Genomic DNA, 72089 nt, shown 5'->3' on the forward strand with positions numbered 1-72089 from the left:
TGCACCAAGGGGTGTTTCTTTCAAGTATGTGATGGTGTTGTCAAGCTTCATAATGTGGGATTCCTTTTCTTGCATTTGTTGTTGAAGAGTTTCAACCACCCTCTCCGAAGAGGCAATACTCTCTTGTAATGCTGCCGTCTAGGGGTGAAGAGCTTGACATTCGTGCATCTACATATGCAAAGAAGTACCTACACCCATACACAACCGCTTGCAATAGCCTAACAAGCTTGCTTCTCCCCTCCCAAGATATTGAAAAAATGTCAAAAGTCTATCAAAGGATGGATGGAAGCGGCTTATAGGATTGTAAGGGTAGAAATGACCGTCCACCCAAATGTCAACATTGGTCTCACTAGTGGCGCGACATTCTTGTGATGACCTTTGATCACCCTCACATGCGGCCTTCGGTGCAAACGCCGTAAGTAAGCGAATATGTATGCTTTTGGTGTGCGGAGTACGTGATGGCGGAAGCAAACAATTTGTGATGTCTGTGAGCACCATGGAAGCTGTTGTGTGAGGAAGCAAAAAGATGAAAAGATAGAGGTGGAGGGGGAGGGAGAGGGAGAAAGATGGGAGGAGAGAAGGGCGGAGAGGGGGGGAGGGAGAGATTTGGGAGGAGGAGGAAGGTAGGGGCAGGGAGGGAGAGAGGAGGGAGGAGGAGGAGAGAACAAAGTGTTTTTTACTTTTTGGAGGAAAAGTTTTTTGAAAAAATGGACTTTCTAGGTTTGTGGGTTAAAAAAAAGGTCAAATGATTTTTAGATATGTATATATGTTGGGAGGGAGTTTTAAGTAAAAAATAATTAAAATTGATTTTTTTTTAAAAGTCAAATTTTGACTCTTAGTGACCCATGTTTTTGTTGATGTGGTCACACCCCTATACTTCTTTCACTTTAAAAAAGCTAGAGAGAGAAAGTAACCCCTTAGGTCCACATCCTACATTTGTCTTTAAAAAAAGCTAAAAAAGCCTACTCAAAACTACCTTCTTCAATGCCCTTGTCCCCTTAACCCCACACAACATTAGCCTTAATCCCTAAAAATTAGGATTGCTTACAAGGCCCATGCAAGGTCCAAATTTCTCTTAATGACTGGCATCCGTTTCCAAAATGAATGGCTTCAAAGGATCCACAATAGCTAGAATAGGAGTTGTAGCTAATGCGTCCTTGAGCGTATTAAAACTTTGTTGTTGACGGCACCCCACCGAAAGGTTTTTCCTTTGCCTTTCAGCTGGTTCGTCATTGGCACAACAATATGAGCATAGTTTTTAACCAACCTTCGATAAAACCTGCAAATCCCAAGAAAATCTGTAACTCTTCCAGCTTTTTGGAAGAAGGCCACCTCCGAATGGCATCCACTTTGGATTGATCCATGTGTACCCATTAGCTGAGATAACATGCCCTAGATATTGAATTTCCTCCTTGAGAAAATCACACTTCAACTCTTTGGCATATACCTTGTTTGCTCGTAGCAATTCAAACACCTGCCTCAGATGTTGTGAGTGTTCTTCCTCAAAAGCACTACTAGGAAAAACATCTTGAAATTTCATTAATAAATCTTTTAACTGACTAGCAACTTTTGCTTGTTGAGAAGAGACAGTAGTAGCCATTGTTGGAAGAGAAGAGATATTAGCATGAGGTGTTGAGGAAATTTCAACAGATTCAATATTTGAAAGAAAATGACACATTGAGTAACACAAGATAACTTCTTTTATTTCATTATCAAAAGTGAGATTCATAAGCTCTATTGTAAATATCAATGGTGGTGAGGAAGGCACGTACTTCTCTCCTAACAACAAACATGTGCGCCATGGGATTCAAACATCATATTGTTGTGCTCATATCTATGCTTCAGTGATGGTCCTAGGCTATGCAACCATTCTCGACCAAGTACCACATCTGGCCTCTCCCTGTTCATAAACCTGGAAATCCAAGGATGTGGAATATCCTTGAATCTCCAATGATACAACTCTCACTTAGAGTATCCCACACTTCGGCATCATAGCCGTTCATCATCGCTACCTTGTAACGGTGGAAACCTGAAGTTTGGAGCAATTTGAGCCTTTTCACTAACCCATAGTTAATGAAATTGTGAGTAGCACCATCATCTACCTAAATACGTACCTTGTGTCCTTGAATAGATTCATGCATATGCACTAGCTCATGTGGACCAAAGATCTGTTGCCACATGGAAGCTGTGATACAACATTCATGCACCACCTTGGCGAAACGTGAGGAAGACTCAAGAGGCAACAGCTCCACCGTGTGCACTGCTTTCTCCTTGCCGTGAGCAGTAGATTTCCCCTTGGGACAAATCCTTTTTGCCATGGCCACTTCCCAAGCATTGAAAACATAACTTCTCTTTTTTAGCCTTCTCAAATTACTCAATAGAGAGAGGCTCTCGAGACCCCTTGGGTTTCTTAGCTACTTCTAAGTTGGTACTATAAATTTTATTTTATTGTGTCCATGTTGTGTGCGTGTATTACCATGTGTATTAGCAGGCATGTGAGTATTGCGTGATTTCATTTCATCTGGATCATCATGAATGTGAGCTAGCACTATGGCTCTGGCATCATACCACAGATAAACCCACATACTTGTTGCAAGGTATCTAACCCTTCCAACTCGAGGATAATATGCCAATAGTGAAAGATATATTCAAGCAATGATGGATGTTGACACATGGAACACGTGTCCCAAGCCGTCCAAACACTATCTACCTCATTCGTGGGTAGAAACTCTTTTCTAAATATAGCTTCAAAGACTACCCAAGCCTGTGATATGATGTTCTTCTCTTTGAGAGACATCGACCATTTATAGGCCTTGCCTTCCAGAGTCAAACTTGTCTGCAGTGCCTTGACTGCATCCGGAGTAGGTTGTAAGTCGTACGTCGTAAGTCAGGAATCCCACCCCACTTGCTAAGAAAGATATCCATTGCATCCTTATTGCGCTCTTGTTCCTCTCCCTTAAAAGTTGGTGGCTTTCTCGGAGGGTTCACCGCTCAATACCCCCCTATATAACATGCGTTTGCGAGGTATTAACAAAACCCCTCTTTTAACATGTTTGAATGAATAAAATGATCCCTTATTTTAGGATTTTTTTCAAAATTGAATATGAAACCCCCCTTATTTTAATGTATCTCTGTTAAATTGCCTAATTTTTTGGTATTTTAAAATCCCTTCTTTCAAACTCACGTTATACATTAACATGATTACATAGTGTACCCCCGAGGTGGCTTTGAATTTTTCAACAACTCATCTACCTCCTTCGGAGTAAGAGAGTGTAGAAAATTCATATGGGGGACCTTGTCCCTAATGAGGAGGACCCTGTCCCTGATCAGCTACATGCTCATGCATGTGTATGTCAACAGGACCCTTAGCCTGGTGTTGCATAAACTGTACCACTTAAGTGGATAATTTACTAATATTTTCATTTAGTGATGCAAAATTCTTTTCCATCACAAACATACGTGCTTGAAGTGCTCGAAATTCCTGAATAACAAGAAATCTGTAAGCGTCATCTCCTCCCGTAGCTTCATGGGTACCCTCCGTGAGAGTATCCGGCTGCGAGCCATCATTGGGAAGATCGGGCGTAGGGTGCTCGAAATCAAAAGTCATGTGGATATTGGAATCCATGGCGACGTTATGTAGTGCTAGTAAGAGAAATAAGAATACCTTGATTTCCAAAAAGTTTGTAATTGTAGTATGCATCGCAGATGTCGATAATTAGCCGTGCTAATTAGGCCCGCAACCATTGAATTTGCTAGCTTTTTTGGATTTGAAGATGCTCGTTGGGAAAAGACCGTGTCAATGCCCAACAAAGCCATATCCTTGAGAAAATATCACTTTGATACTTTGCCGATACGCTTAGAGTGATTGGAATTTCTTGTAAAGCAGGTCGAAATTCACTTTGGATGGAGTTATAACGGCCTTGAAAATGATTTTTTGGAAATTTCAGAAGTTCTAAAAATCCCCTAAAATTTGCCCGATTTTCTCAAATTTTGCGACTTCCAAGATGCACTAGATTCTTTTAATTGTTGTTTGCGAGACGGCTATTGGTTGATTTGAGTGGGTATACCATCTTAACTTTTGAGGAGTGGCCACCAAGTGTGTGTGGCCACTTTAAGTGAGAAGCCTTGAAAAAAAACGAAGGAAGGGTGGCTTTGGTAGTGTGCAGGCGATGAGTTGGAGACAGGGGAGGATTTCCTCGTCTCTAATTGACACCCTCAATTTTTAGAGGGGATTTACGATTGAAAATCAGCGTCGCTTGTCGGCAAAGATCACAACCGTTGATCCCAGATGTGAACTTGATGTAAACTAGATGTAAACTCGGACAAATGTGAACTAGTTGTGAACTTGCATGTAAACTAGATGTGAACTCTGCAAAGTCTATGAACTATAGTATTGTGGTGTAAACTCAACGTGAACTAAGATTGTTGCAGGCTAGATCTACAAAATATGATGCTACCGTTCTACATGCTTATCAAAACGTGTGTGATAGTGTAGTGGTAACACATTGGTCTTGGGATGGGGAGGTTGTGAGGTCTAATCCCACCCAATTTGTTTTCTCATTGATTCTAAATCGACGACCCACAATCAACAATGATCTAGGACCGTAGATTCCCTCTAAAAATTGAGGGTGTCAAATAGAGACATGGGGAGGATGTAGCTCCCTGTATGGTTGTCAACTCCCTTGCCCACAGTGTCAGGACTCAGCCAGCACGCCAAGGCGACCTCAACAATACCAAGCGCGTGTAGTTTTGCTACTGTCAACCCTTGGTCTCTCCCTGACTAAGGGCGCTTGCCCATGGTCCTCCAGTACTTTTTCTTGCTCTGTTAAGTGGCCATGCCCACCTCCAAGGTCTCTTCGGCCCTCCTTGCTTGCATGAGCATGCAAAGAAGAAGTGGGTGGCTCCACGCCCTTGGCCCCAAACATAGAAGCTCTGATACTAGTGTGAAACCCCTGGTGGGATTGCCTTTAGAATGAACCTCCCTTTATATAGCCCCTTGGGCCTCATTCCCTATCCACACTAGCAGTCGGTCCCTTGGGCCTGGTCCTTGACCATTGGGGTTTATGCCCTTGGCATGACAATAAACAAGTTATTCCCACCCTTGATTTAGTTGGATTTTACCTCCTCCCCGCTCATTTTTATTTGCTACATGGTACAGAGTAAATGGAAGGAATGGATGGAAGGAAAGATTTTAAAGAAAAAAAACTTCTTCAATGAGGAATGCTTCTAGCAATGGAAGTAATACTTCTCAGATTCCAGCCCCACGAGAAGGTGTGTAGACAATTTTATGTGTAATGTCTCGACAAAGACCTCCGGATTTTCCACCACTCTCTTTATTTTGTAAAAACTTGTAGATTGCAAAGAAAATTCCTAGAATACTTTTTTTGTTATATCGTTTTTATCATAATAGAGTGAGGGAAAAATTCTATGTTTTAGCTTCGAAGAATCTTGAGACCGTTTGTTGGTAGAATATTTTCCCAAGGCGCCAGAACTTTCGGCTTGGAGTCATCAAATTGAGCCTGAGTTCAAATTCTCCAATGTGCAAATGTCGTAGTGGGGGGCTGCTTCACTCATATCTTCCGCAGGTACATAAGCAACTTGAATGGAAGTTATTGATCCTTCTCTGGTGGAAGCAATTCCTTTCCTTTTCTTTCCTATAGTGATCCCATTTTTATACCAAGGGTAGGTTGATAACCTACGGTGGAAGGCCAATAAAAATGGGTACTCAACAACACATTAGCGTGCGATTGATATATGCCCCCAAAACCCAAACCTGTAGAACAAATGAAATGTAGCACTCCGAAAACAAAGTAAGGGAAGGTATTAGTCACTTCTCCACCATGACCTACCTCCCAACCGAGGGTTGCAAAGTGGGAAAGTAGCGTTATCTAGGTCTTATCCTTCATAGTTCCTTGGGGCGTAAAGGTGGGTGGGTTGGGGGGGGGGGGGGGGGGGGGGGGGGGGGGGGGGGGGGGGGGAAGATTGTAGCTAAGTTCAATGGCCAAAGTTTTCACTTGGGAAACCAAAATAAGAGGATACCTAATGAAAAAGAACATATGATCAATTGTAAAAAATTCTCTAAACAAACAATTTGAACTTGATCCCACACAAACTAGGGCATCCATCCTCTTCCACAATCACCTCTCAATTGATTGCTAAATATGAGCAAGCATTGGGGATTATCACGACTCGATCACACACAAATTATGTTTATTTTGTTGATGAATCTGCAAGTGCACATGAATCCTAGGATGTATTGGAACAAAATTTTGGGTTGCAATCCTCCTAGGAAATTCTCAAAGCCAATATGACTACATAGTCCCCATTCTGCAACAACATGCACCTGCACTACAAAGAAAATCATTTCTTTACAAGAGGGTAAGAGAGGTAGCATACAAAAAAATTATGATCCAATTCAAAGAGGGGAGTTTACAGAGCCTCGACATCAAAAATCAAGTACCACACATGTGGTAAACTTGGAGACATCTCAAAGGTTTGCTACGGGGATAAAAAGTGTACCCGTTGTGGCCATGGGACGACATATCATCCACATTTCAAATGTTTCTACTGATAGCCGTTTTTCGGCTCTCCGTAATTGCCATAGTGAGTTAACCCACCCTACCAAACTCATCCAAACACTGTGGCTATCCCTACCATTTCACTGTATATAGGTGTGTGTGAGTTAGGGGACTTTTCCATATCTTCTTAAAAACCCTTAATTAGCTAGTCACTGCGCTAGTTGAGCCAAAAATAAAAAATTAAAAATATAAAAAATATAAGTATATTATGGTCTATTTGTGTGTAAATATTTTATTGTATATAGGGCCTAAATAAAATTATTTTTCATAATTATTTTGGTATTTATTTAAATATTTCTACCTATGGTGTGTTATTTATGCTATGTACATTGACTCACCATTACCATATTTTTTCTTACCATTTTGCATACTCTTTATTCCATATAAAAATAATTTCATGCAAGCTCCTCTTATTTTTGGTGTAACTCCATCCCAACAAAAATCCAAAAAAACTAGTTTTATTTATGTGTATATTTTTTCACTATTGTGATTTTTTTCTTCCTACATCTATTCTCTTTTACTCTCATAAATTAGAACACCAAAAATATTCATCTTTTTATGGTAGACTTATAATGAGAGAGATTTATTTTGACCCCTTTATATTTTTTCCACCTATATTATTTATATTTGACATGTATATATTTTTTTAGACCCCTCAATATTTGATTTTCTTAGTTGTACTATTCACTTATATCATGATCTCAACAATATCTTCAATTATAGACCTACCAAATAAGGTCAAGGGTATGTGGCATGCATGCATGTACCATGGGGAGCTCACTCTTGAAGGTATTCAAAAGAATCATCCAAAGAAGGACCTCACAAGGACCCTGTGCAGTGGAAAAAACAGTCGGTTTTGCTGAATTTTTAAAGATCACATACTCCCCGAATTTGAAAAGGTGATACAAACAAAAGTTGTAGCTCGTGAGCTGAACTTTCACCTTAAATTGTTTCATATTTTTTTGAGCTACGAGCTGTGAGATATGAGTTTATTGGTGGACCCCAGTTTGCCCATGCTATGCAACCACACTCCCTCTTCCACTTTATCATTTTCCTCTTTCACACACTCTCCTCCCTCTCCTTCCCACTCCCAAACCTGCAACTCCTATGTCCTAATTCACCCTCTTCACCATTGCCACATCTCTCACACCTCCATAGCCTTCATCCTCCATTTCTACACCCTATGTGTCCCCCTTTCTCTCTACATATATGTCCATATTACCATACTCTCTTCAGCTTTGTAAAGAACTTCAAAAAATCAGCAAAAATCCAAGGATAACCTCTGCAAATGAAGGCTTTTATCATGAATTTTCCAAGGTTTGAAATAACATAGCTTCATCGACACGCGCTGCTTCGCCATGCTGACTGCTTCTTCTTCCGGTGCTGTAAAGAGGTGAATGTCAACTTCTCCAAGGCTTCAACCTCTCTTTACAAGCTCATCCCTTCTCTAACTTTTCTCATCATATATCTCACCATTTGGTGAATGATTTTGTAAATATTTTTTAGTGATAATTACTAACTACTAACCACTAACCTTATTGTAAAATGCACCCTCTACTAGAGTAGGCACTCCCAAATTATTCACTCAATCCTCTCTCCTATCATCCTCAATAGATCTCTTTCCTTGAGCCCACATCAATGTGACTCAAAGGACAAGAGAGACCCACCCTCATTAATAAATAAATAAAAAATGCATAATTTTTTATTCCTTCAAATAAACTTGATTAGGCCTAATCTTAATTGGGGCTTCTAAAACCTATAAATAGAGTCCTTCTCTCCCTTGTAGATCATCACATGATCACACTACACCACACCATTCTCAACACATAACACACCACTCTTCAAGCCTAGTTGTGTAGAGTGTGTGCATCATGAGTACTATATTCCATCATTACACATAGGTGCATGGAGAAGCTTGAAGTTAGTTATGCCATCTAGAGGAGTGGAGTGTATGCCATACTCTTCACCACACTTGTACCCTACTCTTGTGCATAAATAAGATCTATAGTTTTGGGTGCAATTGTATGCTGCAACTACGACTCTTCTCTCCAAATTGACTTGATAAGTTGGCTCATCAGGTGGTTGAAGGTATATTGTCCTTGAAGTTTGTTGTGCCATTTCATGCTTGGTGGTTTGAGGGCTTGTTGAATTGTTTGCCTAAAAGGTAAATTGTAAGAGGGTGCTCGGTGAGAGGGCTCCCGTGACCCTCAGACAATTTGTGTATTGGCAACAAGGTCAAGTTTTGTGTTGTCTCTCTATTTCTCATCAAGCTTTGTGTGCATCTAGTCTGTAAAGCTAAGACTCAGTTGCTCAAGTTGATTTGTGCTCTTTACCTCTCTCTGGCGTGGTGAATGTTTGTGTCTGGTGTGTGCGGCTATCTTGCATTCCCCTCTCTTTGTGCGTTTGAGTACAAGGAGATATCACGTGCGTCCTAGTTCGCATCTACAACTAGGTGGTGCCCCTTTTCTTGTTTGGTTTCTGGATGTGGGTTGTTGTTGTCTCTGATTGTGCTTGCCCCAGCCCCAATTGAGCAGCACGGGAGCCTCGAAGGGTGTTTAGAGGCCGCTCTTCTTGTTGCCCACCCCGGACCGCCTCAAATTGGTGTCCCCACGGAGGACGGTTTGTGTATGTTTTGTGTAGGCTCAACCTTTAGCATAATCAAGTAGCTTGCATGAATCATGAGAATTTGTATGATCCCTTCATTCCCATTGCAAGGCAAAAGGTACACATAATTGTTAGTACTAAGTGTTGGGGTATAAAGCCCAATGCGGTCGCCCAGGTAAGTGGGCGGGCCGCCAAGTATGTACACATATTCTTTTGTAAAAACCTAATAAGAACTCACTATGCTCTACACATTACAGTAGAGCGAGTTCACCATATCGTCGTGATCTTCTTCTCGCACTGTCTCTCGCGTCGCACTTCGGCTCGTACTCCTTCAACTGGTATCAGAGCTCAGATCGAGGCTCGGGGCAGCACTGCAGGAGGCTAGAGTCACCAACTCAGATTGGAGTGAAATTCGACAGGCGAAGACACGGCCCCAAATCTCGTGGGCGAGCCCAAAGGGCTCGGTGTTGTCATAATTTCATTATGAGGTCATCTCGGCCACTGTTTGGCTTCGACAAAGGTCTGCGCAGGCCATTTTCGACTACGTGGTCTCGACGGGTGCAGATCCGACTCTGCAAATTTAGGTTTTTTCGGCCTATGACTGCAGGTGCTGAGAATATCGACACTCTCAGAGTGTTGATTTGTGGCTGTCTACACATCGAAGGACGGCTCACAGTTCTTGGAGGCGTGTCACATACGACACGGGCGCATCTACACACAGACTGTAGGCGACATCCACTAGTTCATCAGGTAGCTTGTGTTTGCTGCTTGATATTCCAGATTTCATCCTGACATTGCAGGTACTTCCACATGGGATGTATTGTCAGAGATGATGTATGTCTGTTGAGGGTTTGCTGGCTGTGAGTCACGCAGCAAACAACCGCCGCAGCGGTTACAGCATACAATGGGAAATTTGTGGATGTAGGACTTTGTGGGAAGTCTATGTACTGTCAGATTTACTGCAGCCTTTGTTGAGGGTCGAGTGAGGTTTTATTGAGCTGGGGGATTCTCGAATGTTGAGATCCTTTCGGTGATACAGGTCTTGGAGCTATCCCTCGAGCACCCTTAGATAGGCAGCTAGGATGTATTGATTGTGAGTTAGATAGTTGGGATTGCATCTTTGCTTTACTGACGTTGAGGCATTGTCGCAGTCTATGCTTATAGGACAGTGACAGGACAGTGAGAGACAGTACAGGTGCAGGACAGGTTTACCCGCAGCTTACAGTGTCAGAGAGAAAGTGTTTTTTGAGCTGTTTTTTGGTCTGTTTTTAGTACACCAGAGCCATTTTACAAAGGAGACTCTGCTGAAATTTATGCAGAATCTGAAGCTTTCTTGGTTCATTTGATAGGTTGATATTGGTTCAGAGGTCAGCTTACAGGGGAAACTCTGCCGAATTTTTCCCAGAAAAGTAAACTACTGTGAAGCGTAGATATGGCTGGATCACAGCACACTGCTCTTTACAATATCAAGAAGCTGGATGGAACCAATTTCCCATTGTGGAAGAAGCAGATTTGGCACGTGTTGGTACAAAAGAAGCAGATAAAACCTATAAAGCTCAAGGGGATAAAACCAGAAGATATGGACGAAGATGAATGGAGCGAAATGGATGAATTGGCACTTTCTACCATTATGCTGACTTTGGCAGAAAGCGTTTACTTCAATGTAGCAAACGAGATGTCGGCTTATCAAGCATGGTTAAAGCTGAGTGATCTTTATGAGAAGCAGAGTGAAGCTTCACAGGTATACTGGCTTAAGAAGCTTGTTGACTTGAAGATGAAAGAAGGGACACCTATGTCCAATCATCTGAATGAATTCAACACAATCTATAGTCAATTGTCAGCTCAAGGTGTCAAGTTTGATGAACCTGTTAGAGCTATGTTCCTGTTGATCACATTGCCAGGAAGTTGGGACACTTGTCACACAGCTTTGAGTAATTCTGCACCTCCAGATGGTTTGAACAAAGCAGGTGTAGAAGGAAGTCTGCTTATTGAAGAAACCAATAGAAAGACAATGGACAAAGTCAAAGGAACAGCCTTAGTTGTCAGGGGAAGGACCAAAGAAAAGTACAAAGGTGGAAAGAGGAATCAGTCTCGTATCAAGTCCCGCAGTGCTAAAGGCAAGAGTGACATAGAATGCTACCATTGTGGCAAGAAGGGTCACATGAAAAGAGACTGCAGAGAATGGAAAGCAAAAAAAGGCAAAGAGAAAGCTGAAGACCATGGTGAGAAGAACAAGTCCTCAGTGAAGATTCAAGAAATAAATGTGACAAACACTATTGCACAGGATGACAGTCTAGTGTCAGGAGACATCTACTTCTTGAAGAATACAATGGACTCAGCTCTCCTTATAGCATCTGATGGAAATGCACTCAGTGACTACATTATAGACTCAGGGGCATCACTTCATGTGTCTCCAAACAAGAAGTGGTTTACCTCTTATGTGACCACTAAAGATCATGTTCGGCTAGGCAATGGGCAGACATGTGAGATCTTAGGTGTTGGAGATGTTCAATTGAAGTTTAAGAATGGCTCTTCTTTCACGCTGAAGAATGTGAGACATGTTCCCGCAATTACAAAGAGCTTGATCAGCACAGGTTTACTTGATGATGTTGGCTACGTCACCACTTTTGGACAGAACATGTGGAAGATATCCAAGGGTTCTATTACAGTAGCACATGGATTAAAGTCTAGAGGACTTTACATGATTTATGTATCAAATGTCTCTAAAAATGTAATCAATGTAACCGAGCAGCCGAACGTTTCTTTGTGGCATATCCGGTTAGGACATATGTCCAAGAAGGGAATGGAAATCTTGTCTCGTTCTGGTTATTTGCCTGGCTTTTCATTTAATGATTTTGAATTTTGTGAACATTGTCTGTATGGTAAGCAAACACAGCAGCCACATAAGCATAGAAGCAGTAGAAGAGATACAGAGTTGGCACTTGTTCATAGTGATTTGTGTGGACCTATGCCTAACCTATCTCTAGGGGGAGCTTCTTACTTTATGACATTTATAGATGATTACTCGAGGAAAGTATGGGTTTACTTTCTCAAGCACAAGGATGAAGCGTTTAGTGTTTTCAAAACATTTGTGACACTTGTGGAGAATCAGAGTGGCAAGAAGCTTAAATGCTTACCCACTGACAATGGTGGAGAGTATGTTTCAAAGGCCTTTCAGGACTTTTGCGAGTCAAAAGGTATAAAACGTGAACTTACTGCTCCTTACAATCCTCCTCAAAATGGTGTTGCTGAGAGGATGAATAGGACCATACAAGAGAAGGTCAGAAGTATGTTGTCTAATGCACAGCTGCCAAATGGGTTTTGGGCTGAAGCTGTATCAACAGCTGTTCATCTTGTAAATAGATCTCCTAGCAAGGTTTTGCAGAAGGATTCAGTGCCAGAGATGGTATGGTCAGGCAAAATGCCCTCATACAAGCATCTCAGAGTCTTTGGCTGTGAGGCATATACTCACGTTCCAAAGAAATTTAGGAACAAACTTGAGCCAAAGAGTAGAAAGTGCATCTTTCTAGGCTATGGTAATTCCGGTGAGATGGGGTACAGACTTTGGGATCCCGAATCCAGAAAGGTTGTCCGCAGCAATGATGTTCACTTTAATGAATCCAAATATCATTCTAAACCAGAGAGGGTTGAGGAGATTAGAAGAGTTGTCTTCCAAGAAGATGGACCTGCACGTGCAAGACAAAATGTCAAGGCTCAAGAGGAGCAAGGACAGGATAGAGTGGAACCACAGGTTGTGGCTGAGCCTGAGCCACCTATTGTGCGTAGATCTGGACGTGTCACGCGACCTCCTGATAGGTTTGTTCCATCTATGAATTATGTCATGTTGACTGATTGCAATGAGCCTTCATGTTACAAGGAAGTAGTGCAAATGAAGGACTCCGGTTATTGGCAATTGGCCATGCAGTCAGAGATGACAGCTCTGCATAAAAACAAGACATGGAAGCTAGTTAAATTACCACAAGGCAAAAAGGATCTACCTTGTAAATGGGTTTACAGGTATAAGATCACCGCTCATGATAGTCAACCAAAGTACAAAGCAAGGCTTGTTGCCAAGGGCTTTAAGCAAGAACAAGGCATTGACTTTGATAAAGTCTTCTCTCCGGTGGTCAAGATGAATACATTGAGATGCTTTCTTGCATTGGTTGCCATATTAGATTTGGTGTTGCACCAAATGGATATCAAGACAGCGTTCTTGCATGGTGATTTAGATGTGGAAATTTACATGCAGCAGCCAGAAGGGTTTGTTGAGAAAGGCAAGGAAGATTGGGTATGCCAGTTGTTAAAGATTCTTTATGGCTTAAAACAATCACCGAGGGCATGGTACCATAAATTCCACAAGTTTATGCTTTCTCAAGTCTACAAACGTAGTGAGTTCGATCACTGTCTATATACAAAGAAGGCTAAGGATGGTAGTTGGTTGATCCTTATTTTGTATGTGGATGACATGTTGATTGATGGCAAGCACTTGGAAGAAATTTCAGCTTTGAAGTCAAAGATGGCAAAATCGTTTGACATGAAAGACATGGGTGAGGCAAGCCATATACTTGGTATGCGCATTGAGAGAGACAGATCAAAGAAGTTGATTTGGTTATCTCAAACAGAGTATATTGACAAGGTTTTGCAACGTTTCAATATGGAGAAGGGAAAGGCACTGAGTGTTCCATTGCCACCATATGTGAAACTTAGCAAACAAGATTGTCATGTGTCTGAGGAAGAAAAGGCTGAAATGAATAAGATTCCATATGCGTCTGCAGTGGGTAGTTTGATGTATGCAATGATTGCTACTCGCCCAGACATTGCATTTGCAGTGGGAGTAGTAAGTCGATACATGTCAAACCCAGGTAAGAAACATTGGGAGGCAGTGAAAGGAATATTGAGATACCTGAAAGCTACAAAGCGTATGCGTATATGCTATGGGAGTCAGGAGATAATTGTAAAGGGCTTACAAACTCAGATTATGCAGGTGACTTAGACAACCGAAGGTCTACGTCAGGGTATGTCTTTACATTGGCTGGTGGAGCAGTATCATGGCGTTCTATATTAGAAGATTGTGTTACTCAGTCTACTACAGAGGCTGAATATGTTGCAGCATCAGAGGCATGCAAAGAATCAATTTGGCTTAATCGACTAGTAACAGACTTGGGAATCAAAGAAGAGATGCCTGTGTTATATTGTGATAGTCAAAGTGCTATACAATTGGCTCGCAATCCAGCTTATCACTCAAAGACAAAGCATGTGGATGTGAAGTATCATTTCATCAGGGAAATGCTCGAGGATAAGCAACTTCATCTTGTCAAAGTTCACACCACAGAAAATCCTGTTGATCTACTTACAAAAGGACTTCCCTCAAAGAGCTTTGCGCATTTTCGCAAGCAGTTAGGTGTAGGGTAGTACATCACTTCTCTACATCTCTTGTATATTAGCTTGTATAGTAGCTTCTCTCACACTTAAAGTACCACATTGGACTTTCAGTGGGAGGTTGTGGGGGTATAAAGCCCAATGTGGTCGCCCAGGTAAGTGGGCGGGCCGCCAAGTATGTACACATATTCTTTTGTAAAAACCTAATAAGAACTCACTATGCTCTACACATTACAGTAGAGCGAGTTCACCATATCGTCGTGCTCTTCTTCTCGCACTCTCTATCGTGTCGCACTTCCACTCGTACTCCTTCACTAAGTTGCAATTTCAGCGAGTAATTCGTAGAATTTGAGGTCCTCTTAGGTTGACCGCGATAAACGCTTCAGTAAATCCTTTTATTTTGCCTCTCATTAGGTACGACCTTAGTTTGGACGTCTATATTTTTGTTTTTTTTTAAGCATTAGGTCATGCATAGACAATGGATAATGGCCCAAGAATAGAGGTTTTCCCCTTTCATTTCACTCCACACATTAGAATAAACATTGCAATTAGTAGAAAAATCCATTTTCAACAACGTATGGTGTTCATGTTTGGTGCCCAAAGAGTAGGAGAAATTCTCGCATCACCAAACCCTGTCATCCTGCCTCTTATTGATTATCATAGGTCATTTGATGTGAATATTTTTATTTTGTTGTAGAATAGATTGCAATTTAGAAAACATTATTGTGTAAATTTTTTTAAGAAAGAAAAACAAAAACGTGTTGTCACTTTGAAACCGATTCAATGGAGGCCCAACGCCAAATTTTCGGATATCCTCTTTTCTTTGGAGAGCCTGGAGAGGATGCAGAATTATTTTTAGCAAATTTCAAGATGTCTTGTCGTATCAAGAGGATAGTAACTGATCAAGAATGCGTAGAGATGTTTGAAGTGGTCCTTAGGAAAGATGCTAGCACTTGGTTTGACTCGTTGCCTGAGGAAGTTAAAGGGAATTACATGGAAGTTGTGAATCATTTCAAGAGATACTTCTTTGATCCCCAAAACACTCAAAAACTATGGCAAGACATTGTTTCTCGTAAGCAAAAAGACTTAGATGACTACTACTTGTATAAGCAAGAGTTTCTACGTCTTTGGGCTCTATGGATACAAAATGTTGCTAACCATGTTGATGGTGCAGAATTTCTAAAGAAGGAGAGGTTCATAGCCGGACTCTTTCCTGACCTTAAGGTAAAAGTTGAGGCGGGTTCACCTGCTACCTTTGATGCAGCTGAAACTAGGGCTGCTGAGAAATATAGGAAACTCAAGTGCCTAAGGGGAGAGGTTCCAATAGAAGGTCTTAGACCCAAAGGTAAGTCACAAGCATCAACATCTAGGGAGCTTCCTGAGGTAACAGTGGAAGTGATTGAGAAGTTAAATGAATCTTTAAGCAGCTTGTCAATTCACCTTGCACAAGCTGTAGGTCCAAAGGGACAAGCAAAGAAGTCTGAAGAGCGAGATTCACGACCTAGGAGAGTCTTGCAATGTTGGAATTGCGGTGAGTCTGGACATGGGATGTATAATTGTCCTTGGCCCCGTGGGGAGCCAGGGAAACCTAACTTGAATTACCCAGTGATGAATGCAGGAGAAGGAACTAGTCAGCAACCACGGCTTCTACAAAGGCCAAATGGAGCAAGACCACCTCCACAAGGAGTGCAAGGAGTTCCACCTTTGCCAGACCCAAATGTGCATGTAGTAGAGGTGACAAACTCAAATGAGGTTGACATGGAAGAAAATGGCATTAAGCATGGCCGAGGAAAAGGTAAAGAGAAAGAAGGTGTCACATCACAAAGTGGCCATGGACGAGAAAAGAAGGCAAAGGAGACCAAGGAAGCTAAGAGGACTCGACGTCGTATCAATCTCCAAGACTTCCCTCTTGGACATGGTATGGCTCCATACAACCTATTGGAAGACATGAGAGGTAAGGGTCCTGATATCTCATGGCCTCAGTTTCTTGCATTATGCCCACAAGTTAGGAGGGATTTAACAAAGGTAGTTAGCACTAGGAGAAAGGTAAAAGAGAGTGTGTCTGTTGTTAAAATTGCACATGCTGAAATGAATGAGGATATTACACCTGTGCTAGATTGTTACATCAAAGGAAGATTGGTTAGGAAAGGTCTAGTGGATGGGGGTGCACAAATTTGCATCATGACAGAGGGACTCATGCAAAAACTAGGCATTCACATCCATGAGACACCTGAAATAAAAGTCAAGATGGCAAACAATAGCAAAGCTAGGTGTGTAGGCATTTGTAAAAATGTCTCTGTGGAGGCCTTTGGCATTAAGAAGGCAGTGGATTTCTATGTCATGTCTACCAAAGGAAATGGTTACCTATTTATCCTAGGGAAACCATGGCTAATGAAAATGTGAGCTTTGCAGGATTGGGAGAGTGGAAAGCTAATTTGCAGGAATGACAATCATAAGAATGTTGTCTTTAACATGATGGAGCAACGCCAAGAGGAGCTCCATGAATAATCATCTCAAAGTGAGACGGAGGAAGGCTGGACCGATAGCACTTCAGAAGGAGAAAGTAGCGGAAGCATTACTAAAGAGGAATCTTCCATCGAAGTCATGGGGGTAAGGTTTAATCCAAACAACCAAGAGACCTCTTGCCCAGGTTTGGAAGAGATAGGTTCCCAAGAAAACCAAAAAGTGGAAGATGAAAGAATGCTAGAAGGTATGTTATCTACAACACTTACAAAGGATGAAAGAGAGGATCTCAAAGGTGTGTTAAGAAAATTTCCTAGGCTTTTCGTTAAAGACTACACCGATGTGCGTGGAGTAGATGCTGTTCAACACAAAATTGAGTTGAAGCCAAAGGCCACACCTAAGGCTCAAAAGATACGAAGGCTAGGAGTCATCAAGGAGCAGGCTTTACTCAAGGAGGTAAGAAAGCTTCTAGCAGCAGGTTTCATTTATCCAGTGGAGAATTCGGAGTGGGTCTCTCCCATTGTTGTCACTCCTAAGAAAAATGGCAAGTGGAGGGTGTGTGTGGATTACCGTCCACTTAATGACGCAACACAAAGAGATCACTTTCCCCTCCCATTTCAGGATGAGATACTAAATGAGGTAGCTGGTCATGAGAAGTACACTGTGTGTGATGGCTACTCGGGTTACTTTCAAATAGGTATCGCATTGGAAGATCAATTGAAAACAGCTTTCATCACTCCTTGGGGTTGTTATGCTTTTAGAGTCATGCCATTTGGGCTGACAAATGCTCCTGCAACTTTCCAACGCTTCATGAACATGGTGTTTCAAACATTCTTTGGAAAGTCCATTAGGATTTTTATTGATGATTTTTGCATTTATAGCTCAAAACCGTTGCATCCACAAAGGGTAGAAGAAGGTTTAAAGAAGCTCTATGACATGGAAGGTCAACTCAACCCCGACAAGTGCCACATAGGTGAGGATGAAGTGATCTTGCTTGGTCACAAGGTTTCCTATAAAGGCATTGAGGTGGATCCTTCAAAGGCAAAGGCTCTTATTGAGCTCCCATCACCCAAGAATCTCAAAGAGGTCATCTCATTCATTCAAAAGGTGAAGTATATGTCACGCTTTATTCACTTAGCTTCGGAGTTGCTTCATCCTTTGCAAAAGTTGACACAACAAGTAGAATTTGCATGGTCTGATGAGCTTGAAGAGTACTTTTGTAACATTAAAGTCATCCTGTCAGAACTACCAACACTCATGCCTCCTTGTTGGGAGTACACATTCTTTGTTAGCTCTAGTGTTGGGAAAGAAACAATTGGAGCGGTTTTGCTACAACAAGATCCCCATAGTACCCGCATGCGACCCATCTACTTTTCTAGTAGGTTCATGAATTCTTTGGAGAGAGGCTACACGGAGGCAGAACTCATGATGCTTTCTCTCATGTTTGCGGTGAGAAAGTTTAGATCCTACTTGCTACCAAAATCTTTTATAATTCTTACTGCAGAAAATTTGTTTCCTTGGGTGTCATCTCAAATGAATCTTAGCACTAGGATCTCAAAGTAGATTATGGAATTACAAGAGTTTCAATACTCTTTCAAGGTAGAAGATAGTGTGCGTGCACAAATGGCAGGGATCCTTACTTATAGGGTACATGAGAAGGAGATTAAGGTGCCTAAAGTGAAGACCCTACCATTGCCACCACCTAAAAGTATTCCTAATGCTTTTACCTTGTTCTTTGATGGAGCTTTTCGACGAGCCACAGGAAAAGCAGGGGGAGGGCTAGTATTGCTCAACCCAAGTGGAGAGGTGGTCATGAAAGAGAAGGTCAATCTACCAGGTTCAACTAGCAACAATGAAGCAGAATATGACACACTACTTCATGGTTTAAATATATGCATTGGCCAAGGTATACAACGTCTCATGGTAAAAGGGGATGCACTTCTCATTGTGAAGCAAATTTTAGGCATTTGGGCATGCAAGAATGAAAGCTTAAGGACAAAAGTTCATGTCATTCGTAGGCTGTTTAATCAGTTTGAAGAAGTGCAACTATATCATATTTCTAAGAAACAAAATGAAGATGCCGATTTACTTGCACAACAAGCAGTTACATGTGTTGAGAAAGAATTGCAGGTCATCATGGTGGCAGCAACTATCAAGCAACCGAGATACCAGGGATTGGAGTCATTGACTCCCATTATTAGCTACATTTTGGAGGGTGAGTTTCCACAAGACTTCACGAAGGCTCAGAAGAGGAGACTCATGAAGAAGGCAAGCACGTATCTCTTCCTAGAAGGATCCCCCTCTATCAAAGAGGGAAGGATCAAGTGTGCAGAAGAGTACCAACTATTGAGGAAATCCCAGCCATTCTAAAAGGTTTGCATGAGGAAGCGTGTGGTGGTCATTTTGCACAGGAACTCACTGCGAAAAAGATTTTGCTTGCCGGATATGTTTGGCCAAGATTGCACATTGATGTTCAACATTGGTGTAAAAGCTGTCACAATGTCAGATTAATGGAAACAAGCGTCTGTTACATGGTCCACGTCAGTTAGTCCTTGCAAATGGTCCATTTGAAAAATGGGGCATTGATGCTATGGGTCCTCTCCCTAGGACAAAAAATGGTAAACTCTACATTCTAGTGGCTATAGACTATATGACTAGGTGGGTGGAAGCACAGTGTGGCAAAGGTAAATGAGAGGACAGTGAGCAAATTTATCTACACTCACATTTGTTGTAGATTTGGCACACCTTTGGAGATTGTTTCTGATAATGGTCCAGGGTTTAGAAAGGTCTTGCTCACAGAAGTATGTGAAGAACTTCACATTCTACATCATCACAGTACACCCTACTATCCCCAGTCAAATGGTCTGGTAGAAAAAGCTAATGGTGTCATTGCAGGCATCATTAGAAAGATAGTGAGAAACAAGACAAAGTTGTGGGATAACTTCTTGGATGGTGCCTTGTGGACGTATCGAACCACATATAGGGAAGCCACGGAGTTTACACCATTTCACTTGGTCTATGGTCAAGAGGCTTTACAACCAATTGAGCTCAACATTCCAACAATGCGACTTCATGGCAAAGCAGCACAAGATAATCAAGAAGCATGGATGGATCGACTTCTACCCTAGCTGAGCTTGAGTGAAAAAGAGAAGCAGCATACGAGTGCTACAAGAGAAAAGCCACACAGATGAAGGAAAAGCTTGACAAGAAACTGAAGGACAAAGGCATCAATGAAGGAGATCTTGTGCTAAGGTATGACAATCGACTCAATAATCGTTTTGATGCCAAATTTGAAACTAGATGGCAGGGGCCATACATAGTTAAGAAGGCTTTCAATTCAAGTTACTATCAACTTGTGGACTTGAATGGAAAAGAGCACTCCAGGAAGGTAAACGGGTATCGCTTGAAGCCTTATATGAGTCGCCTTCTACCAAAGGATCTACCAAAGATCTGTCAAAAGGAAGCTATCTCATGTAGGTATTGTTCCGTAAAGCATGAGTGTAACTCAAACCAAAATTCTGAGGGGCCAAACAATGAAGACCTCGTCAAGGACTCTGAAGCACTCTCTTTGGAAAAGATGCTCTATGATGGTACATGAATATACCATCATCCTGGGGGAGGGCTAATGATAGCCGTTTTTCGGCTCTCCGTAATTGCTATAGTGAATTAACCCACCCTACCAAAATCATCCAAACACTGTGGCTATCCCTACCATTTCACTGTATATAGGTGCGTGTGAGTTAGGGGACTTTTTCCATAACTTCTTAAAAACCCTTAATTAGCTAATCACTGGGCTAGTTGAGCCAAAAATTAAAAATTAAAAAATTAAAAAATATAAGTATATTATGGTCTATTTGTGTGTAAATATTTTATTGTATATAGGGTTTAAATAAAAATATTTTTCATAATTATTTTGGTATTTATTTAAATATTTCTACCTATGGTGTGTTATTTATGCTATGTACATTGACTCACCATTACCATATTTTTTCTTACCATTTTGCATACTCTTTATTCCATATAAAAATAATTTCATGCAAGCTTCTCTTGTTTTTGGTGTAACTCCATCCCAACAAAAATCCAAAAAAACTAGTTTTATTTATGTGTATATTTTTTCACTATTGTGATTTTTTTCTTCCTACATCTATTCTCTTTTACTCTCATAAATTAGAACACCAAAAATATTCATCTTTTTATGGTAGACTTATAATGAGAGAGATTTATTTTGACCCCTTTATATTTTTTCCACCTATATTATTTATATTTGACATGTATATATTTTTTTAGACCCCTCAATATTTGATTTTCTTAGTTGTACTATTCACTTATATCATGATCTCAACAATATCTTCAATTATAGACCTACCAAATAAGGTCAAGGGTATGTGACATGCATGCATGTACCATGGGGAGCTCACTCTTAGAGATATTCAAAAGAATCATCCAAAGAAAGACCTCACAAGGACCTTGTGCAGTGGAAAAAACAGTCGGTTTTGCTGAATTTTTAAAGATCACATACTCTCCGAATTTGAAAAGATGATACAAACAAAAGTTGTAGCTCGTGCGCTGAACTTTCACCTCAAATTGTTTCATATTTTTTTGAGCTACGAGCTATGAGATATGATTTTATTGGTGGACCCCAGTTTGTCCATGCTATGCAACCACACTCCCTCTTCCACTTTATCATTTTCCTCTTTCATACACACTCCTCCCTCTCCTTCCCACTCCCAAACCTGCAACTCCTATGTCCTAATTCACCCTCTTCACCATTGCCACATCTCTCACACCTCCATAGCCTTCGTCCTCCATTTCTACACCCTATATGTCCCCCTTTCTCTCTACATATATGTCCATATTACCATACTCTCTTCAGCTTTGTAAAGAACTTCAAAAAATCAGCAAAAATCCAAGGATAACCTCTGCAAATGAAGGCTTTTATCATGAATTTTCCAAGGTTTGAAATAACATAGCTTCATCGACACGCGCTGCTTCGCCATGCTGACTGCTTCTTCTTCCGGTGCTGTAAAGAGGTGAATGTCAACTTCTCCAAGGCTTCAACCTCTCTTTACAAGCTCATCCCTTCTCTAACTTTTCTCATCATATATCTCACCATTTGGTGAATGATTTTGTAAATATTTTTTAGTGATAATTACTAACTACTAACCACTAACCTTATTGTAAAATGCACCCTCTACTAGAGTAGGCACTCCCAAATTATTCACTCAATCCTCTCTCCTATCATCCTCAATAATTCTCTTCCCTTGAGCCCACATCCATGTGACTCAAAGGACAAGAGAGACCCACCCTCATTAATAAATAAATAAAAAATGCATAATTTTTTATTCCTTCAAATAAACTTGATTAGGCCTAATCTTAATCGGGGCTTCTAAAACCTATAAATAGAGTCCTTCTCTCCCTTGTAAATCATCACATGATCACACTACACCACACCATTCTCAACACATAACACACCACTCTTCAAACCTACTTGTGTAGAGTGCGTGCATCATGAGTACTCTATTCCATCATTACACATAGGTGCATGGAAAAGCTTGAAGCTAGTTATGCCATCTAGAGGAGTGGAGTGTATGCCATACTCTTCACCACACTTGTAGCCTACTCTTGTGTATAAATAAGATTTATAGTTTTGGGTGCAATTGTATGCTGCAACTACGACTCTTCTCTCCAAATTGACTTGATAAGTTGGCTCATCAGGTGGTTGAAGGTATATTGTCCTTGAAGTTTGTTGTGCCATTTCATGCTTGGGTGTTTGAGGGCTTGTTGAATTATTTGCCTAAAAGGTAAATTGTAAGAGGGTGCTCGGTGAGAGGGCTCCCGTGACCCTAAGACAATTTGTGTATTGGCAACAAGGTCAAGTTTTGTGTTGTCTCTCTATTTCTCATCAAACTTTGTGTGCATCTAGTCTTTAAAGCTAAGACTCAGTTGCTCAAGTTGATTTGTGCTCTTTACCTCTCTCTGGCGTGGTGAATGTTTGTGTCTGGTGTGTGTGGCTATCTTGCATTCCCCTCTCTTTGTGCGTTTGAGTACAAGGAGATATCACGTGCGTCCTAGTTCGCATCTACAACTAGGTGGTGCCCCTTTTCTTGTTTGGTTTCTGGCTGTGGGTTGTTGTTGTCTCTGATTGTGCTTGCCCCAGCCCCAATTGAGCAGCACGAGAACCTCGAAGGGTGTTTAGAGGCCGCTCTTCTTGTTGCCTGCCCCGGACCGCCTCACTACAAGGATCAACCAATGATGACTATCGATAATAAGAACCACTTGAAGACCAAATTAAATGTTACATAAGGACAAGAAGAGTAAGATAAAGGGTGAAATACACTTTGTCTCCTTTAACTCCGATTGGCAAACATTTTGTAGATCACATATAATTTTGTGTTACTTTGGAGGTAGCTTGGGAGTGCTGGATTTAGTTGTGCGGTAATGCCTTTGAGAGGAGGGTTATATGTGTCATTATAGCATTATGTGCCTTTTAGGCACCTATGAGCCATTTTTTGGCACTTATGGTATGAACCAACTTTGACATGGCAACCATAATATGGGGCATCTTTGACATGGAAATATGTGAGCCATTTTGACACCCTATGAGTTGTATCTACATTTGTCTTATCCTAAAACTCAAGGGGAAGATTGATGAGCATGCCCTCCGAGGAATAAGAACACTCCAAATTAAAGAAGCATTTTGCAAGGTTGATGTTTGTAATTAAAAGTAGTCTTCTTCAATAGAAATTTCTAATGTGTTTGTTGATCATGATGAGAAAATGAGGACTCTTGCATTTGATTTACAGCTTCTCTTTTCTAATGGTAATCATGACTAATGTGGCAGGTGCTTGGGATGTGGTACACCCCTATTTTTGTTAAGTTGTATATATGGACATGTCGAGGTGTTTAAAAAATTGTTCCCAAGTACTCTTGTTTAGCCTACTTATTGCATGGTTAATGATATGGCAACTTGCAAACAATTATAAGTAAGAAGGATTGTGGAATCTTGGATTTATGTTATGGATGTAAGCTTTATAAATGTGGTTTCAAGGGTGTAGATTATAAAGGGAAAACTCTACGTTATCAAGTGCATTAGTTGGTGTGAACCATAACGTTGTAGATAAACAAGTTTCTTCATTATTGAAGGGTCTTTGTTTGGGTTGTGGTTGCTCAAGGGAATTTGAGGAGTATTTCGTGGTTTTGGATTGACAGTTTGAACCCCTTGAGCAATGTGTTGTAATTGTTTGTTTGCCAAGCACAGCTTTTTTTCAATAGCTCTCATCAATTCCCATGTCAACGCCTTGCATAATGGGGGATGTTTTGAGGGTGCAAATACAAGCAATCACATTTGGAGAGCAGCACAGCGCATCACAATAATTCTCGACCAGCCATAATAGATATAGAATAGAATACACTCAATGGGATCCGACTACATTCCGAACCGGATGAGCTTCCAAAAGTAAACCACATGTACCGTACATTATAAATGAAAATGCAATGTAGAGCACACTAGTTATTTCCAAGAGCCTCTACATCATAATTTTGATATGAATTTGTTTGCAAAAGTCGTGCACTTGCATAATGTCCCATGCCTTCAAGATGCAAGGATATGTGACAGCATATGAATAGAAACCTCCACCCCACATTGCTGAAACCAGCAAGCCCATGTTGGCATAGCCTGCAACCATTGCATTCCAAGAGACCACACACTGGACATGTCCACCACAAGCTTTTCCGAGTATGATGATTGACTACTAATCGTACCCATGTCAATATCTTGCAGCATGGAACTTCCCTTCAAAATGCACACATCGGAGATCCCATTTGGAGAGAAGCCTCCAATCAGCATTCATCAAAAACAGCCCAGCCTGATATGTTACCCTTGCAAATACTGTAGTCGAGAGACGACATCCCTCTCATAGAGCTCGGCAGCAACTTGAGCTTTTGAACGAACACAACACCTAGCATGCAAGTCAATGTAAGAATTGCCCAACACAACGTTATAGTAGCCCCCAACTAACAATCTTATTAGTTTTGATTGCTCATGTCAATGTCTTGCATAATGCCAAATGCCTCAAAGATGTGAGCACAGACAATTGCACTTGAACAACAGCATAGCGCTTCCTGATCCCTTGCTGGGCATGGGCATGTTTCCACATTCCAAAACAGAAGCTCATCAAAAGCTTCGAGTTTCAAAAACTCACCACATTTGACATACATTTTGAATAAAAATGCAATGCCGAGAACCAAAGTTATTTCCAAGAGTCTCTAAATCACAATCTCATCATGCCTACTTTTGCGAGAGCCTTAGTGCTTGCATAATGTCCCCTGCCTTCAACATGTGATAGTGTATGATGGAGACAAATGTTCAATCAACATTTGCTAAAAACAGCTAAGCCTCTGAGCCCATGCTGGCATATCCTGCAATCATTGCATTCCAAGAAAGCACGTCCAAGACAGGTAGCCCGTCTATATACACAAGAAGATTTAGAAATTTTCTCATGTAGGCCGAAAACACAGTCTTTTTCATAGAATGTGTAACATCATGAGCTTCTGCTCGAGAGGCACCGCATACCTAGCTAGGTACGATTGTGGGCAAGGGACCACAGTCTTTTTCAGTGTCTTTCATAGAATGTGTAACATCATGAGCTTCTGCTCGAGAGGCACCGCACACCTAGCTAGGTAAGATTGGGGGCGCCCCCAATCGTACCTAGCTAGGTATGCGGTGCCTCTCGAGCAGAAGCTCATGATGTTGAGGTAAGTCACAATGTGGGAATTATTGTGAGAATTTATCCAAAACTTCTTGTGGCCTCTTGCTAACAATTTCAAGTGTGTGTGTTGGGTGATGGTGGTTGTGTGTGTGTTGGGAAAAAGGGGGAAGAGGGGAGGGGTGAGAGAGAGAGAGAGAGAGAGAGAGAGAGTACCTGCAGTACTGGCATGGTAAGTAGAGGGCTGGTTCCTGGAAGAGCAGCTGATTGATGGAGTCAAGGGTCAAAACGTCGGTAGCAAGACTCTCTCTCTCTCTCTCTCTCTCTCTCTCTCTCTCTCTCTCTTGCAAGTTGCAAGTTGCTGTGGAGTTTTCCATCGCTTTCGGAGCTCTGCGCAGAGGTAACGCAAGAGGACATGTGGGCGTGTGTGAATGCAGCTGCGTCCAGTTCCCCCACCGTCCCTTTCATGACTTTCAATCTTCTGAAAGCCTGGCTCGGCGAGCGTGCAACAAACAAAGGAAGACCGGGCCTCAATTGTCTGTCTGTCCATCCAGTACCGCGCAACACCCCCCCGCTCAAAAGACTGGCCTGTGATAGCAAATCGCCAAAAGCGGAAGCACTTTTTACTTAGATTATGTACACTGCACATGTAGCTATATAGTCGGGGATGCACCATATTTTACAATTCTCAGATTTTACTATGCACTGTACATAACACGTCCTTCGTAAGTATGTATGATCAGTTTTGGATACTACTTATGCAAAATAAACCCGAACAAAATAACCACAAGATAGAAGATGCAACCAATTATTAAGTTCTTTTGCATAGAATGTAGAACTTTTGATGAATTTTATGCCAACATTTCTATTAAAAGTCCATACACAATTATCGAATAGGATTCCACGCCCATCCGCCCTTCTTAAGGCCTTTTCATCGTTGTTGGAAGATCATGAATCTATCTTTAGAAGGGCTTGTTTGAAAATTTGCCCTTCTATAATGAACGGAAAAAAATAGGGTGCCTTCCGATGGAAAGGGGAAAAAATAGGTTACTTGCCAATGGAAGGGGACTACATTAAGATGCCCATCTATTGAGGAAGGGGAAACAAAAGGGTACTTGCCAATGGAAGGGGACTACATTAAGATGCCCATCTACTTTGAAAACAAAGGCATCCTATAGTATTTAAACTGGGAGAGTTTATGTAATTTCAAGTCTTCTTGTATTTCCAATCTCTAGTGGAGAATGTTCTGACCTACACAAAGGCTTGTAACTAGAAACTCTACTAACATAGTTCACCAAGCACACTCAATTCTTATATTCTTCACCAAACCTGTTGCTAGGTCTTAAAAATTGACTGGTAATTATTTTAATATATTGTCATTAGAAGGGAAAAATGAAAATATGCCCTTCCTTAGAAAAGGGTACTACAACAGACAGGAGCGTGATGTGCCTACAAAATACCATGCTATAGACAAGGAAATTAACAAATTTGCATACCTAGAAAATCACATGTGTACACAATCAGGATCGATACACAATCTGAGAGAGAGAGAGAGAGAGAGAGAGAGAGAGAGAACAAAAGCACGTGTACGTGTACGTTCTAGAGCAGAGTGGTGAGAAAAGAGAAGAGAAACACAAGGCACTGGGTGCAATCTCCGCTCATGCATTTTCCTGTTGCACATATTACTTATAGACTTCTTGAATGCTCGAAAGGATTACAAACTATCCGCTCGCACAAAAAGTGACCATAGCTCATAAAGAGCTCTTTAATAATACATTATCAATACATGATATCCTTTTGCATATTCTTATAGACCAACCTTGATTTTCCACCTATCACGTGTAATAAACATATACTTATCATTAACAATGCATACCTCTCCATTAGAAAAGCAAATTTTCTCAGTTGCTATGTTATTAATCGGCAAATCATGCTTGTCAAAAACAATTATTGAAATTATGTGTCAAAAATATCATGTATCAAAATAAAAACTCATAAAACTCAAAATAAATGAATTTTCTTATGCCTTTCGTATAGTGTCCCATACCACAACAATAAGCACTATATGTCATATCTTGAAAATGTATCATGATATCATTGGTCACAGTCATCGTTTAATAATCAGTTTCAATTAATGTCAAGTCCAATTTCAAAAAAATTATGAACATCAGATAGTCATAAGCCAAATTTTAATCCAAATCCAAGTTAAAATCTCTTCCATTATATACGCGAGTAACAAAATCACAAGGGACAGAGGTGAGAAGTTGTTGCAACATGATTTTGTGATTGGTGTTCCCTAAATTGGTGAATCGACACCAATGAGATGTCTGTCTAAATGAGTCAATATGCACTTGCGCTGCAAAAATCGACAAATCTACATTGATATTATTTAAATTAATGAATGTGTTGTTTGTTGGTGCGGTGCAAATCTACACTCGTGTTGCCAAAATCGACGCATATCTATAGTTAATTTGTGTTGTCTAAATCGAAGAATCTACACCAAGATGAGCATTTACACACTGCCTAAATTGATGAATCTGTGTGCACATGACCAATGGACTAGGTAAGGCATAAAAGGAAAAATATTTACTACTGCTTGACACCAAAATGGAGTATGTTTGAGTAACAAAGCACTTACAAATTATTTTCCATTATCCTTAGCACATGTGAGTAGTTGTTTAGCTTAATGAAATATCATCTCATTAGAACATTCATTCAGTGTAAGTACAAGCCACGACGTTAGAGATGGTTGATTTCACAAATCATATTTCATTCAGTGTAAGTACAAGCCACGACGTTAGAGATGGTTGATTTCACAAATCATAAGACAATGCAAATAAGTAAAAGAACCTTGTCTTCTAAAAAAAATTAGAGGTGTTCTTCTTTGTTACAAAACTCCTTAGGTGTCGCCCATGATCAGGTATATCTACAAAGAGAGTAGCTTACAAGAAAGTTTATTAAGTTAGCATATATCATATGAAAGGATTAAATTGAGGGATTGTCGTATAAAAAGATGTTGTAAGAGATGATGCATAATGTGGCTCAAGTCTTAAGATAAAGATGATGCATTATATACAGAATTTGGCCCTATAAAGAGAGAATTGACTTATCAAAGAAAATCCAAATGTTGGCGTTAGATGTATATAATAGAATACATCAAGAAGTTGCATACTTGGAGATTCTCTAAATAAAAAGCTATTGATAAACAAGCCATGTGAGTTGAGCCTGTCTATCCGTTGTCGAGGGATATGTGTTCGAAACGTGAGTCGGGAAGGCGCCAAGCCTCTGGCTGTGAGAAGTGTGAGACAGAATAAGAACAACAGGTGAAAAAAGGCTACGACAGTCACGGTAAACTTCAATTAATCAAGTCAAGCTTTAAATACAACTTAATCGTTAGCCAAGGCGGATTGTTAACAGCACCGTCACTTGGATAATTTGATAACTAGGAGTTTAAGCTTTCGTTTTACAAGATTAATCGGGCCGTTAACGACACCGAGGCTTAAGACGATGATTAATCAACCTTCGGACTGATGTTGGTGAAGAAAATTTTTGCTTGCCGCTTTACCTGCTTCAACTGCCCTTGGTTTCTACAAATTTTAATTCTGCTCACTGCCTCAATCATCATGTTTCAATTACTGTCAAATATTTTGTAGCTTCTTGCTCTATTTGCTTTACACTGACTCAAGTGCCGTTCTCAAGTTTTAACTTTCTCCTGCTCTTCAATTACCATCCAAAGATGTAACCCTTGCTTGGCCGCTACACTTACTCTGTATATTTTCACTGCTTTCGCTTACCAAGCTAGAGAGGGAGAGAGTTCAGAAATTTTAGCTTGCTATCCTGGGTCTCGATCGAACAATTTCCCTTGGATGAGTCTTTGCTTCAAGTACCTTCTTCTTGCCTTTGCCTACCTTGGTCGTCAGAGATTCTTTCAACCTTTTCTTCAACTCCCTTGCACCTTAGCTTCGAGAACCTTCCTTGCCTTGCTTCTCAAGCACGAGAGAGAGAGAGAGAGAGAGAGAGAGAGAGAGAGAGAGAGAGAGAACTCCTCTCTTTCTTTGCTTCACCTCACGTTTCCCCCTCTCTTTGCATGCCGAGGGCAAGAGAGAGAGAGAGAGCCTCCCTTGCTTGCTTTGCTGGCCAAGGACGAGAGAGAGAGAGAGAGAGAGAGAGAGAGAGAGAGAGAGAGAGAGAACCCTTTGCTACCTTCCTGCCATAGCTCCCGGATCCTATTCCCTTCTTCTAACCCTTACGTTCTCTTCCCTCCTTGCATGCCCATTAACTTCCTCTTGCTCCCCAAGTTCATGCTTCATGCCCCATCTCTCTTTTTAATAGCAATCCCAATTTAGCACCGACGGCGCTGTCATTGTGGGAACGGCACCGGTGACATGGCAAGGCGGATTTCGAACCTACACAGTTTTTGCTGGGAGCAGCATCAAACGGAGCGCAACGGCCTGCTAGGTGTTTTTTGCTTCTTCGTCGTGCTCAACCAAGCTTCACATCTCCCGCTACGACTCACTTCGCCCCTGCGCATGTACACGCCATCTGCTCGCTCACGCCATGCTTTTTTTTGCCTCTTCACACACAATGTGTCTCTTAATTTAAAATGGGCGGCCAATATAATTGGCCCTTGGGCCCTTGGTGAATATGGGCGGTCTTTAGGGTTATGGGAAGCCCTCCCAATGGGCATTACATTTGACATATATACCGACCCAAGCACCGCCTCGCACACGGTGAAAATATCCTAGAGCTCCTTGCCGCAGTCGTGTTGGCATTCCCTGCAATCATTGCATTCAAAGAGACGACATTCCGAGAAAGTAACTCATCAAGAACTCTAAATCCATCGTCCCAAACTTTGTGGACCCACTAACTGAGGTTGCCAAACCTGCCAAAAGTCATCTCGTACCTCATCATCGATCGTTGTTACCGACTTCAAACATTAATATCTTACAGCTCCGGACTCCGATTTGCAAGGTGTGAATTCCTATAGACTTCTCAAGCTGCATAGAATGCATACAAACCCTACTAAGGCTATAAAATTCCTAAATGGCACACCGTCTGAGGCGACCGACCTGGCACGGAACTGACCTCTGAGAAAATTTAATCTGGCGATATCTTGCTAACTGTAACTACGATCACTGATCTGAAAAGACCGACGCGCTCCACAAAGCGATCACTTTAGGCTCATGCATTCACTTCATTTTTGTCCCCTCAACTGCAGTTGCCCAATCCGGTACGGATCTACATCAACTTAAACTTCAACCTGCCATAACTTTTGCATCGTAGCTCCAATCAACGAGCTGTAAAGACAGGTCGGTAGAGCACTTCAAGCACTACATTTCTAGATTGTAATCTCCCATTTGTGCTCACTTTAAGCATACTATTTTTTAGCATCATTAAGGCATATGTTGGCCCTTTTAAGTCGTATCTGGCATACATTAATCATTAAACTTGGCCTGTTAACAAGCCCTTATCACTGCTCAATAAATGTGTAGGCTTCAAAGAAGCTTATATTGCATTGCTTTGCTCTTTTTTCCATCATGGAAGCGGAGCTGGACGACATCCACCCCCTATGAACCTGCATAGCCTTCGGTCTGTGCCAACTGCACTTCAATTCTGTATCTACTATAGGTACCTTAAGCTCTTTGCCATCATTAGACTTACGTAATTGGTAAACATATGGAAGATAATATAAGTCTTATACTTTATCATCAATGTTCTAGCTTATTCATTAGATAGCTGCCCATCAAAAATCTTTAAACCATATATGCCATATCTCCAAGGCATTCAATTATGGATAACCTGTTTTGTGAACCCCGCCATACTCAAATGCTCCAGTTAATGATTCACATGGCTTGACCAAAGATCGCTTTAGGGAACCCTGTCAAGCTCAAGTATGCCTTACTCTGTCTGCACACGGTGTCGAGAAATTTGCGGTCTTGCCAGGAAAGCACCGGGCTTATGGCTGTGAGAGTTTGTGAGAGAACTCGACAAAAACTATATGAAGGAGTTAAACCATAGATGCCATGAAGACTAGGGTTTGGAAAGAAGTACAATCAAAGAAGCCCACCCATTCTCTCTTGCACTCACACGCACAAAGAAAGAACACAAAAGAAAATGTCAAAATAACACAAAGATGAAAACATCAAGGCTATGGTCATATCGTATCATGGGTAATATGAAAGGGTTAACAGATGAGTTAATGGCATTCAATCTTGGCTGGCCAAATAGGCTACGAATTGTTCTTTGGAATTGTAGTTTTGTGCTTACCATAATATATATATTTTGTCTAGTGATTGGGATTAATTGTGTGTACAAATCCTCTTGGTTCATAGCAAGATAACTACGCTTACGTCAAAAGAAAATTTATAGTCTATGAGAGGTAGTATGATGGGATCCGGTGATAGAAGTATTTCATTGAGCCTTTCTGGGCCAAAGAGAAACACTATATGTTGTTGAAAGTGTATTTTACGGCTAATCCATACGTTAATTCTAATAGATCGTACAGAGTGAAAGCGATAGAAATTATCATCATGTGGGTTATTCATCTAGGATAGTATGTGAGAAATGTAGATATGAGAGAAGAGAAGAGATGAGAAGTTTCCCTCCCAAGCTCTATTCTTGCCCGTAGGCAATAAGGATACTGCGGGAAGAGATGTACCTGTAGCAAGGAGAACCTAAAATTTGTAGAGAGGATGAATTACTAAGAGTGAAAGAGATAGATTTGGTTAAAGAGATGAGATTAGATATATATATATATATATGTTGGATTAGAGATGAAAAAGAAAACAACAAGAAATCAAGAAAACATCAATGTAGAACACATCTTACTTGACAAACCCTTCGACACCATTATTGATGGAGAGAGAAGAAGAGTGGAGAATTCCACTTTGATTGATACACCAAGTGTAAGACCTTCTTTGATTAGAGTTGATCTTCCAAGGTTAGCTTGTTGCAAGAATGGCTAGTCTTCTTCTAGGAAAAAGTGTAGGCTTGGGCTTATGTTAATGGCTAAGTACAATTAGGCGTTACTACTCACTCCCTCATGAATTCCTCTTATCAATGGCTTAAATGCTTGAGTTCCTTTCAAGGAAGAAGAGGTCCCCTTTTATAGGTGAAGGGAACCCCCAAGGGTTTACACAAGAAGAGAGGAGCCAGTGTGAACAGAAATTGGAAAAGTTGGAAATGAGCTGTCCCTGCATGATGTGGGCAGACTGGGGTCCAGTATTTTGATCATATCTTCTCAACCGTGGCTCTAAATAAAAAAGTAAAAATATGGGCAGAAACTTCAGCTCATTAGCTACGATTTTCATTTTAAAATCATTTTCCAATTCGGATTGGAACCTTGTGTAAAAAATTCATCAAAATAGGGTCCATTTATGGCAGCAAAAGTCTTCATGTGGTCTCCTTAGCCTAGACTTTCATTTAATTCCAAAGGACACCTCATGCCATATGAAAGCATGACATTGCTCCTTGACAAAGTTTTGTAATCATGCTTGCAATAATGCATTAAAATAAGTGTATCTTTGAAATCATGCCACCTAGTGTCCCACTAGGATTTGATTCTCTCCTAGTAGCTATTTAAAAAGAAATATAAGAAAAGTATAAAAAATACATAGAATATATATATATATTGGAGTTTACCCTAGATATAGGATCTAGCTAGGGTGTGAGATGATAATGAAATAGTAGAAATAAAGAATCAATGCTTTTTGCCCCAAGTTAAAGAGGCGGAGCTATTGATGCTTTTCCCATAGTATTTTCTGATGGTAAAGTAAGGATAGGTTACCCTTGAGAAAAATAATAGGATGAGATAGAAGGTTTATTATTATACTTAAATATGCATATGTACACTATAGGAAATATAATTATGTATCTAAAAAAATACAAGATAGATCTTGTAGCATGCGTTCCCACTATGTACGTTTCACAGCACGACATCCACCCCCTCTAAACCTGCACATCCTCTGGTATGTGCCACATTGTCTCTTTGTAAGATTAGACCTCTTGTACATCTTCCTTGTCTTCTTCTTCACTGGATGATTCCACAGCTTCATGTTCACTTTGATCTTCACCTGTGTTTTTCTCTTCTTCCTCATCAATATCTTCTAGATCATTGTCTCCTCTTCTCTTAAACATTTTAATCCTTTTTCCTGCAATGGGAATCTTTACTTCTGTACCATCTAGTTCAGACAAGCTGTAAGTAGCATTTTCATGCACATGCTTTACAACATACGGTCCAAACCATCTTTTTGAGAACTTACGCATGACTGTGTGCTGGTTATCAAGGCTACTATCATACACTAAACCCCAGTCACCTTTGTCAATTGCTTTGCTCCTGAGTCGATGTCGCTTATCAAAATAGTCCTTGTTTTTCAACCTTGCATTTTTGAGTTGTTCTTTTGCAGCTTCAATGTCTCCAGGTCTTCTCTCTAGCTGCCTTATACGCAGTGCAAGGAGATCTTCCCTACTAAGCCCCTCTTGCCAAGGTAGTACATTCCATGTGGGAATTGTATCCTCAATCGGCATCACTGGCTTTTGACCATGCATTAGCTCCGCAGGCATGTAGCCAGTTACTGAGCTATGTGTTGTACGATCAGCCCATAAAGAATATGGTAACAATTTTGGTCACTCACCAACTCTTCGTTCGCAAGCCTTGGCCAAAGCTTTTATGATAGGAGGATGCCCTCTTTCACTCTTTCCATTGCCTTCAGGGTTGTAAGCTGTAGTAAGAGAAAGCTTGATCCCTAATCTAGAAAAGAACTCCCTTGCTTCTTCGGCATCCAGTTCACCTCGATCTGCAGTGATTTTTCCCACACAACCATAACGGAAAATCACTTCATCAAGAAGGAATTTGCACACAGCTTCTGTGGTCTTAGCTCTTAATGCTCTTCCTTCAACCTGGTTAGTTAGGTCCTCTCGTGCAAGAACCAAGTATCTCATCTGCCAGAGTCCTAAAGGCATCGTGACTAGATCCACAACCCATTTATAGTGCATGGCTAGTGGATATGTAGGGTGCAATCCATCACGATGTCGAACATTTGAATACATTTGACAAGTTACACATGACTCTACAAACTGAGATACATCTTTATACATACCCTTCCACCATTATTTTTCTTTCAACTTGGAGAAGGTTGCCCACACACCCCTGTGTCCAGCCCATAGACTCTCATGAAACTCTTGCATGAGCTTTACTTGAGTCTCTTTTTTACATATAACCCGTTGTGGTGTAGCACCCTTTTGTTTAGGATGCTTCCACAAGTAACCATCCCTTAAAAAGTACCCATATGCTTTCCTGCGTATCCTCTTGAATTCTTGTTCAGACCAATCATCCTGTTTTGTTAGAGTACTCAAGTACCTTCCAATAGAAAGCCAATCACCTTCATAAAGATCTTTCAAGAACAATTCAAGTGAATTAGTCATGCAGACATTGTTACCTTTGACATGAGAGATACAATAGAATTTTGTGCCTACATCATCTCCCTCATCAATCATTTGTGACTCATCTTCATACCTTGCCCTTGATAGCATATCTGCCACTGTATTGTCTTTACCTGCAATGTGCTTAAACTCGGGATTTAAGGACTTAATGTAGGCAATCCACCGCAACATAGCAATGTCTGGTGTTGAGCAGCTTGTAATCATCCCAAGAAGTGGTAGACAATCTGTTTCTACAACCACACATGCACCAATTAGGTACTCTTTCCCAATTTTCAAGGCTGTAACCATACCCCATAACTCTCTCTTTATCTGTGGATAGTTTCTTTGGCGAGCACTTAGTACCTTTGCTCCAAATCTTACCACATACCTGTGTCCTTCTTTGTCATCTTGCCCTATTGCCCATCCAATCCCTGTAGGACTGGTATCTACTGTCACAATCACTGGCCTTTGACACTCATAGTCTACCTTTCTCAAAGTCGTTGCTGACTGGAGTAACTCCTTTAGCTTTTTCATGGATTTTACATGTGCTTCTGTCCATTTAAACTTTTGATTCTTTCTAAGCAGCTGATAAAGAGGATCAGCTACATGTGCATAATGTGAAATCCAAATAACATAGAAGACACATGCTCCCAGAAACCTTCTAACCTCAGTGATGCTAGTGCATGTTTCTTTCATTCTTTGGATGGCATCTACCTTTGATGGACAAGGTTTCCTACCATATGGCCCGCACATGTGCCCCACAATGAGCACTTCTTTGACACCAAACATAGACTTTTTCCCTGACAATGTAAGATTCACTTCTTCCAACCTAGACAAAATTTTATCACAATCATTTATGTGATTTACCACAAACCTACGACATCCCTTGAGATCCAAAGCTTCATCTTTGTCACTTTCTTCACATCCTTTGATAGGCAAATCATCAATGAAAGGCATTGTGATTTGAGGAATAAAGTCACGTAAGACCTTATTCATCCCATTCATCATATGTGCTACCGAGTTGGTTGCTCCCTGTGGCAAGGTACACATCCTTACCAAACCCAAAGGTGTCCTCATGGTTGTCAAGTCTCTGCTTTTGATTGCAAGCTGAAATTGATCATACCCTGAGTAGAGATCCCCCATTGAGTAGATTGCCCTCCCTGCAAACGCCTCTGCAAATTCATCCACAATTGGACCTGTACCTACATTTCTAATTGTCACCTGTAGAGAACCATTCTTCTTTGGAACTGTGAACCACCTGTTTGAGTATGGAGCACAAGAAGGCTCCAAGATTCCCTTTTTTATTTTCTCATTCAGTAGCTCTACTAACTTTGGCAAATGAGCCTTTGGAACCGGAATAGGCCGCAGATTCCAAGGTACATGAGGTATTGTGAAAATTACCATAGGAGCTACAATATAAGGATCAACACATCCTATCTCATGTGGCTCAAATGCAAAAGCCTTACCATGCTTTCAAAGAATTTCTTTGAAGCACTTTGTCTCCTCCTGTGTTAGAAACTCCTCGCAACCAATCTGCAACTCTTGAAAAGACTCCTTTGTGAAGGTATGCCCAATCTTTTTAGGATTCCGCAAACTTGGTTGTAAAGAAGCCTGTTCAATCTTTTCCCTGTTGTTGGGTGGTAAGGGTGAAGCTACTGGTTTCACCTTCTTTGCTACACTCTTGTATTTAGTTTCAACATGGACTTCTGGGCCAACTGTTTGGCTTTCTTTAAAGGCTTCTATTACTTGATACATTTCCATAGAGCAAACTTCCACAACTTCATTTTCAAGATGCAAACTACACCTCATTATAGCATCAAGCTCACCCATAGTATCTACAAAATAAACTTGCTCCCACAAACCCAAAACATTTTCAGTAGGCTTTAGCAACCCACTCTTTTTCATGCCTATTTGTACATTATGCACATATTGCCTCTCATATCTCTTCAAATCTTCAAGTTTTGTAAAACATACTGATCCATTCCTTGTTACCAAGGAGCTCATTGTGAAAGTTTCAACTATTTTTGGATCAGGCGAGACCCTTTTTCTTTCTGTACCATTGCAATCCCGCTTTACAATGGTACTTGGCAAAAACCCATCATTTCTCTATGATCATGAAACTCTTTGCTTACCTTTGGTAGAGGATGTTCTCTGAGGTTGTCACGATTTCTTTCATGGTTTACACAAACTGTGAGAAATTGGACAGCACGTTTACCATCTTTGCTACGTATCCTAGCATATGCTAAACCATCGTCCATTACCTTTGTTTCCATTCGAACTCCCACAATGTAGGGTTGTCCAAGGATGAGATGATATGAAGATGTATCCTGAACAAAGAAGTTTTGGTCAATCTTTACATCACCTATTTTCACCTTCACACCTGGACATGCTGCATACAATTCACCGGATGAATTGTTTGCCACTTTTACCATCCAACCATGATCTGTGTCCATTGGCCATTTGCACTTGTTGTAGAGACTCTTTGACATTATGTTTATTTTTGAACCATGGTCAATCAAGGCAACAAATGGCTCTTCAAGATCACCTACCTTGACCAAAGTTTCTGTAGTAGCCCTTGCCCAATGACTTCGTGAATAGTAACTCCTAGGAATATCTTCAACTTCTTCATCATCATTTGAGAAATGCACTTGCTTCACTCTCACTAGATTGGTAGCATCCTACCATAGCTCCATCATTCTCCTTATTTTGCAGTTGCATCCCTTGTGTCTTCGAAGTTTCCCCGTCAACCTGTGGACGAGAAACTTCAGCAAGGGTTTGCCTCTTCCTCTTGATGATGTCAATCATCTCCTCGTGGAATTCACGCTTTGCAATGCCAAGAACTTCTCCCAGAGTGAACTCAATCTTGCTATTCAAGATCCTTTCCTCCAAGACTTTCTTTAAATCTGTAGCAACCTCAATATCAGATTGTAGTTTATAAGTTGGGCCTTTTGTCTTACCTTTTGTTGGCTCTTTCTTCTTTCCTGTTGTAGACTCCTCCATGAGTACTTCAGGTGGAGATGCTCCTTTTGTTGAGGGTGTTTGAGAAGGAATTGAGTCACTTCTTCCCCCAGTTCTAGAAGATCTTTTTGATGGTCCTTCATCAGCATTCTCACGTCTGCGCTTCTCTTCTACAATTCCCTCATTTTGTTGGCATTTTGTAATGTAGGCATGCACTGACAATGAGTCCACTGGATCATTCCATCCTGTTTCTAGACGTATGCAATCACCTGCTTCATGTAGAATCTCATTTGTAAACTTTCCCTTTTTAGCTAATTGCATGACATTTGGCCAAATTTGACCATGATGGTCACTCACCTCTTCATCACAAAAATGCTCAATTTTTACTCCATAAGTAGCTGCCTCAACTGAAGAGGTGGCATGCTTAGTTGCCATTTCTTCAACTAAGGTTTGCATTCCCCCCTTCCCAAAGTTAGTTCTCAAGGGTAGACCTGTCTCTCTTAAGTGGATTTTACCATCCTTAAAAAAGACAACATCTTTTGACAAAGCATCACTAAAATCATCACAATGCCTTCTTACATGGTCTGTACTATCACACCAAATACATCTATTAACAAACCCTTCTTTGGGCTGTTGTCTTTGCCTAGGAAGTGTCCCTGATGGTTGGCCTTTTTCTTCAAGCTTTGCAAGCTTCACCTTCAAGTCACGCATTCCCTTCACAAGCTCATCTAGCATGGACTCATCAAACTTAGGAGCGATAAAAGTAGGCTTTACCATTTTGTCAGGAGTTGAGGTGGAAGGACTTATAGTGTTTCGTACCATCTTGTCCCTTCTTCTTTGTCGTTTGGCAAGCAGTGAGACATCACCTTCAACCTCATTCCAGTCGGTCTTTAGTCCTTGCTCAGCATCTTTATCTTCAAGAAGAAGCTCCAAATTTTCTTGAAACTCTTTACCTGCAGCTTGTAAGAAAAGATCTGTCTTCTCTGCATCTAGTGTGGCCCTTTCAGTCCTTGTGAGTTGTGCATAGCGCCGCTCAAATTCCCTAAGTAGTTCTGTTATTGATAGTCCTTGCTTTAGCTTGACTACCCATTCTAAGAATTTCCTTTTGGTCACTCTCTCAGAGTCCTCCATGAAATATTCCTCCTTTAAAGCTACTTTGAGTTCTTCCCAATTTCTCCCATGCCCGTCTTTAATTGCCCTAACATGCTCCCTAATTTCTGGAGCAACAACTAGCTCAAAGCTTTGAATCATCTCACCTTCTGACACGCGATGTAGCTCCATCTCCTTCACATACTCGCGTAAGTACTTGGTTACATCTTTGCCATTGAATTGATCAATTCTGTTGACGACCGCTTGTATGCCCTTCGTTGCTGAAATCTCCGTTCTTTCAGTGGCATGTTGTTGTTGCATGAACATTGCAAATGCTTGAAACATTTGCATTGTTGTTGGGTCAAAATGCATACCCTGCTGCTCAACATGATCACCCATGGTTACCCACAAACTCTCACCCTGGCAGTTTCGCGTCGGGTTCACCAAAAATATGTCGAGAAATTTGCGGTCTTGCCAGGAAATCACCGGGCTTATGGCTGTGAGAGTTTGTGAGAGAACTCGACAAAAACTATATGAAAGAGTTAAACCATAGATTCCATGAAGACTAGGGTTTGGAAAGAAGTACAATCAAAGAAGCCCACCCATTCTCTCTTGCACTCACACGCACAAAGAAAGAACACAAAAGAAAATGTCAAAATAACACAAAGATGAAAACATCAAGGCTATGGTCATATCGTATCATGGGTAATATGAAAGGGTTAACAGATGAGTTAATGGCATTCAATCTTGGCTGGCCAAATAGGCTACGAATTGTTCTTTGGAATTGTAGTTTTGTGCTTACCATAATATATATATTTTGTCTAGTGATTGGGATTAATTGTGTGTACAAATCCTCTTAGTTCATAGCAAGATAACTACTCTTACGTCAAAAGAAAAGTTATAGTCTATGAGAGGTAGTATGATGGGATCCGGTGATAGAAGTATTTCATTGAGCCTTTCTGGGCCAAAGAGAAACACTATACGTTGTTGAAAGTGTATTTTACGGCTAATCCATACGTTAATTCTAATAGATCGTACAGAGTGAAAGCGATAGAAATTATCATCATGTGGGTTATTCATCTAGGATAGTGTGTGAGAAATGTAGATATGAGAGAAGAGAAGAGATGAGAAGTTTCCCTCCCAAGCCCTATTCTTGCCCGTAGGCAATAAGGATACTGCAAAGGACACCTCATGCCATATGAAAGCATGACATTGCTCCTTGACAAAGTTTTGTAATCATGCTTGCAATAATGCATTAAAATAAGTGTATCTTTGAAATCATGCCACCTAGTGTCCCACTAGGATTTGATTCTCTCCTAGTAGCTATTTAAAAAGAAATATAAGAAAAGTATAAAAAATACATAGAATATATATATATATTGGAGTTTACCCTAGATATAGGATCTAGCTAGGGTGTGAGATGATAATGAAATAGTAGAAATAAAGAATCAATGCTTTTTGCCCCAAGTTAAAGAGGCGGAGCTATTGATGCTTTTCCCATAGTATTTTCTGATGGTAAAGTAAGGATAGGTTACCCTTGAGAAAAATAATAGGATGAGATAGAAGGTTTATTATTATACTTAAATATGCATATGTACACTATAGGAAATATAATTATGTATCTAAAAAAATACAAGATAGATCTTGTAGCATGCGTTCCCACTATGTACGTGTCACAGCACAACAACGGAATGACCGTCAAGTTTTTTACTTCAAGTTCTGGTAGCAGAACCAACTCAAAAGATGTGAAAATACCTTATCAATTGTCCAAAGAAGTCAACTCGAAGCTAGCCGTGTAATCTTATTGAGCGCATAACCAAGACTCTTTTGACTTAGCATAATCTAGAAACCAAAACCTTGGACTATGCAACCTGCTACAACAGATAAGTGGTACTCTTCAAATCTCCAACTAGCACTTTAGTAGCCCCCGGGATCAAACAGGAAACCAATCATTTTCCCCACTATGAGCATTCCTTTAAAAACTTTTGCACCATCCTCCAGGATCATAGGAAAAATACAAGAATTTCCAATTAGTAAAGCATCAACATAAATTAACCACACATCTTCATAAAAACCACTTGGATCATATGGCATATAAGTTGATTTCCCCAGACCATGTATATGTCTGTCACCTCCTAGGTCAAAAGCTAGCTCAATATCTCCTACTTCATAAGGTAACATCAGATCCCATATAGCATCAGGTAGCACTAGATACTGCCATATCCCCTATGCAACTGGCTCATCCAATTGTCGATCATCAATCATAGGTAAAAGCATTGGAAGTGCACCTTCACTCTCACTAGTATTGGAATCCCAATCATGAATATCTAAATACATCAAGTCTCTGGTAAAACTCTCTTCATTAGGCTCGCAAGATGCATCAAAAAACAATTCTCTATCTTGTAGAGGCTCAAAATCCAGTAGAGCATTATCCAACAACTGCATAAGGTCATCATCAACTGCATCTGAACAAACCTGGTCATGCATGAATCCAGATTTATTGGTATACTTAATATCTATATTTGAGAATCCTTGCAAAGCTTTGTCCAATAAGCACATAAGATCTAGGCCAACCGCTTCAGAGGGTTCCTCCATCTTGAACATCTCAGGCTGCTGTAAACTAAGATTTTCACATATGACATGCATACTAAACACATCTGCTGTTGACTGCTCTTCAAGTCTTTCACCTCATCCAAATATATTTGCACTTCTGTAACACAAAGTTCAGCATGCACATTAAAAATTTCATCTAGTACCCCGTCTGTATCATCCACACAATGAAACTAATCATATTTAACACCAAGAGATTGCACTTCACTATGCACCCCCTCTAAATCAGCATCATCAAGTTCATGATCATTTTGCCATAGTGTGTGGCCTATGTTGTTGGAATTAGGGTTGCAAAGAAACGCACACAGCTTGGAGAAGACGAAGGAAGCTCAAGGCACACAATAGAGAGTGTGTTACTTAGTGTGCAATAGAAAGATAGATAGCCCTAGAGGGATGGGCGTATATACAATGCTCGGGGGAAAAAACCTCCTAAAGAGGGAAAAAATACCCCGTCGGTCCTAGTGTGTTCACACACATCACTACCACATGTATATGGTAACAAATCCCCCCTGGGGTGATGCGGTGAACAAGAGCTGGCACATGAGTAAAGCGAAGTGCCATGCCTTGAGGACATGATCAGTCCACAAAGGGGAGTAAGCCCAAAGCTTTGCGGAAAGATTCAAGCTTCTCATGAGACAATGCCTTTGTGAAAAGATCTGCAAGGTTGTCATGTGTTGGCACATAAGCCAAGCTGATCTCTCATGCTGAGAGCCTCTCCCTGACATAGTGGTAATGCACCTCAATCTGCTTTGTGCGAGCATGAAAAACCGGGTTCCTTGCAACTGCCAATGCGCTCTGACTGTCAGTGTAGATAGTGTTGGCAGTGTCCTGTTCAACACCCAAATCAGCCATAAGGCGTCTGAGCCATACACACTCAACCGTAGTTGTAAAGATTGCCCTATACTCAGCATCACAACTCGAAGTGGCCACAATAGGTTGCTTCTTGCTCAACCATGATATACATGAACTGCCAAGCATGAAACAAAAACCACTTGTGGACACTTGCGTGTCAAAACAACCAGCCCAATCTGAGTCTAAAAAAGCAAGTCTGGCGGCCTACAAACGCTTTCCAAACCTCACTGTAATTGGAGAAAGTGAGCAAGCGTGTGCTGGAGCAATTGGCGACTAAGCTCAGGAGGACGCAACCTACTCTGATACCAATTGTTGGAATTAGGGTTGAAGAGAAATGCACACAGCTTGGAGAAGACGAAGGAAGCTCAAGGCACACAATGGAGAGTGTGTTACTTAGTGTGCAATAGAAAGATAGATAGCCCTAGAGTGATGGGCGTATATACAATGCTCGGGGGGAAAAACCTCCTAAAGAGGGAAAAAATGCCCCGGCGGTCCTAGTGTGTTCACACACATCACTACCACATGTATATGGTAACATGTGTCACAAATTCTTGATAAAGAAGAAGTTTGTTCCCCCTCTAAATCATCACAAAATTCAAGATGAGTTTGCCACATCGGTAGCTCTGGGTCACATAAACTTTTCAAGGAAGGAGTCTGCACCCCCTCTGAATCATCATCATCACGTTCAAGATCAGTTTTCCAATTTGTTAGCTGTGCGTCACAACAACTCGTCAATGAAGGAGTCTGCACCCCCTCTGAATCAACATTTTGCAGATCCTCAAATAAATAATCTTGCTTAACCAAGTCCTCAAAATCTAGTACATCCAAATTGGGCAAATCTAGTATACCCAAATCCATGGTCATGTTGCTCTCAATTGCAGCCTTGCTTTGACCTATAACAAATGTATCATCATTCAACTCTATGGTAGAATCTGTACCAGAAACATTTTGCTCCAATTTTGAGTCAGTAGCAAAAGTATCAGTTGTAACCGAATCTTCCTGCATGTCTACTTGAATATGGCTGCACTCATTCACCTGCACAATTTCTTCTTGAGCTTTAGTCCCTTCGTTGTTCCCTGATTTCTTTTCCTCCTGTACTGCATTTATAAGTTCTTTACAAAATTCACCCTGTGTATCCTGAAGCTGTAAAGCCTCACCCTCAAAGACTTCTACTTCATGCAGAACATCTGCAAAACCCAACTTTCATACACAGCTTTAACTATGTCTTCATTATTAGCCTGTAAGAAGGTAGCATCTTGTACAATACATTCATCAATTACAGCTTCTCACTTTGATCGTACTTGTCCTCGAATATCTGCATAGTTTGGTAGACTTGGACTTTGTTCTTGATAGCTTTCATAATGCTCATAACTTACTTGTACAATAGCTTCTTTGAAATATTCCCAGTTGTCATTGCAGGATTTGATAACCTCTTGAATCTGCTCCTTCAAATCTAAACTCACTAACTGCTCAAAAGATATGATCATTAACTCTTCTGGTATCCCTCTTAACCTGGTTTCCAACTCATAACACTCTAGGTAGCCCTCTGGATCATAGCCATCGAAGACTCGCCTCTCGTCGTATACCGCATCTAAAGTTGCATCCAAAGCTTCATCCATTTGATTCTTCTTCTTCATGTCTCCATTTCAACCAGAGATCCTTGAACCAATTGAAACATCTTTGAAACATCTGGTATGGTTGACTTATCATCAAAATCGTTTGCACTTAATTATTCAATCAACTTCATCATCTGCTCCAAATTGTCCATCTTTACCTCCCAGCCCAGCTCGTTTGACGTCAAGTTCACCAAAGATGTCAGGGGATATGTGTTCGAAACGTGAGCCGAGAAGGCACCGGGCCTCTGGCTGTGAGAAGTGTGAGAGAGAATAAGAACATCAGGTGAAAAAAGGCTATGGCAATCACCGTAAACTTCAATTAATCAAGTCAAGCTTTAAGTACAACTTAATCCTTAGCCAAGGAGAACTGTTAATAGCACCGGCACTTAGATCATCTGGTAACTAGGAGTTTAAGCTTCCATTCTACACGATTGACCGGGCCGTTAATGACACCGGGGCTTAGACAATGATTAATCAACCTTCGAACTGATGTCGGTGAAGAAAATTTTCTCCTGCCGCTTTACCTGCTTCAACTGCCCTTGGTTTCTACAAATTTTAATTTTGCTCACTGCCTCAATCATCATGCTTCGATTATTATCAAATATTTTGTAGCTTCTTGTAAAGTGTGAGCGTTGTCCTAAGGTGTGAGTCAAGGAGAGGAGAGTGGATTTATCCCACATACTGTGGAGCAAGGCTGTAGAGCTACTTAAAGCTCATTTCTTGAATCAATAAACAACAACTCATTTTGCACTACATGCTTGACTATGGTGAGCTTGTGCTAAGCTAAGTCAATACTCAAGATTGTGTTTATGAGTCCAAGCTAATCCTATCTTGGAACCTAATTCACTTGAGTGATAAGCTTGCTTACACACACTCACACACTTGCACCATGTTTCTCTTTCATCCACCATAGCTAGCATGATCCAAATCCTAACATTTGGTATCAGAGCCATGGTGTGCTAGCTAGGGTTTTCATTATGCATTAGTGTGTGTTAATCATTAGCATCTCCATTAGATCAATTAGCATTGCATAATTGTTGTCACGGACCATTAACAGTTTCATAGTTAAGTTGCATATCTCACTAATTAAGCACTGATCTAGCTATGTGTGGGCATTTCCTTGGCACACCCAAGAGGCCACTACCCTCCATGGCTAGGTAGACTTGATTAGGGAGAGGATTAGCATCATTTGAATTGCATTTTAGACTGCCTTTTTGTATCAATTTTTGCATCATTTGCCTCTTCAAATAAATTCATTAAACTCGTTTTACTTTTGCATTGTTCACCTCATCTCGAAGCTCTCCTCGCAAGCTTTCCATAGAACCTGCAAGCACTCAAATCTGAGATCGAGAACCCCCTAAAACACCATCCCCAATCTTGCCTAAAAATAGGTGTGTGTGTGAGTTTGTGTGCCTGCCGACTTTAGCTTAAGACTTTGTTTTCGGGAGCCTTTCCACAACCAAACACTTTGGCTTGGTGGCTAGCTCAAGTTGGAAAGGCTATTCTTGGCAAGGAGGTTGCGTGGTCAATTACCTGTGCCTAAATCGGGGAGACTGGGCGGACCTGAATTCGCCTTAGGAAACAATTTTTATGAAGCGGGCGGGTCCGCTGGGGAGGAGTCCCACGGCCACACACAACCGACAGCGGATTTCAAATGTGCGGTAAGCTGCAACATAATCCACGGGCGGGTCTGCTCGGGTAAGTTCCCTCAGGCGCCGCCGTGTGTTTAACTTTTTTGCCCGCCACCCGGAGTCTGACCGCCCGCTGCCCAGCGCTCCTGCCCACCTACCCGCACATGCCCGGTAGGCGCCCGACTTGCCCCCGCCTGCCCCACTTGCCCGACGAGCTGCCCGAAGTGCCCGACCCTGTAAGAGCTCCATCCCGTGATGCCTCAAAGGACTTTAAACCCGCCGTGCCCACTGGCACTAGCAAGGGATCCCGCGTTCGAGAAGCCAAGGTCGCCTAGCTACCACAAGGGGGTGCTCCCACCCTATGCACAGGCTCCAAGGCAAGCCTCCAAGGCCACTAGAGTCTGTTCTCACTGCAACAACGAATGCTCATCCAGGCATAAAGTCGAAGAATTCAAACTATTAAGGCTTCATCAATATTCTCCAAGGCGCTCAAAATAGCTTGAACACCCACTTCAACAGCTTCAAAGAGGGAGTTCTTTCAAGCATCAAAAGATTCACCGACAATGAAGAGGAGCTTCACATTGAAGGGAAAAATCCAAAGTACAAATTGAAATCTTGCAGCCAAGCACAACACTTTCATGCAATGTTTGTAATTATATTTGTCTACATGGATGACATTATGTGCTTTTGTGATGGGATAGAAATTGGCATTGGAGAGTCTCCAAATTGCTAAAATCTCTCCATGTGTGAAGAATTTGTGACAAATTGTATGAGAAATTCCGCATGCTTGGGCTCTCGGAGTATAACCAAGATGGAAGAGAGCATTAATTTTTGCATCAACCTTTTCATAGGATATTTTAGCATATTGTTGCATGTCATTATGAGGCATGGAATAAAGCCTGATTGTACCACAAAAAGGGGGACAGAAGTACTTGTTCGAGGGGAGGATACGAAGTCATACCATGTAGCAGTTAGAAGCAACAGCAGAAGCAACGAAGGCAAGAGACCTGACAGAGGATCAGCTCACATAGTAGAAGACAAAAAGGACGAAGACGAAGGTAGCGTTTGGGAAGACCCATTTTGAAGATGCAGACTCTCTACTTGTAGGGGAGGACTTTTTTCCTGTGTGGATACTAGCTTATCATCATGTGTGGACATCACCATCCTTTGTGGATCTTTCCTGTGTGGATTTTACCATCCTGTGTGGATATCACCATCCTTTGTGGACTTTACTTTCCTGTGTGGATATCACCATCCTATGTGGATTTTGTTAGCCTGTGTGGATCGTGCATCTTCAGTATCTTGTCTTAGTCCAAACCTCAAGGGGAGGATTGTAAAGTGTGAGCTTTGTCCTAAGGTGTGAGTCAAGGAGAGGAGAGTGGATTTATCCCACATACTGTGGAGCAAGGCTGTAGAGCTACTTAAAGCTCATTTCTTGAATCAATAAACAACAACTCATTTTGCACTACATGCTTGTCTATGGTGAGATTGTGCTAAGCTAAGCCAATACTCAAGATTGTGTTTATGAGTCCAAGCTAATCCTGTCTTGGAACCTAATTCACTTGAGTGATAAGCTTTCTTACACACACTCACACACTTGCACCATGTTTCTCTTTCATCCACCATAGCTAGCACGATCCAAATCCTAACACTTCTTGCTCTATTTGCTTTACACTGACTTAATTATCATTCTCAAGTTTTAACTTTCTCCTGCTCTACAATTGCTATCCAAAGCTTTAACCCTCTCTTGGCCGCTACACTTACTCTGTATATTTTCACTACTTTCTCTTACCAAGCTAGAGAGAGACAGTTCAAAAATTTTAGCTTGCTATCCCTGGTCTCAATCGAACAATTTCCCTTGGCCGAGACCTTGCTTCAAGTACCTTCTTCTTGCCTTTGCTTACCTTGGTCATCAGAGATTCTTTCAACCTTTTCTTCAACTCCCTTGCACCTTAGCTTTGAGAACCTTCCTGGCCTTGCTTCTCAAGCACGAGAGAGAGAGAGAGAGAGAGAGAGAGAGAGAGAGAGAGAGAGCCTCCATTGCTTGCTTTGCTAGCCGAGGGCGAGAGAGAGAGAGAGCCCTTTGCTACCTTCCTGCCATAGCTCCCGGATCCTCTCCCCTTCTTCTAACCCTCATGTTCTCTTCCTCCTTGCATGCCTGTTAACTTCCTCTTGCTCCCCTCGTTCATGTGAGTCATGCCCCGTCTCTCTTTTTAATAGCAATCCCAATTTAGCACTGATAGCGTCGTCGTTGTGGGAACGACGCTGGTGGTGTGGCAAGGCGGATTTGTGACCAGGCTGCATGGTTTTCACCGGGAGTAGCATCAAATGGACCGCAAGGGCTTGCTAGGTTTTTTTTGCTTCTTCGCCATGCTCGGACAAGCTTCACATCTCATGCTACTACTCACTTCGCCCCTGCGCATGTGCCCGCCATATGCTCGCTCACGCCATGTTTTTTTCCCTCTTCACACACAATGTGTCTCTTAATTTAAAATGGGCGGCCAAATTAATTGGCCCTTGGGTCCTTGGTGAATATAAGCAGTCTTTAGGGTTATGGGCGGCCCTCCCAATGGGCATCACATTTCACATATATACCGACCAAGGCACCGCCTTGCACACGGTGAAAATGGCCCAGAGCTCCTTGTCGCAGCCATGTTCCCTGCAATCATTGCATTCGAAGAGATGACATCCCGAACAAATAACTCTTCAATAATTGTACAGCCACCATCCCAAACTTTGTGGGCCCACTAACTGAGGTTGCCAAACCTGCCAAAAGTCATCTTGTACCTCATCATCTGTCGTTGTTACTGAATTCAAACATTAGTATCTTACAGCTTCGGACTCCAATTGGCAAGCTAGAAATTCCTATAGACTTTTCAAGTTGCATAAGAACACATACAAACCCTGCTAAGGCTATAAAATTTGCAGATGGCACACCATTCGAGGCGATCGACCTGGCACGGAACTGGCCCCGATCAATGATCTAAAAAGACCAACGTGCACTTTAGGCTTGTGCAGTCACTTCATTTTTGTCCCCTCGGCTGTAGTTGCCCAATACGGTACGGATCTACATCAACTTAAACTTCAACCTACCATAACTTTTGCATCGTAGCTCCAATGACGAGCCGTAAAGACAGGTTGGTAGAGCACTTCAAGCACTACAATCCTAGATTGTAATCTCCCATTTGTGCTCACTTCAAGCATACTGTTTTTTAGCATCATTAATGCATCTTTTGGCCCTTTTAAGTCGCATCTGACATACATTAATCATTAAAATTAGCCTGTTAACAAGCCCTAATCACTGCTCAATAAATGTGTAGGCTTCAAAGAAGCTTAACTTGCATTTCTTTGCTCTTTTTTCCATCATGGAAGCAGAGCTGCACAACACCATGTTTTTCTCATTGAATGCAACCAGTAGACGTATTTAGGAGTGTGGCACGGTCTTGTATGAGAGAGTCAGAATCTTGAACAAACTCAATACTATAAATTAAGGGTTAGGTTAGATATTTGACTATGTAACAAGCAAAGCCACTGTCCTAAAGTCTTATAGAATATTGCTAGTTGAGTATCACCATAATGTTTTGACTTTTAATAGAAAAACCAATAGTAGAAGAGGACTTACAGTGTTATGGTCAAACCTTGTCATTTGAAAAGTTTTTGCAAAGGTTACAAGTTACTTTAACTCGTGTGTTTAGCTTTACCTACAAATTTATTTCTCAAAGACAAAACAATAAAGATGTTTTCTTGTTGGATTTAGCCAAGGATTTAACTGCACACTAAACATATTAGCAGTTCAAAATTCCTTTATGAAAAAAATGGTGAAAATTATTTTCTGGTAGAAATAGATCATGAAAGTGGGAAAACTAAATAGATAACACACAATTGATCCCAGTTTATGCCACGAGCTTAAATGAAAGTAGTAAAAACATGAGTAATCGTCGTGAGTATAGAATTGTGCAAGAATAACGATATGAAATATGCAAAAATAGTTTTATTATTTCTAATATGGGAAAATGAATGTGGTGAATATCATCAACACAACGTAAAAATGTAGGAACAAAGCTCTAATGGTTTTTAGTAAGGCAAGTAATTAAAAGGAAGAAGAACTTCCTTCAGGTAGGGCCACTACATAAATTTTATGGAGCTGTAAAAGGCAAAATGGCACTAACTACTTAGAAAGAGCTGCCATGTTGGGCCGTCGTCGACAGAGAGAAAAACATTTGCATAGAGATAACACGGTCAATCAATATAAAATAATGAAAATTTCCAGCAGTCCACTCACGCAAACAACAAGGAGACATAAATTAGATGTCTAGCTTGAGGTCCTAGGTTTCGGATGCGGATGGTGGAGACAAAGCACATGGCGTAAGGAATGGTCCAAATAATACCGATCAATACACCAAGTGTGGTGAGATGGCGTCATAGCTCCTTATAGGCCTTTGTGACCTCTAGCTTGTGTGAAATTGCTCCCAAAAAGATCATTCGCTTGTGCCTTTGTCTTTGATTTACTATCAAATGCAAGGTTTTTTGACACTAGAAGACACGTGATGAGTGATTTATTACTCATTAGGTTTGCTAGGACCTAGAAAAATGATGTGGCTGTCAAGCAAGTCACTTGATCTGAAATATGCAAGAATAATAATTCATCTATGTTGGTTATCTGTGGACAAACAATAGCCTTCAGAGGTGTTGGGGTTCATGCCAACTAGCCAATTGCCCATCATTATTGACAATGCCTTATTCTTTCGTGATAATGAACCATAAGGAGTGGTGAGCACAATTCTCACCAATAGCTCCATTGAACCTATGTCTCCTACTACACTGCACAGCACCACGTACTTACATGCACACGCTCCCGTAGCACCTCGCAAGTGGTATCAGAGCTTGGCGGTTCCATGTCTATTCCTCAATTGGTGCATGGACTTTAAGACAAGGTAAAGTTTGAGCTTTTCTTAGAACTCATTTCCACAAAAGCTTTGCAGAGTGGGGAAAACAAATTGATGGACTGTTATGCAATGAGCTTCTATGTTTGGAAGCTAAAGGGGAGTAGAATTGCAAAACATTAGCACTGGTGAAGAAAATTGGTAAAGATGGCCAAAGCATACATTAGTGTTGATTTTTGGACAAGCAGAGTGTTGGAATTCTTACAATATATATAGCATTCAAATTTTCCAAACCATAGCACTAGTGGCTTTAGCAGATAGCACTAGTGTTTTTGTTGCAGCAAGGGAGTTTACTTTGAGAAAGCATTGAAGTTTCTATGAAGGCAACACTACAGAGACCAAGCACAATGTTGGAGATTCTCGGAGCCCTGCAACGCTACACACACACACACACACACACACATAGAGGAGCCACAAGGGAAGAATAAGAAGCATGTGTGTGTCACATGCGTGTGCGTGCACACACACACACACACACAGGGGATTCGGAAAACGAGTGTGTGTATGTGTATGCACACACACACACATACACAGGGGATTCGGCAAATGAGTGTGTGTATGCACATACACACACACATACACCTTCGACAAGCAAAAAGCAGCAAGAGAAGAGAGAGGAAGGGCTGATGTAGCACGCACATAGATCAGCCCAATGTTCTTCCCACACACACATACTCTCTTGGCATTGGCATCGACACTTTTGATATCGGCTTCAGATGAGCAATTTTTGACATACACAGTAGTGCGCACTAATGTATGCTTATTGTGGTTTAGAGAGTGATATTCAGTTTCAATATAGCCATGTCAGCTTACAAGAACAAGTTGAGATAGGTTCACAAGTGTTTGTTCGCTACAATATTTTTCCTCTTTTCTATAGTTTTTAGAGAGCTTGTTATTGCATGCCTGTTTTGGCACATGTATGGCGTTTGTGGTCCCAAGCTTGTCCTAGTTGTCTATGGTTGACAGTTCATGGTGTAGTGGGAGTTTATGCATTACTTTATGTGTGATATGTTGAAATTAGGGTTGCAGAGAAATGCACACAGCTTGGAGAAGACGAAGGAAGCTCAAGGCACACAATAGAGAGTGTGTTACTTAGTGTGCAATGGAAAGATAGATAGCCCTAGAGTGATGGGCGTATGTACAATGCACGGGGGGAAAAACCTCGTAAAGAGGGAAAAAATGCCCCGGTGGTCCTAGTGTGTTCACACACATCACTACCACATGTATATGGTAACAAATACCCCCTCGAGTGATGTAGTGAACGAGAGCTGGCACATGAGTAAAGGGAAGTGCCATTCCTTGAGGACATGATTAGTCCACAAAGGGGAGCAAGCCCAAAGCTTTGCGGAAATCTTGGAGCTTCTCACGAGACAATGCCTTTGTGAAAAGATCTGCAAGGTTGTCATGTGTTGGCACATAAGCCAAGCTGATCTCTCCTACTGAGATCCTCTACCTGACATAGCCGCCTCTTGAAGCATCGGTCAAACATGTTTGTGAAGGCTGTATTTTGGGTAAGATGCAGTGTTCGAACTTTCCAAAAGATGGTTCACAGTTAGGGCCACATGCAAGTGCAGCTTGTGCATAGTGATGTTTGTGGGCCCATGCACACTCTGTACTTGGGCAATTACTTGTACTTCGTGACTTTCATTCATGATTACTCCAGGCATGCATGGGTATTTCTGCTTAAAGCGAAGTTCGAAGTTTTTATGTGCTTCAAACAATTTCTGGCTATGGCTGAAAATGTCTCGAAATGTACTATGGACACCCTCCGTTCCGATCGAGGGGGGGAGTATATGTCTCATGAATTTAATGCATTTCTGGATAGTCGTGGGATAAAACACTCAAGTCTAGCAAGTGCATATACAGACAAAAGATTCTTCTTGATCCCAGGTACATAAAGTGCATCAACAAGTGTGAAAGAACTACCATTTGCAGCAGTAAGCACAATCTTTCCAACTCCCTGAACCAGATAGGAGGCATTGTTGGCACAAGTGACTGAATTCCCATGAGGGAAAAACTCAAGAGAGGTGAACAATCATGATGTGAGGTAATGTGCTTTGTAGCACCACTATCGAAATACCACACATGTGAATCTGCAGCAACTGACAAGCATGCATCATGGACAGCAGGATTGTAAGTGCACTCTGTGCTAAAAGCCCATTCTGCATCAACATCAACAACACAGTCTCCTTTCACAGAAGACTCAACAATGGCTACATTTGTAGTGGAACCAGCATTTGCAATGGAACCACCCTCTTTCTTCTTAGCCTCTTTGGCCTTCAACTTAGGACACTGCTTGATCAAGTGATCATTAGCTTTACAATAATGGCAACGCATCTTCTTTTTGCCCTTATCACCAGAGTGGCCAGATGAGGTGCTGCCAGCAAAAGCATTAGGAACATAAGTTTTTCCACTCACAGCAGAACCATAAGAAGTGGCTGCATTGTTGTTACCACCCTTTCTTTGAGAGGCAATAAAAGCCTGTTCAACTGCACGTTGCCTAGCCCTTTTTTTTTGGAAAGTAGCTCTTGCAACAGCAAGGTGCATAAGGCATCAAACTTGACAACTTCAAGATTTCCTTGGGTCATAAGTCTCCAAGTACTAGCAAAAGTCTTGTAAGAATCTAGTAAGGCATCAAGAACAGTCTGCACAAGGGAACTGCCTGAAATGACTTCACCTGCAAAAATAAGTTGCTCATTGATATCCTTGATACTAGCAAGGAAAGCGTCCATATAATCTTCCTCATGCATAATCTTCGACTCCAGCTCTTTACGCAGCAAAGCAATTTTAGCCTCATTGCGGCTTGCATAAAGACCAGCCAAAATATCCCAAGCCTGTTTTATTTTGCTGAACGGATGTGAGGAACAATGGTGCGCTTCATAGACAACACAATCAATGCATGAGCTTGCACATCCTTTACATCCCAACGAGATTGTTCTACCATAGGCAAAACAACTTAAATAGCAGCAATCCTTGCAGCAAGACTTGCCACATCCTCAACATCGCCTGCATCCTGAGAACCAAGACGTACATCAATGCCCTGCATAATATTCTAGATGCCCTTTGACACAAGAACATGCTGCATCATGTAGGCCCACATAGGGTAATTGTCCCCATCCAACTTTTCCTCAGCAACAAACACCTTGAACACATCTGTGTGTTGTCAGCCATGGTAAATGCTGCACCTGATGTGAAAACTGCCCTAAAAGAGGAGAAACATAGCGGGAACAACACGTGCTATATAGCACAAACCGTAGAAGACTGTAAGGCACCTGCTATGCAGAAAACAACACTGAAAAAAACTCTGCACAACATGAAAAAATAGCCTGTGTGGAGCACTAGTGGCCTCTAGTGGAAACGAAGGCCAAAATGAGCCCGAATCAGAAATCTGAGCAGAAAACTCTTCGAGCTGTCCCAAAATATTTGTCGACCTGCAAACGCTTGCCAAAGCTCACTGAAATCTGAGAAAGTGAGCACGTGTGTGTTGGAGTAGCTGGCGACTAAGCCCGAGAGGATGCAACCTGCTCTAATACCAATTGTTGGAATTAGGATTGCAGAGAAACGTACACAGCTTGGAGAAGACGAAGGAAGCTCAAGGCACACAATAGAGAGTGTGTTACTTAGTGTGCAATGAAAAGATAGATAGCCCTAGAGTGATGGGCATATGTACAATGCACGGGGGGAAAAACGTCCTAAAGAGGGAAAAAATGCCTCGACGGTCCTAGTGTGTTCACACACATCACTACCACATGTATATGGTAACATGATAAGCACTTGTGGTGCTACTATGCTCTCTTAAGAACAATTTTCGCTCCCTACAAGGAGACGTCAATTCAAACTTGCGTGCATATTTTTATGGACTTTGTTTGTGCGTAGATCTTGCTAGACTAGCAGTGACTACCGTTGTATGTACATTAAGTTGCAGATACTGCAATCGTACAAAGTTGTGGAGCCTATTTGGTAGTCTCAGTCGTTTTTGAGACTTGGTCCAGAAGAACCCTTTCTGAGACTATGGCTAGTCTTTAAGTCTGCATAGCGTGAGGTTTTTTGACAAAGAGCACTAGGGTCCAGTTTACCTAGTGTGAGGTGGATTAGGTTGCTAAAGATATCCTTTCATGGCCTCACTACACGTTATGTATAGGTGGGTATAGGTTCTTTGTGGAAGTGATGCAACAATCTATTTGCACACTTTATGCCAGTTTATGCCCAGGGATTACACTTTGTTGGTTTATACGCAACTTTTGGCTCAGTTTTTCTTGAGATTTTGATATTTGAAGAGAGGAAAAAAATTTCCTACAAGTTGTCCATACGTGTTCTTGGCACACTTGATTGTTCCCACAATAATTTTTATACATATTGTTTTGAGGTTTTGCTCCTATTATAGAGGAAACTCTGTCAAAAATTCTCTCAAAAAAGTTTCCATGTCTTTTATCACATTCTCTTCAAATATAGCTGCTAGTATTGCTTTAGATATAAGGATGAGCACTACGTTAAAAAGTATGATGGCACAAACTTTGCAATCTGAAAGAAGCTTATGTAGGATGTGTTGATCAATAAGGGTTTGATAATACCATTGTCTAAAAGAAAAGAGAATGCATACAATGATGATCAGTGGGAATTTGAATGAGCATGCTATGGTAGCCATTGTGTGAAAGAAAAGAGAATGCATACATTGATGATCAGTGGGAAGATTTGAATGAGTGTGCTATGGAAACCATTCACATGCACCTTGGCAAATCCATTTACTTCACAATAATGGATAATACCAATGCCAAGTATTTATGGATGCCTTATGTGCAACATGGGATGGTAAAAGTGCCTCAAACAAAGTTCTTCTCATGAAAAAACTTATGCGCATGAACATGAAAGAAGGCAGTAGTGTTAGCTCTCATTTGAATGAGTTCAACACTGTCTTTTTGCAACTTACTTTCAGAGTTCATAACTTTGATGAGATGAAGGCCATCTTCTTGCTATGTTTGCTACCATCGTCATGGGATACGTTCAATACTACCATTAGTAACTATGTCCCTAAGGGCAAGCTTGTTTTCAGTGATGTTACTAGCACATTGCTGAGTGAGGAGATCAGACGTGGGTCTCTTGATGCAAGTGGGCATGGTGATGCATATATGGCTAGTGGGAATTCCACATAAAAGTAAATTATGGTCGGCTATGGCAATGCTTCCCACATACAGACACACAAAGGAAATGACACACACCTAAATTTAAAGATAGAATGGATGGGGGTTGAGGGAGCTCCTGGTATCGGATTGGAGTGCTTGGAGGCCCTATGAGGAGATTGAGACAAGCACTTCAATATGATGTGAGTGATTCAAAGAGAAAACAAAGATGGTGAAATTAATTGAAAATGCAGAAACTCACAAAATTGACAATAAAAAATGCAACCTAAATGCAAATGTCAAATGATGCAAATGAGAATTTGCTACTAATTGCAAGTTTCTCTCTTGGATGAGGATAGTGTCTCTTAATGGACACACCCACAATGCACAAGATTTGCAACACTATTGTGTAGCTTATTGTTACTAATACTTAATGAGAAGAAAGGGGTAAAGTGTGTAGCTAAGGTAATTGATTAGAGAATGTTAATTGCACCAAGAGCTCTGATACCAATTCATGAGTTAGGGTGGATCAACAAGACTAGCATTCATAATGACATAATTAATAAGTACACTAATGATTATAAAGAAAGAGAGTGTAGACTGAAAATGATGTCAACTTGATTAGAAAATGAGCTAACTTATTGGTGTGTACAAATGAGCTACTTAAGTAGTAGCACAACATGGCTAGATGCACCTCTCAAGGGTCACGATGAACCTTTTTCAAGGGTCAAGGGGTGGTTAAAAGTGGCTCCACAAAATGTGGAACATCCATGCTAACTGCGATGGCCATTTGGATTCTTGTGCAACTCACCTGTCATGTATGCTAGGCCATGTGCCCTCACATGATCATAGGGTGACTAGATTGCTGACTGTACCTGCATTCATGCCCATACAAGTTGAGAGGATTAAGTCAAAGGCAATAATCTCAATGAGAGAGAGAGAGAGAGATATTTGGACTCTTGTGCAACTCAACTACCATGTATGCCAGGCCATGTGCCCTCACATACTCATAGGGTGACCTAGACTGCTAACTATATAAGAGTTCATGCCCATACAAGTTGAGAGGTCTAGGCCAAAGGCCATAATCTCAACGAGAGAGAGAGAGAGAGAGAGAGAGAGAGAGAGAGAGAGAGAGAGAGAGAGAGAGAGAGAGAGAGAGAGAGAGAGATAAATGTGTGGATCCATAAGGTGGACGCATTCTGAGATGGAAGGATACAGTTAAGGTTGTCTTCATGCTAGGAATAATTACTCTTTTCCATGAGGTATGGGGACCAAAAGGTTGGGGAAGACCTTCTATAAAAAAAGAAAAAAAAATCTAAATAAATAAAACGAGGTCATTTCGATGCTTGTCATGAGGCTCATCATCAGCATGCCGAGGTGGAGAAGATACCGCTATGCAAAGTAGGTAGGTTGTTGGATGGTGCATCATATATGTCCTTTCAAACCTTTGTATCGTGTGAAACTAGTTGATGCTTTCATGATCGAAAAGATTCTCAAAATTAGCACTATGCAAATAATGCCATCATTGCTTCAAAGCATGAATGATGGCATAAAGCTCATACTCATGGGCTAAATAATTGTATTAAGGAGAGTCCAAGTTTTTTCTTTCAAAAGTGACATGCCATCCTTTTGTAATAGCATTGAAGCTACCTTAAGCTTCAATCTCAAGTTAAAATGGGTGTTATAGTTCAAGCTACCTTAAGCTTATCAAAACTATGTTGTCGTTCTTTGCTTCAATTAAAGCTTTTGATTTGAGCCTTTGATTGATCCATCATAAAGAATTGTTATATTAGTATACTTTGATAAATTTACAAGAATAGCATGCCATACCTCTCTAATCAATGCTTAATTGATCAAGGTCAGTAGGGGTTTCTAAAACTAAATACCTAAGACCATAATTGTTACCATATACATGTGGTAGTGATGTGTGTGAACACACTAGGACCGCCGGGGCAGTTTTTCCCTCTTTAGGAGGTTTTTTCCCCCGTGCATTGTATATATGCCCATCACTCTAGGGCTATCTATCTTTCCATTGCATAATAAGTAACACACTCTCTATTGTGTGCCTTGAGCTTCCTTCGTCTTCTCAAGCTGTGTGCGTTTCTCTGCAACCCTAATTCCAACAATTGGTATTACAACAAGTTGCGTCCTCCCGTGCTTAGTCGCCAGCTGCTCCAGCACACGCCTGCTCACTTTCTCCAATTACAGTGAGGTTTGGCGAGCGTTCGCAGGTCGACAAATATTTCAGGTGCGCTCGCAGAGCTTAGTCTACTCAGATTTTTGATTCGGGCTCATTTCGGCCTCCGTTTCCACTACAGGCAGGTCTGCACAGGCAATTTCGTCATTTTTTGCAGAATTTCTGTCATTACCGTTTTCTGCATAATAGGTGTCTTATAGTCTTCTACGGTTTTGTGCTATATAGCACGTGTTGTTCTCGCTCCGTTTCTCCTATTTTCGGGCAGTTTTCACAACAGGTGCAGCATTTACCATGGCTGACAACAACAACACAGATGTGTTCAAGATGTTTGCTGTTGAGGACATGTTGGATGGGGACAATTACCCTATGTGGGCTTATATGATGCAACATGTTCTTGTGTCAAAGGGCGTCTGGAACATTGTGCAGGGCATTGATGTACGTCCTAGTTCTGAGGATGTAGGCGATGTTGAGGATGTTGCAGGTCTTGCTGCAAGGATTGCTGCTATAAGAGTTGTTTTGCCTACGGCAAAACAAGCTCGTTGGGATGTAACGGATGCGCGGGCTCATGCATTGATTGCATTGTCTATGAAGCGCACCATTGTTCCTCACATACATTCAGCAAAATCTGCAAAACAGGCTTGGGATATTTTGGTTGGTCTTTATGCAAGTCGCAATGAGGCTAAAATTGCTTTGTTGCGTAAAGAGCTGGAGTAAAAGATTATGCATGAGGAAGATGATATGGAAACTTTCCTTGCTAGTGTCAAGGATATTAATGAGCAACTTATTTCTGCAGGTGAAGTCATTTCAGACAGTTCCCTTGTGGAGATTGTTCTTGATGCCTTACCAGATTCTTACCAGACTTTTGCTGTACTTAGAGACTTATGACCCAAGGAAATTCAGAAGTTGTCAAGTTTGAGGCAGCAATTCCTTTGGAAACTCGGGTGATAAGGGCAAAAAGAAGATGCGTTGCCATTATTGTAAAGCTAATGATCACTTGATCAAGTCGTGTCCTAAGTTGAAGGCCAAAGAGGCTAAGAAGAAAGAGGGTAGTTCCACTGCAAATGTTGGTTCCACTACAAATGCAGCCATTGTTTGGTCTTCTGTAAAAGGAGACTGTAATGTTGATGTTGACACAGAATGGGCTTTTAGCGCAGAGTGCACTTACAATCCTGTTGTCCACGATGCATGCTTGTCAGTTGCTGCAGATTCACATGTGTGGTATTTTGACAGTGGTGCTACAAAACACATTACCTCACATCATGAATTTTTTACCTCTCTCGATCTGTCCCTCGTGGGAATTCAGTCACTTGTGCCAACAATGCCTCTTATCCGGTTCAAGAAGTTGGAAAGATTGTGCTTACTACTGCAAATGGCAGTTCCTTCACACTTGTTGATGCACTTTATGTACCTGGGATCAAGAAGAATCTCTTGTCTGTATCCGCACTTACTAGACTTGGACTTGTAGTCAAATTTGTGGATGACAGATGTACAGTTCATGATCTCAGTTCTGGTGATGAAATTGTTGCATCTGGCCTTTTGTGCCGTGGGCTGTATAAGCTCACTTTGTATGACAAGTGTGGACAAAATTTTGCAAATGCTATTGTTGATTCAAGGGCTATTTCACATGCAAAACTTTGGCATGCACGTTTTGGTCATCTGAATTTTTCTAGTTTGCTGCGTTTGCAGAAATTTGATATGGTTGCTTCTTTGCCGCCTCTTGAAGTGCCTGTCAAATATGCTTGTGAAGGCTGTATTCTGGGTAAGATGCAACGTTCTAAGTTTCCAAAGGATGGTTCAGTTAGGGCCACATGCAGGTTGCAACTTGTGCATATTGTGGGCCCATGCAAACTCCGTCGTTGGGCAATTACCTGTACTTCGTGACTTTCATTGATGATTACTCCAGGCATGCATGGGTATTTCCGCTTAAAGAGAAGTCCGAAGTTTTTATGTGCTTTAAACAATTTCTGGCTATGGCTGAAAATGTCTCAAAATGTATTATGGGCACCCTCCATTCCGATCGAGGGGGGGAGTATATGTCTCATGAATTTAATGCATTTCTAGCTAGTCGTGGGATAAAACACCAATGTACAGTGCCTTATACTCCTCAACAAAATGGTGTTGCTGAGAGGAGAAACAGGTCACTAACGGATATGGCACGATGTATGGTCAAAAGTCAAGCTTTGCCACATTGTTTTTGGCTTGAGGCCATCATGTGTGCCACTTATGTACTTAACAGGTGTCCTACGAAAGCTTTGAAGTCTATTACTCCATATGAAGCATGGCATGATAGAAAACCTTCTATTGAGCACATGCGTGTTTTTGGTTGTTTGGCATATGCTTTGGTGCCACAAACACAGCACAGAAAATTGGATGATAAGGCTGTCAAATGTATTTTTGTTGCTGATAGTGCTGAAAGCAAAGGTTACAGGTTGTATCATCCGCAAACAAAACGTATTCTGGTTTCACGGGATGTAGTGTTTGTGGAAGATTCTATTCAGCCCTTGTTGTCATGTACTAGAGACAGTAAGTAAGCTCACAGGACATTTATGACACTTTGTTGCCTCTTTTCAATGGTGAAAATACGAATGTAAGTTCCAATGAGGCAAATGTACAGCCTATGGGGGTTTCTAAAAATGTTACAGATCAGCCTATTACTGATGCAGATGTACATGATGTACTTGATGAGAAAAGGGTTGAAAATGAGCAGGCTAGAGGTATGCCAAAATGGCTGGTGCACACTTTGTGTGACAGTAAATTGGATGCACCTTTGTCTAGTCGTACTCGTTCAGGATCTTGCCATGCATCTTATGCATCGGATTGTTATGCTTTGGCTGTGTCTAGCTTACATGATGTTGAGGAGCCTCTGTCTTTTGATGAAGCACAGAATTCAAAAAATTGGATATGATGCACTTATAGAAAATGACACATGGACTTTATGTGATTTGCCTCCTGGCAAAAAGGCCATTGGTACAAAGTGGGTTTACAAGTTGAAACGCAAGCCGAATTGTTAGATCGATCATCATAAGGCTCGACTTGTTGCAAAGGGTTATGCACAGCAAAAAGGCATAGATTATGAAGAGACTTTTGCTCCCACTTGTCGTATGACTACTATGCGTTTTCTATGTGCATTGGCAGCTCATTTTGGTTGGGATGTACATCAATCAGACATTGTTACTGCTTTCTTGAATGGTGACATATTTGAGGAAGTTTATGTAACGCAGCCTCGCGGTTTTGTCATAAAAGGACAAGAGGACAAAGTGTGCAGATGTAAGAAGGCTTTGTATGGGTTGAAGCAATCCCCTCGTACTTGGTATGAGAAAGCTGACACTCATTTGGTTAAACGAGTCTTTCGTAATAGTCCAACAGAAAGCACATTGTATGTAAAGCGTGAGGGTGATGTACTTCTCATTGTGGTTCTTTATGTCGATGATTTGTTGATCACTGGACCAAATGAGAGACATATTGTTGAATTTAAGGCTGATTTGAATGCTACTTTCAAGATGAAAGATTTGGCGCTGTTGCATCATTACTTGGGTATACAGTTTAAGCAGTGTGATGGTGGTATTGCCTTGTGTCAGAAAAGTTACATAGAGACATTTCTATGTAAGTTTGCACGCCACTCCCATGGAAACAGGTTTAAAGTTGAGTCTACATGATGCTAGCGATACTGCTGATGTCACTCTTTACCAAACTGTTGTTGGCTGCCTCATTTATGTATGCAACACGAGGCCGGATATTCAGTTTGCAGTCTCATAGGTCAGCAGATTTATGCATAGTCCAGGGTCTAAGCATTGGCACGCTGTCAAGAGGATGTTCCGCTACCCTAGTGGCACTTTACATCTTGGTTTTTTTAATCCCAAGGGGGGATCATTGCCGCCAGACTTACATGCTATTTTGGACTCAGATTTGGCTGGTTGTTTTGACACGAGAGTGTCCACAAGTGGTTTTTGTTTCATGCTTGGCAGTTCATGTATATCATGGTTGAGCAAGAAGCAACCTATTGTGGCGACTTCGAGTTGTGAGGCTGAGTACAGGGAAATCTTCACAGCTACTGTTGAGTGTGTATGGCTCAGACGCCTTATCGCTGATTTGGGTGTTGGACAGGACACTGCCAACACTATCTACACTGACAGTCAAAGCACATTGGCAGTTGCGAGGAACCCAATTTTTCATGCCCGCACAAAGCACATTGAGGTGCATTACCACTATGTCAGGGAGAGGCTCTCAGCAGGAGAGATCAGCTTGGTTATGTGCCAACATAGGACAACCTTGCAGATCTTTTCACAAAGGCATTGTCTCGGGAGAAGCTCGAAGCTTTCCGCAAAGCTTTATGCTTGCTGCCCTTCGTGGATTGATCATGTCCTCAGGGCATGGCACTTCCCTTTACTCATGTGCCTTACTCATGTGCCAACTCTCGTTCACCGCATCACTCCAGGGGGGATTTGTTACCATATACATGTGGTAGTGATGCGTGTGAACGCACTAGGACCGCCGGGGCATTTTTTCCCTCTTGAGGAGGTTTTTTCCCCCCGTGCATTGTATATACGCCCATCACTCTAGGGCTATATATCTTTCCATTGCATACTAAGTAACACACTCTATTGTGCCTTGAGCTTCCTTCGTTTTCTCCAAGCTGTGTGCGTTTCTCTGCAACCCTAACTCCAACAATAATTGCACTTGGCTAATATCACAATTGACTATAAAAACTAACTAATACTAGTGCTAATTAGTTCCAATAGGTTAGAAGTGCACTAATCCTCATTATGTTTTGATCCCATATATTGAGCCTATTGAGAATTAAGCAAAGTAGCAATGGTGATCAACTTAGCATAAGTGCACATAATAAGAGAATGAAAGATGAAAGAAATTTATATATTATTGAACAAGCTCCAAAAGAGGGCCATGAGCTAGGATTATACATAGGTAATACAAAGTGTAGTACAACTAACAAGAGTCCAAATGCATGTGAGGAAGCATCCCTAGGAAGATGGATCAACCCTACATGCACCACATTACCATCTCATACCTTGTAAATCTCATTTCATATCATCTCATATCATGTGGATGTCTTAAAGATAACTTATAGGTTGAAGCCCATTCTCATTAGGTCTTTTGTAGACTTGAAAGTCCATAAGCTTGATTCTTTAATGAGCAGCCGTGCTGTTTGGAAATGTTTGCTTCATCTAATTATTACAACTTTATTTTCATAACCATAAAGTAACCAATAGCTAGCATCTCCCTTCAAGTAAAAGCTAAAAATTCATAGAAATTTGCAACGCTGACAAAAGGTTTTTCTTATTTGCAAGACAACAAGCAAAACTCATTTATTCCAATTAAGTCTTTTTGCACTTTCAATTGATTTATCTTGGAACTTTGAAAAATTTACCACCATATCTTTCTAAATTTGAGAATTAATGGTGATTTGAAGTGTATCCTTATTGGGGCATCAAAACCACTATTGACAAACAAATGCTACTATAACAACGTTGCAAAAGAGCATCAAACCTTCAATTTAAAGTCACAAATAGTTCTCACATTTTCATAAGAAATTATAAAACAAGATAAAATAAATCCCTTGAGACTCCCCTTGAGAATTTTACAATCAGATTCCCTTTCAAGAGTCCACACTCACAAGAAGAAACTTATTTAAGCATGGATTTATAGTTCACACCAACCTATGCACTTGTCAACAAAGGGGGCACCAAAACACTATTGGGCAAAGAAACAACTATTGAATACCGCTATAGCAATGCTAAAAAAGAGCATAAAATGTTCAATCAACAACACAAAAGAATCTTTTCAAGAAGAAATTATAAAACAAGATAAAGGCGATTTCTTGAGTATCGACAAGAAAATTCCCACCCAAAAGACTACACTTTTGAGTATAGTTCACACCAACCAATGCACTTGTTAGTGAGCGCTTACCATGTACAGTTTACACCCTTGAATAAATCACAATTTTACAATATGCATATCCCAAAACTTTAAAGTGTATCCCTAATGGGAGCACCAAAACACATTTGGGAAAAACAAACAGTTGCAATAATGCTATAGCAACATTGAAGAAGAGCATCAAAGCTTCAATCCAAAACCACAAAATACTCCTCAAATTTTCATAAGGAATTGTAAAACAAGATAAAGGCAATGAGTCCCTTTTGAGAATTTACAAGCAACTCCCACCCAAGATAAAGGCAAGGAGTCCCTTGAGTATTTACAAGCAACTCCCACCCAAGAGACCACACTCCAAGGAACAACCATGCATCTCCCAAAGTATCCAAGCTTCTACAATCTTCCTTAGAGAGGATTACATGCAAGGTATCATGTCCTAATTTTTGCAATAAATGGACCATATTTGAAGGAAAAATTTTCAAATAAGCACTTTGAAGATTCAAAAACTCGTTACAAATTTTGCAAAAAAGTGTTGAACATGCTCATATTCAAATCCATGTACAAAATGGCTTCCCTGATAAGTTTAAGTAGTGCACTGGGATTTGTATATTGATAATCCAAAATGCTTTAATATGTTAGAGCTTGGAAATTTAAAACCTCCACTACGCACTGTATTAATTGAATGCGACTTCCATGATGGCTAAGACTAGTTTAATACCAAAATTGAACACTTAAATGTTCTTTTTTCAAGGTCTTAAATAAAGTTCCATGTCAATCTTAAAAGAAATTTTGAACGTAAGACCTTTTATACAATAATCACAGTTTTTAAAAATCTTGTACTTTAAAGTTTATCATTAATATTTAATTGAACACTTAAAGAGTGCTCACCTCACATGCTTGTTTATGTTTAACTCAATAAAAATATATTTTAATGTTATATTAAATCATGTGAAACCAATGCATAAGATTATATACAATATGAAGTAAAACATTTAATTTGTATAATTTAATCAATCTTCATGTCAAATAGAATGTTATATTATTTAATTAATATTTTAGCACAGTAATTGTTATTTATGTAAGCTAAAAGTAGGATACTTTTTTTATCTCAAAATTGTACTCCCAAAATAAACATAGGCTTGAAAATTTTTGTCAATTTCAATTAAGCACTATGTAAGCTATAAGCAAGACACATTTTTGTATCTCAAGACTACTCATAAAAAAAATTCCTTTCACACCTTAGATATAAACTCCAAAATAAACATAATCTTTAACTTTTTGTCAATTTAAATAAAGCATAGCTAATTCCTCGAGTAGAACATAAAAAGAGCATCTACAATTCGATTTACATGGTTTTCTAGTCACAAGTTTACATTCTTGATAGGTTAATGGATGACAAATTTTTGGAAAGCAACTTGATTTATGACACTCATGTAAATTTGGAGACCCAAAAAATACATAGCCTTTCAATGTTCATCTATAGATTCAGTTTGGATCATAACATTGCATCAATTCTTTGATACAAGCTTTGAAAGCTCAAAATTTGGATCTATTCATCTATAGATTCAATTTGGATCATAACTTTGCACTAACATTGCATCAATCCTTCGATATAAACTTTGAAAGCTCAAAATTTGGCCTTGATCAACATTTTGAAACTCGCACTTTTTTGCTAGCTATGTTTAGTTGACATGAAAACTAAGTTTTTAGGGTTGATTTTATAATTATCATAGTAAGTATTATCATTAAGTACTTTTAGCCTTTTATGAATTTTTTGACAGAACAAGCTAAATTCACGACAAAAAATTCAATTTCGAACTTTTGATCAATCTTAGTATACATAATACTCATTTTTCAAACCCTACTCAATCTAAAATCTCTTAGTATAGTACAATCTAGAAGTAAAACCCATCCCACAATCAACACCTTACTCTACTTGTGATCATTGTGAAATGGAAGACCCATGCTTGAGTATTGTGTATGTGTGTGTGTGTGTGTGTGAGAGAGAGAGAGAGAGAGAGAGAGAGGATAATTTTGGGAGTGCTTGCAATTGTAAACGGGGGAAATTGCCCCGTGAGATGTGAACCTATAGTCATCTTCTATTGGCAAGTTCTTGTCTGCATTACCCATCACTACACACAAACATGCACAAGTGCTTGGACTCTCTCTCTCTCTCTCTCTCTCTCACAACAGCTCTCCCTCAACCCTGCACAATGTCGCAAAAACGAGCTCTTTAGAACGTCGTTGGGAACAGTAAGTCTCTCTCTCTCTCTCTCTCTCTCGACAACGATCGAATCCAATTTATCTGTTCCTCTGTAAATACAATCAATTGGGCTGTACGTCATTCCCTACAAAAGGGCTTTTTACACTTGGGCTTTGTTTAGCGAAAAATGGGATTTCCTAGTGTAAAGATGAGGAAAAGGCAAAAGCGGAAAAAGCCTATAGAAAAGCTTTCTACAAAGATGCATGTAATTTGGTAATTCGGAGAGGCAGTCCCTTTTCGAACTCCACAAATGGAAACACCAGCGCACGGTCCGGCTCAGCTAACGTCCAGCTACAAGAAACACCACACAGGCGCAGATTAACCTCAGCAGCACTCGGCCTTAAATAGGCAAACAGAGACTCCAAATACACGCATATTTGCCTCGGCAGTTGCTCGCGCAGAGAGAGAGAGAGAGAGAGAGAGAGAGAGTACGTGTGACATAGCGCAGCTCTAGCTGCAGCAAGAGAGTTTGTGCATGGAAAGAGTACTTTTGTGTGTGTGTGTGAAAGGGAGAGGGAGAGGAAGGACTCATGCAGTACTTTATACGTGAATGTCTGTGTGTGTGAGTGAACACTGAGCTCTCTCTCTCTCTCTCTCTCTCTCTCTCTCTCTTACAGCTGCCTGGACCACGTGCTTAGAGATCTTACTCTCTCTCTCTCTCTCTCTCTCTCTCTCTCTCTCTCTCTATGTCACTGTGTGTGTGTGTGTGTGTGTGTCTCTCTCTCTCTCTCTCACTCTCTCTGCCTGGACCACGTGCTTGGAGATCTTACTCGAATTCTAGAACCAAGTGGTGGATAAAGATAGCCATCTCCAGCTTGGCAAGCTCTGCGCCAGCACAAAGCCTGCTCCCTCCTCCGAATGGCGTGAAGTACACATTCTTCTCTTGCTCCTGATTCACACCCAAATTTATCGCACCATTCAAAAAGAGCACTCCTGCAATTGTAAAATCTTCTTTCTTGTTCAATAACCCTACTACTCAACAAGAAATGATTCGTCAAGACTAAGTTCACAATGTACTGCATTTTTGCTTACCATATGCTCTTTTTCTGAATGAATGAAGAATTATTTTTGCTTACCATATATGTGAAAATTATAATTTTATGTACCTTATATACCATGTTTTTACCACTAAACATGGATCTAAATGAATTCAAATTACTAAATATGTATGTAATAATTTAACTGCATCAACTAGGCTTTCATCCAAGGATATCGATTGCTAATGGCTTTAAAAAAAAGTACATTTTTAATAGCTTCAGAAGTGAAAAATCACTCTATAGTGCAAGGAAACTCTACAAAGAAGAAAAAATAATGAATATTTATGCCAATGCACACTCGACGTACTCTTTCCATATAAAAAGGCCTTTTGACTTTCCATTTCCTAAACTCACCCTTCACTTATAATGCATTTGAGATGTTTTGAAAGGATTTTTATTCTTCTGAAATTGGGGGCCTACTCGATTGCTAAAGATGCTAAAGACAATCGTAACGATGCTGCTTTTTGTTCATGCACATAACCATGGTTTGAGCCCTGTAAAGCAACAATTATTCTTAATACCGTGTTACTTCCATCTCTAATGGTAACACAAACATTGTAAACAAGAATGAATGATAAAGAGCTAGTTACCTTTTGCCATCTCCAAGGATCAAAATGAAGAGGGTCTTTATAGACCATTGGGTCTAAATGCACCGCACAAAAAACTGGAAATACCTTCCATCCTTTTGGTATCAAAATACCTGAGCGCAAGGATATAAACAATGTAATTTTTGCAAGGTCTCTCAAATAACTGATTTTTGTTTGTTTAATAAAAGTAGCACATTACAAGAGAATGTTGCATACATATTAACACTAAGCTAGTAGCTATCCTTGAAGTCTTTTACAAAAGCATTATCCACTCAGGGTAGTACTTTGATAAGAAACCAAGGTGATGACATACATCTATACTCGTAAGTTCAAATCATAAAATTTATTTTGCCAAACAAAAAGACAAAATCAACCTCTAACTACTCATAGAACACCTTTAAACTTGCTTAAACATAGTTTGCTAAAAATACTACTATCTATAATTATGAAAGCCAACAAAAGCCTATGTTATGTGAGAACTTTGTGCCAAACTTCCATCACAAGTCGAAGAGTCTTCAACCCATTAGCTTGGTCAGTTTATAGCAAAGTTAAATACACAAACCTAATATCTCCCTAGCATTTGAAAATGGAATGCCCCCCTTTTTCTTTTGCCATGCCATTCTTAACAATGGTAATGTGTAAACTCACTTAAGAGGCTCTATGAGTGGCCCCATCCATGGCATTGAATGTCACTTACTAGCTAGTTGGTGTTTATTCTCATTGATATACGTGCTTTATATAAATCTATCCATTCTAGGCAAACCAAGTAGACACTTGGAAGGATCTAGAGACGTACAAGGACAAATATGAGCTCTAAACAAAGCAAACCTTAACATGATAAGGTCATTTTGAAAGATGATGCCTTGCTACCACGTGGTCATCTAAAGAGGACATCCTAATGCAAGTGACTGTAAACTTTCTAGGATCCTCGGTTACCCTAGTGCTCCTGAATACATCATCTTTTTACTTAAGCATGAAGACATTGGGATCATAGCAGTGTGTATGTTTGTGGACAATCCTCTCTACATTTTTTAGTTATCCCATAAAGGCATCCTTGATAACAAGCCCTTTCCGTTCTCTGTGCGAGTAGAGCTTGTTAATCTTCCTCTTCAATGCATCTCCTTCATCAACGAAAATTTCCTCCTCGCTGAGCAAGATACTTGAGAGGATAACTAGATTCTTGACCAATGAATTAGAGAGTGTCCAATGACATAAAGAACGTGTTCTAATTTTATTCGATTAGTAAGAGAGTGCACATGGGAGGATGAGTCATCACTTACTCTTTGGAAAACTAAGCATCGTGCATGGTCAAAAGGTATGTTAAAGTTGTGATTTTGCCTACAATATGCAACTAATGCAATTTACATTTCTAAGCCATAGTTGAACCTGAGAGGAGACATCCACGGGAGGGGGTAATGGTAAGACAAGACAAGATGGGGTTGATGTGATTGAAATTTTTGCATGCACACACAAAGTGGGAGGGGTAAATGCGAACTAAACCTCTTGGAGGTAAAGTTATTTGAGGGGAGGGGGTAACTAAAAAACGGTTACCTCCTTATGTGGAGGCTTGCCGCGTCAACATTGCGTAACCGCAAGTGATTCCACCAAGTGTCATTCTTGCTGGGAAGCCCCTCTTAACCGCAATAATGGAGGCTCTTAAAAAAATTCAACTGTCTTGGGTGACATTTAGGAAAAGAGGATACTGTTTGTGTGACATATTGCGTATTATATGTATAGCTATTGGGCATAGCCATGCATAGCGCCATATATCATAAGGACTCATTCTCAAGGAGTCATCATGGAGAGAATGACACACAAAACGAGGCACCTCTGCTGGCGAGGCTAGACTCTACTACAAGAATTTTCAATCACAAATTCCAAGCGTGCGCACGCAGATGTAAGTGTTGAAAAAGATGTACAATGTACATGACATGGCAGTACAGAGTTCTACATATACACACACACACACACACACACACACACACACAACTTACGAGAGAGAGAGAGAGAGAGAGAGAGAGAGAGAGAACCGCGTTCAACCGACCTTTGAAGGAGACATTGTGAAGGGCTTTGCGATGAACAAAGCGTACAACGTTTCCAAGTCGGAGAGTCTCGTTTATAACCTGCGCAATTTCCCAAAAAAAATTTGTTGTGAGCATTGATCAGCATATCTATATCTATATATATATATATATATATATATATATATATATATATATATATATATGCTGCATAACCCCCATCCCCTTCTTCACTTATGACTCTTCTTTATGACTAGTAGTAGGCGGAGGACGCCCACCTTCCGAGTAATAAACACTAACATGCATTTTCCCTAATAATGCAGAACGACACCCGAACTTCTCCAATTTCACTACTGATATGTAAAAGAAATACTAGTCTGCGGAGGACGCCCACCTTCCGAGTAATAAACACTAACATGCATTTTCCCTAATAATGCAGAACGACACCCGAACTTCTCCAATTTCACTACTGATATGTAAAAGAAACAAGGTGACGTTTCACTTTGGCATTCTAAAATAATAGAATGCAAGAAAGGTCAAGCCATATCAAGTTGTGAAATGAAAGGTGAAATATCAAGTGACTAGTCAAGAAGGTCAATAGGGGAAGAGATTTTATGGAGAGTATGTTAAAATCAATGCGTACAATCAATCAATCGTATATCATTTTTGTTGTGTTTTAATTTCAAATAAAAGGGCCCTTTGATGAACTACAACAATCCGACATTTTAATGAGTGCAATAATTTAATTTTAATGAGGTCCTTAAATAAAAGCACCCTTTCACAAATTAAAATATTCAAATAAATTTTATTGAATCAATACTTCACATCAAGATTCACGGATTATGAATGCACTCCTTAATTTCTTACTGTTTAAGGCACTCTGATGAAAGCAGCTTTGATAGTCTCCAAGATCTCCTCAATTCTAGCGTTTCTCTAAGCTCTGAACGGCCCTTTTGATGTAATCCCAAGCTCACTCCTTGAGCTAACAGATGTAACTATTTGGTTCCTATTCTAATATATTCACGCCTTACATTGTAAAAAGGTCCCTTTTGAGTGGGCAAAAAAGACCCATTTAATATATTAAACCCGAGAGGACATTTAAAGGAAGTTCCAATCATCACTGAAAACATTGAAAGTATGACTAACTCAACTCTCCTCTAAGGCTTCTTTTAGAAAGCCAAAAACACCCGACCTTTATCATATTTTCTCCCGGTCTGCCTTTTCCCCTCTTCAAATAAGCTTAACTTTATTTGAAGGTCTTTATGCTAAATTTCTCCGAATTTGTATGTTTCATCAGCTACAAATCTAAAATTTAGAGGTAAATGTTAGAATTTGTAGGTGATATACTCTTAACCTACTAACCCTGGCCTATGCTGAAGACAATGATTGTAGTAAAAACAGTTTATTGCAATGATGATGACCCTCTTATGGTATGGTTTATCGAGGCTCATTTCTACGAATTTTGTAGCTATATATATATATATATATGTGGATGCCATGGTCTCTATAATATGTGTTAGTTCAAAACTTGGGCGTTGTATCTACTGGCTATTGCGAGAATTGTAGTTTTTTAATTAAAGAAAAGCAGTATATTTCAACACATCTTAAAAGTGAAATCCAACATTGGTTAAATTGAAAAAGAAATATCCAATAAGCAGACATCCCCCTATTTCCCACCTTTTCTAGCGTGATAATAAATAGCAATGTACTGCCTCCTTTTTGGCGCCCTCTCAAATACATCCATCTTCCTTTAGGGATCGAGAAAGGAAATTGGTGTCTATTGTGTGTTTTTCAAAGGTTATAATTAACCCACTTTTTTAAAGCAACAGGAAGGGGTTAGACCTACAGGCTACCCTCATCCTTTTAATTGGTGCAAAGTCGTTGATGCAAAGTCCTATTGTCACCCTCCATCTAACAAACATAGATGTAATTCCGTCCTTTCTTCTCATAAGTAAAAGACTTTATTTCCTGTTAGGTGGAAAAAGAATCTATGATTATTCACAAAAAAGCTACATGCATGTCTTCAAAGGCTAAAGTGGACATTTGAATAAGAAAGGGAGAACATGCATCAATGTGGGTTAGGCAGATGCATATAGACAAGCAATGTATAGCCTTCTTCCTTTTCATTGT

At 40.6% G+C, this 72089-nt stretch overlaps 1 protein-coding gene and 1 long non-coding RNA gene across 3 annotated transcripts in view; both read right to left on the reverse strand.

Annotated features, from left to right (window-relative positions):
- Window positions 1-24076: 24076 nt before the first annotated feature.
- LOC147446379 (uncharacterized) lies at window positions 24077-26304 on the reverse strand. Its single transcript, XR_015189939.1, has 2 exons — window positions 25946-26304; window positions 24077-25490 (listed from the first exon to the last, which is right to left on the reverse strand). It is a non-coding gene; the product is annotated as an uncharacterized LOC147446379 (long non-coding RNA).
- A 39961-nt stretch (window positions 26305-66265) lies between these two features.
- Window positions 66266-72089, reverse strand: part of LOC147446380 (cholesterol 22-monohydroxylase CYP90B52-like) — a 10012-nt gene continuing 4188 nt past the window's right edge. Inside the window, exons 6-9 of one of the 2 annotated variants that reach the window (XM_086525614.1) lie at window positions 69983-70061; window positions 67942-68051; window positions 67085-67203; window positions 66266-66605 (exon numbers count right to left, since the gene is read on the reverse strand). In XM_086525614.1, coding sequence (XP_086381740.1) covers window positions 66506-66605; window positions 67085-67203; window positions 67942-68051; window positions 69983-70061 — 408 coding nt within the window. In that variant the 3' untranslated portion in view covers window positions 66266-66505. Of the gene's footprint in view, window positions 66606-67084; window positions 67248-67941; window positions 68052-69982; window positions 70062-72089 lie in introns of those variants that run through there. The other variant, XM_086525615.1, reaches the window with a different exon arrangement.

The sequence above is a fragment of the Adiantum capillus-veneris genome, chromosome 12 (genome assembly GCF_014529385.1).
Source record: "Adiantum capillus-veneris isolate H3 chromosome 12, ASM1452938v2, whole genome shotgun sequence".
Classification (NCBI taxonomy): domain Eukaryota; kingdom Viridiplantae; phylum Streptophyta; class Polypodiopsida; order Polypodiales; family Pteridaceae; genus Adiantum; species Adiantum capillus-veneris.